The 57,777-nt window shown below is 43.0% G+C and overlaps 1 protein-coding gene and 1 long non-coding RNA gene across 2 annotated transcripts; both read right to left on the reverse strand.

Moving 5' to 3' along the window:
- Nucleotides 1-10,297: 10,297 nt before the first annotated feature.
- Nucleotides 10,298-18,852, reverse strand: REM2 (RRAD and GEM like GTPase 2). The gene is made up of 5 exons (XM_040420284.1): nt 17,861-18,852; nt 15,128-15,454; nt 14,958-15,031; nt 14,274-14,481; nt 10,298-10,988 (listed from the first exon to the last, which is right to left on the reverse strand). Exons 1-5 carry the CDS (start codon nt 17,940-17,942, stop codon nt 10,711-10,713), a joined length of 969 nt encoding a protein of 322 aa, XP_040276218.1. The 5' UTR covers nt 17,943-18,852; the 3' UTR covers nt 10,298-10,710.
- A 32,595-nt stretch (nt 18,853-51,447) lies between these two features.
- On the reverse strand, nt 51,448-53,594 carry LOC120989033. Its single transcript, XR_005776219.1, has 2 exons — nt 52,279-53,594; nt 51,448-52,232 (listed from the first exon to the last, which is right to left on the reverse strand). It is a non-coding gene; the product is annotated as an uncharacterized LOC120989033 (long non-coding RNA).
- Between the last annotated feature and the right edge of the window lie 4,183 nt (nt 53,595-57,777).

Genomic DNA, 57,777 nt, shown 5'->3' on the forward strand with positions numbered 1-57,777 from the left:
TGTTCCCCGAAACTCTGCACGCGAGGAGACGGAGAGAGCCGTCTGTAACCAGTGGATGACATTGGTCCAGGGGTCCGCGAAGGAGATCCGGAAACGATGGAAGAAGCAGGGGGTCCTCCACTAAAAGTTCCAGGAGCTGAGGAAACCACGATTGGGCTTGCCAAAAGGGAACCACCAGCACCAAGTCTGCTAGTTGTCGATGAACCTGCGACAGCACCCGCGGGATGAGAGCAAACGGAGGGAAGGCATAAGCTCGATGACCCGACCAATCCTGTAGTAGGGCGTCCACAGCCTCCGACAGAGGGTCTGGTCTCCAACTGTAGAAGCGCGGCAGCTGGGCGTTCCAACGTGAGGCAAAGAGGTCCATAGAGAGAGGTCCCCAAATCGACATGGTGGAGGAGAACACCGCTGAATCTAATCTCCAATCGCTGAAGTCCGATGAGTGGCGAGAGCTCCAGTCCGCGAAGGTATTGTGAAGTCCTGGAATATATTCTGCGACTACTGTGAAGCCTTTGTCGAGGCAAAAGTTGCAAAACTCCTTCGCTAGGTGGGTCAGGATCGATGAATGGGTGCCCCCCATGGCATTGACATAACGCACGGCTGACACATTGTCCATCCCGAGTCTGATGCACGCTGATATCCTGTCGTTGGTGAAGCTGCGTATGGCAAAGGACCCCGCCAATAGTTCCAGAGCGTTTATGTGAAGGTGAGTTTCGTTGCCTGACCAGGGACCTCCGGTGGAGACCCCATTGCAGTATGCACCCCAGCCGAGGAGACTGGCATCTGATTCCACAATTAGATCGGGTTGAGGTCCCACGATGGCCTTGCCATTCCACAAGTTCGTCCCTCGTCTCACGATCCAGGGTCACCACATCCGCATAGGACGCTCCCGCTTGAAGGTGGGCGATCTTGAGCCGTTGCAACGCTCGATAATGAAGAGGAGCCGGGAAAATCGCCTGGATAGAGGAGGAGAGAAGGCCGATAATGTGTGCCAGGTGACGAAGCGACAACTGAGGAAGTTTCAGAGCGTGACGTAGTTCCTTGCGTATGGACCTGACCTTGGTTCCTGGAAGGTATAGGGTTAGTTCGCTGGAGTTCACCACAAAACCCAGAAACTTCATCGACCTGGAAGGCTGTAGACAGGATTTCTCGGTGTTGATGACAAAACCAAGACCTGTAATAAGAGACATCGCAGAGTGCAGGTGAGTAAGGAGCTCCGATGGGGATTGGGCCATGAAGAGGATATCGTCCAGATAGATCACAAGACGAATACCCTGACTGCGAAGCCAAGCCACCACTGGTCTCATCAATTTGGTAAAACACCAAGGGGCTGACGAGAGGCCAAACGGTAGGCATGTGAACTGCCAGAGGAGGTCGTGCCAGCGAAATTGGAGGAGCAGTCTGGACTGGGGGGAGACAGGAACCGTCAGGTAGGCATCCTTCAGGTCTAATTTCACCATCCAGTCCCCTGGAAGTAGAAGGTTCCTGAGTAAATGAATCCCTTCCATTTTGAAATGGCGGTAGCATACAAACCTGTTCAGATTCCGTAAATTTATTACTGGTCGGAATTGACCTCCCTTCTTTTCCACCAAAAAGACATTGCTGACTATCCCGACAGAATGGGGCAGAGCTCTCGCTATCGCTCCTTTGTCCATAAGGGAATGGAGCTCTTGGTCCATGTAAGAACGGGTCGGTTCTGCCAACACTAGCGGATGAGATTCCGGAAGTGACAACTGAGAAACTACCAGATCTATCTGGAACCCTTGGACCGTGGCCAGCACCCACGGATCGGAGGTGACACGGTTCCAAGCGGGTAAAAAATGTCGGAGTCTGCCCCAGATACAATGGCTGGAAGAAAACCATAAGTTTTGAGGACTTACCGAGTGGACGTCTTGAACCAGAAGTGCCTCTGAATCCTCTGGGACGGTACGACTGACCCCTGGAAGGGAAGAAGGAGGACTGCTGCCTCTGATCCTGGAACGAGGGACATTGATTATAGGGACCTCGAGCGTTTCCACGCGTCTGGAACTGGACACGGCCGGACAGACGGCCCCTGAAGCTGCCGGCCCTATTAGAGACACGTCCGTGGAACACCTTGCGCATGGAGCTCTGCGCTTTATCAAGCGCAGTAAATGCTCCCACAAATTTGCCTAAATCTTTGATAAAGCTATCACCAAAGAGGAGCCCCTGAGCCTCCTTACCCGTCTCAGTTAGTGCCATATTAGACAATTTGGGTTCAATCTTCATAAGAAGAGCCTTCCTCCGTTCAATGGAGAGTGAGGAATTGACATTCCCTATTAAACAAATGGCGCGTTGCCTAAATCTTTGATAAAGCTATCACCAAAGAGGAGCCCCTGAGCCTCCTTACCCGTCTCAGTTAGTGCCATATTAGACAATTTGGGTTCAATCTTCATAAGAAGAGCCTTCCTCCGTTCAATGGAGAGTGAGGAATTGACATTCCCTATTAAACAAATGGCGCGTTGCGCCCAGCCACTTAGTTCTTCTGGGTCTATGACCGTACCCTCAGTTCTGGCAGTTTCAGCCATTTCAAATATTTTAGTCAGGGGCCTTAGACTGTCTAAGAGCTTGTCCTGACAAGCCCGAAGAGCGGAGTCTAGGCCTTTGCAGGGATTAAATCCCGATTTGGAAAGGAATTGGATCATCTTCGGATCCACGTTAGGTGTCTTACACACTTTATTCGGTATCAAGGGGCAGGGGCATTCAGCCTTTAACTTATTACGGGTCTCCTTGGAGAGTGGCTTTCTTACTCTATTTTCCAAATAGTGGGCCACATGAGGGATGGGCAACCATTCTGCCGACCTTGGATGGTGAAGGCTGTCTGGGTCAAACAGGGGTTCACCCTGCGGATCAATAAGGGAGTCAGGTCCCGGGGTATTAGCTTCTGGACCTGCGCCAGAAGGGGGGGACGTGTTGGAGAAAACCCTTTAAACTCGTCAGCCACCTGGACCCCATCAAGGTCTATCTCAGAGGAATAATGATCCTCACCAAAACCTCCTCATCAGACTCTATTTCCGAGTCAGAACTGGATTCGGGACGAGCCCGAGCGGACTTCCAGGGGCGCGCTTTTTCCGCCTGGCGCGGGCAGGCTCTCTTACGTGACCTAGGCACGTTGTCTTTTGATGGAACTAAGCCATCTTCACAATCAATTCTGGAGGTAACAGGAGTAGGGGCAACAGACGGGGTGGCGACAGGGTTCTGCGCTCTAAGCACTTGAGAAATAGATTGGGAAATCATAGAGGACACATTGCCCATGGCATGAGCAATAGCTGCAGAAATGGATTGTTGTAAATCCATCACATGGGACTCAGAATGAATGTGACTAGAACCAGCAGGGGGCGTAATGGAGCTGGTGGTGGGGTTCACTAGAGGTGAAGGGACATCGCTGGGCAGGGACATGTTAGAGGAGTTAGTCACTCCTGTTGAGGAACAAAGAAAAAAGTACCAGCAAGAGAACACTAATCAGAGCAGGCAGGAGCAGGTACCGATGCCAGACGTGCAGAGAACGGCGTCGCCGGAAACGGAACAGAGGGTGGAGAGGGAGGAGACAAGAAACGCCCCCTACACCCAAGGAGTACTAAGATGGCGGCCGCGATATTATCCTAGGTGCCGACGGCTGCAAAACAATGCCAGAAGAAAAAGGTAAGATGGCGCCCGAGAATCTCGGGCCCGGCGCTCCCCGCCCCCTGAATGCGAATGCCGCCGAAGTCTCGCAAATCGCGAGACTTCGGGCGGCAAGAAGCGCGAACTGCTTACCTGAATAGAGGAGCAACGGCGCCGGGAACGCAAGTAAAGGAAGAAGGGAAGGTACAGAGTGTACGATAATAGAGAATATGGTCAAGTGAGACCAATCCGAACTAAATAAGAAGAAAGGAAAAAAAAAATTTGTCCTAGACAATGAAAGAAAAATAGGGCAAAATGAATCAGGGCACAGTGTTAAATCATTAGATTATTAAGACCTAAGGTTATTAGTATCATAAGGCTATGATATAAAACCTTTTAACATTAATACAGTAAGAAAATAACTTCATTAGTCAAAACTAAGAGACACTTATCTGCTGTGGGCAGCAGCAAAGAAAGAGGAAGAGAATACAAGAGAGGACCTATTTATGGACTGGTTTATGGGAGGGGTTATTTGGGGGTTTGCCCTTGATTTTTTATGTTAATTCTTTGCTGCTGTGGAATTTCAGTAAAGAAGGAGTGATGCTATACGAGCCTCCGTGTCTTGTTATAAAATTGGTTGACATGTTTCACTCTTCTTTATTTGTCAATAATGTGTATACAAATCACTTAATAAAAAGACATTTGTTAAAAAAAAAATGCAGATTTGCAATTTTTGGTCATCTTGTTCCCACCAAAAAAAATTAGAAAAAGGGATCAAAGAGTTGTATGCAACCTAAAATGGCACTAATAAAAACTACAGCTCACCTTGCAAAACAGAAGCCCTCAAACAGCTTTGTAGACAGAAAGATAAATATGTATGGATGTCAGAATATGACAATGCAAATAAAATCTTTATATTTTCATTTTTTTTTTAAGTAGTAAAATATAATAAAAACTACATAAATTTGGTATCTCTGTAATTTAACTGACCTGCAGAATAAGAACGTTATGTCATTTTCAGCACACAGTGAATGCTGTAAAAAAGGCAGAATTGTTTTTCTTTATTTCACGCCACAAAGCATTTTTTTTTTCCAATAAAAGATATGGTATATTAAATAGTGCCAAAAAATAAGCACTCATATGGCTATGTGAACATGCATGACTGTCCATTCATTTTGGGACTGCCAAAAATAGCCGAGCGGCACACTTGGCTATTTTGGGAACACCCTTTGAACTGACTGGGAAGAGCACCAAGTGGCCACCACTCCATTCACTTCTATGGGACTTATGGAAGTAGCGAAGCACTATTTCAGCAGCACCATAGAAATGAATAGAGGGCGGCCGCGCATGTGTGGTGCGCCCTCCTGCGCTTTGAGGGCTCCGTTCTAAGGATAGGTGTGGGACCTGCAAAGCATATCCTAGCAATATGCCCCCAATGTCCAAGATGGGACAACCCGTTTAAGAGATTAAAACATGAATACAGCCTAACAGTATGTTCTTTCATTACTGGCAATAACAGAACCTCTAACAAACCCAATTTGATCCTGACTGGAATTAATGAGAATCTGTCCGCAGACTTGTACCTATGAAACTGGCTGACCTGTTGTATGTTCATTTGGCAGCTGAAGGCACACCTGTGCAATATTCATGCTGTCTAATCAGCACCTTGATATGCCACACCTGTGAGGTGGGATGGATTATCTCGGCAAAGGAGAAGTGCTCATTAACACAGATTTAGACAGATTTGTGAACAATATTTGAGAGTAATGGGTCTTTTGTGTATGTAGAAAATGTTTCAGATCTATGAGTTCAGCTCATGCAAAATGGGAGCAAAACCGACAGGCCATGCAGTGAAGATACCATCGCACCTGGCCCCAACTTCTCCTAAAGTCTCGCTGCACAGTATGCTTCAGTATTCAGGAAAGAGCCGTGCAGTACAGAAGAGAACTGCTGGCGACCCTTTTTCCTGAATACTGAAGGTCGCGGTTCATCGTCCAGATTTTAGGAAAAATTAGGGCCAGGCGTGATAGTGTTTACACTGTTAATAAAAGTTCAGACAGCATGGCAGCACCATGGGGAACAGAGCCTGTAGGTGTAAAGGCAATGGATAGATCATCAGCACCTGATTGGCAGGTGTCCGATATCCAGGACACCGTCGATCAGCTGTTTGAGAAGGCAGCAGCGCTCACAGTAGTGCCGTGGCCTTCTTACTGCTTCCCGTAGGTCAGTGACATCACAACTATAGGTCACGTGGCTTGGGCGAGCGGCACCATTTCTACCCCAAGAAATTAGGTTAAAAGGGTTATCCATCTTTTACAGACCGTTGATCTATTCTTTGGATAGGTCATCAGCATCTGATCGGCGAGGGTCCCGGGTGTTGGACCACCGCTGATCAGATGCTGATAGCCTATCTAAAGAATAGATCAACAGTCTGCAAAAGGTGGTTAACCCTTTTAACCTAATTGCTTTGGGTAGATGGCGCAGCTCAGAAGAAGACTTGGAGATGGGAGTGGGATGTTCAGATTATGGTGGAAGTTAGGCGTAAGTCAATAGCTGATAGGGAGAGCACGAGTAGAGTGGTAGACAGAAATAAGGGAGGAGATGTAGGGAGGTGCAGCACTATGGAGAGCTTTGTGGGTGAGAATGAGCATTTTAAATTGAATCCTATACAGTATGCGTAACCAGTGCAATGACTCGCACATGGTGGAGGCATCGGTGTAGTGGTTAGATAGATCAGCTTGGCTGCTGCATTCAGGATAGACTGGAGAGGGGAAAGTCTGGAGAGAGGGAGACCAATGAGTAATGAGTTACAGTAATCGAGACGGGACTGGATCAGGGCAACAATGAGAGGGACGGATTCTAGAGATGTTTTTGAGGTGCAAGTGGCATAAGTGGCCAAGTGATTAAATATAGGGGGTGAAGGAGAGATTAGTGTCAAACATAATACCAAGTGCTACCTAGGCATGATGGTATTGCCACACACTGAGATATCAAGTCTAGGTAGGTTAGTTGATGAAGAAAACACAAGTAGTTCAGTTTTTTAAAGATTCCGTTTCAGATGGAGAGAGGACATAACGTTAGAGACAGTGGACATACGGTCACTGTTGCTCTGTAGTACAGCAGAGGTAACCACAGGTCACAGGTTGAAGTGTATAGTTGGATGTCACCGACATAGAGATAGTACTGAAAACCAAGTCTGTCCAATAGCAGCTGTGAAGAAAAAAAAGAGGAGAGGACATAGGACTGAACTCTGAGGAACAACAGTAAGAGGGAGAGGAGGGGAAGAAGAACCAGCGAATGATACACAGAAGGCGTGGCCAGAGAGAAAACCCAAGAGAGAACGGTGTCCTTAAAGCCGATAGATTGTAGCATGGTGAGGAGAAGATGGGGGTCTACAGTGTCAAATGCTGCAGAGCGATCAAGGAGAATTAGTAGAGAGTAGTCACTATTACATTTATCTGTCAGGAGGTCGTTTGTCACTTTGGTAAGGGCAGTTTCTGTAGAATGTAGGGTGTAAAAACCAGATTGTAATGGATCAAGGAGAGAGTAAGCGGAGAGATGGCGTATGAGGCAAGAGTAGACCAGATGCTACAGTTTAGAGATGAAGGGGATATTAGAGACAGGCCTGTAGTTAGTTGCACAAGACAGGTCAAGAGATTCTTTTTTTAACAATGGGGTTATGACAGAATGTTTGAAAGAAAACGGGAAGATACCAGAAAAGAGAGAGAGGATGAAGATTTAAGTTAGGTGAGTAGTGACAGCTGGGGAAAGAGACTGGAGGAGGTGTGAAGGAATAGGATCAGCAGTACATTTAGTAGGGCGAGAAGAAGAGAGGAGCCTGGAGACTTCTTTTGTGACTGGGTCGAATGTGGAGAGTGAACCAGAGAAGATGTGGCGGGGGGGGGGGGGGGGGATCAATTACACTTAGAAGGCTGTCAGCCGGATATTTTCAATTATCTCTAAGTGGCCAGATCTTAAGTACAGAGGTCTGTAATAGACGCCTGCACTTTTGGGCTGACAAGAAAGTAAGAAGTGTCAAAGAGGTTTTTTTTATTATTGGATAGTGAGATCAGGGTCATAAAATAGGCCTGTTTAGCGTGGTGAAGGCCACAGTTGTAAGTTATCAGCATAAAATTTGGGAAGAGAATGTGAAATCTTGCGGTGTGTGAGTTTTCTCCATAGGTGTTCAACACTGCTGGAGCATCGCTGGAGAAAGTGAATTTGAGGTGTGTGCCAGGGTTGCATTTGTTTTTTTTTTGGTTGTTCTGAGTGTAGGGAGAGAGTCCATTATAGTATTTTGCAGGCAGTTCTGGACAGGAGAAGGAGGAGATTGGGGACAATGATGATTGTAGAGAGTCTAAGTTTCTTAGTGTCAATGGCATGTAGATTTCTGAATATGGGATAAGCAGGAGCGTGCTGACATGGATGACAATTAAGGAGAGAAGGTTGTGGTCAGAGAGCTGGAGAAGGGAGTTAGTGAAGTCAGAAATGGAAAAGACCCAGAAAAAGACCAGGTCAAGTGTGTTACCGTCTTTATGCGGTATATAGTAAAACTTCATTTTTTGCAGGCACATATGAACATGGGACCAACATAGATGCCTTCAGCTGCCAAGTGCACCTTCAACAGGTGAGTTGGTTTCATAGGTGCTGACAGATGCCCTTTAAGAGCCCCACTGTATCTCCATGAAAAATCTTCTGTAACATCGGTATATTTAGACTCAAACTTAACATATACAGTATATATATATATATATACAGTATATATATATATATAATATGAGGATTCATAAAACACTCCCATTAACCCCTACATTGCTGAGGGTTCTGTGCTCGGATCTGCCTGGCAGGTAAAGCTGCCACACTGCACACAGGCTAGCTGCGTGGGACCTTCAGATGGCTGGTTACAGAATAATTTGGTTATTTGTGTTCCTCTCAATCTTATCACAATAGCCTTCCCTGTGATATGGGATGCCATGTATGAGTTTCCATGGCAACATCTCCCTCAGATACAGGGGGAGCAATGTAATTTAGTTGGCTTGTGGTCTCCATGACAACAAAGTCTGTTCTGATGAATTTCTCCTTTTAAGGTTGGGAGACAGGGAGATTGCTACGGGAGGGGGTAGGAGAAAGGTATATTCAGTGGAAAGGTACTGTGCAGAATGTGAGGTGGGTGAGGGAAAGCCCTAAACAGAGGCACAGTGTTAGTGCATAGGCTATAATAACATACTAACGCATAACGCCTAACATATTTGTACATAAGCATGCAGCATCACGTTATAACATTTACACACATGCGCATACGCAAAAGTGAAATGTCTTTATTTGTTGCTTGAGCATTACACATTCTTCACTTGGAGGGCATGCTAAAACACAACCCTGCCCCAACCACCTCCAGGGTACAGTATTTTTCTCCTTGCAGACATTTGCTTCCATATAGGAAAAATAATGACAATGAAAATTACACTTTTCATAATCCATCCACTGTTTATGATGAGCTGTCAAAATGGTGACCCTGGAAGGCGTCCTCTTACTTGGCCAACTGGAAGTCTTAGTAATGTGTTATGCATTGTGCAATGAATGATTGAAGCATAGCAGGACTGCAGCACAAGAGCAATTGAGACCTACGACCTGGTGGTTATTAAAAAGGCAACTGGCCGGAGCCCATAATGTATGAAAGAGCACAGTATCGGCCACGTGGTCCATATATAGAGGACAGGGGGTCAACTGCTCAAAAAGTCATACGCAATAATATATATAATGCACATGTATACATTCTCTTCCCAAATTTCTTTTAGAGCAGGGTAAACAGGAAAGCAAAAAAAAAAAAGAAAAACTACAAAAAGTTATATAAAAGTACTGCATTCAGTGCATCACAGTGCTGCTGTATTATTGCCTGAGTTGCACAGGTTCCAGTTTTATACCGTGACTGCAATATATTCTAGGCCAGGTTCACAAGTAATAGTGCAGGTCTGAATGCCCGTGTTATGACATGCTATGGCATTAAAGGGCATCTGTCAGCAGATTTGTAGCTATGAAAATGGCTGACCTGTTACATGTGCACTTGGCAGCTGAAGGCATCTGTGTTGGTTCCATATTCATATGTGCCCGCATTGCTGAGAAAAATTATGTTTTAATATATGCAAATGAGCCTCCAGGAGCAATGGGGGCGTAGCCTTTACACCTACAGGCTTAACTCTCTGTGCAACTGCCGCCCTCTCTGTACTTTGATTGACAGGGCCAGGCAGTGTAAACGGGATCACGCCTTAACCGGAATTCTTCTAAAATGCAGAGGGCGCAGCAGTTGCAGAGAGAGCTGAGCCTCTAGTAATAACTGCAACGCCTCCATTGCTCCTAGAGCCCCATTTACATATATTAAAACTTCATTTTTCTCAGCAATGCGGGCACATATGAACATGGGACCAACACAGATGTCTTCAGCTTCTGAGCGCTCATGTAACAGTCAGACAGTTTCATAGCTACAAATCTGCTGACAGATGGCCTTTAAGAAACTCAGATACGCTATCCTTTGTGAATACAAATTCATATTTCATTCCTATTCATGTAACACGTACTGTAGCAAGTGAAAAAACACAATTGCAAAATGCCTTGTGTGAACACCTCCTGAAGCCTTTTTTTTTGTTGCTACTCTTTATACTAAGATCATTCACTAATGCTGTCGGACACTGTGTACTTATGGGAGTTTTTGATCGTAAAATAAAGTACAATCAAGGACGATTTGGCTATACACTTGTATTCTTTTTGCAGTTTGCAGTAGATTATTGTCAATAAACAGGAGGGGGCAACACTTACAAAATGAGGAAAATGCAACATTATCCTGTTATTAATCATTAAGCAATTGCAACCTTTAGAAATGGAATGAATATTTCATGAATGCCACATCAAGCAGTGAGCTTAAATATGGTGATATATTGTGCCATTCCTGCTTGATCACAAGTCCAGGTTTGCTTGACGATGTGGATATTCTTTGGAGCACATATGCTATTGATATAGCCCCATGTCGGATGGTGATAAGGGCCTCCTCAGTTAGACTGGCCACATGTCTCCCTTGAGGCACATGGTGGGGATAGTTCACAGCACAGATAGGTCATGACACGATTTCGATCTTTGCTTGAAGAATCCTCTATGTTTCCCCATAATCCCTTGCAACAGTCGCCTTGCTCTTTTTGTCAAACTCTCTCTACGTCCTGGTGGCAAGAGGGTGGCTGTCTGAGGAGGACGTTCTCCTTCATCCTTTCGTAAACGAATCTGCCTGACAACCCCTTCAAGCAGCTCCTGAGTATTATGGTGAAGGGCAGCAGATGTCTCTGTGTACTTACAGCTTAACATGCCAGCCAGGGAGCGTCCCTCTGGAAGAGTACAATAAAAATACTAAGTAAACAGCAGTGTCATAGCAATATCGATTCTGTGGACAACAGCGATAAAGAAGAAGAAAAATATTGTGAGTTTCCCTACACTTCAGTCGTATAAATCAGAACAATTCTGTAGGACATGAACACACCGGAACATAGAGCAAAACATCAATGTCATGACATGGGCACTAAAGCATGTTTTCAACCAAAAATGTGCTCCTAAATTCTCATGCATAGTAACTAAGCCACCCACACAGAAGTGGAAAGATTTGTTAGGGGGCTTTCACACTGCTTTATTTTTTTTTTTTTTTTAAATGACACTTTTTTGACAGCTTTTTTTATAACATGCTGGCCAGAAGGAAATTATAAAATTGCCCTGCAAGCGCTGCTTTTTGTAGTGGTGTTTTAAGACAGTTTCCTTTTCTTAATTTTTTTTATTTTTTTGGGGTTTGGCATTTTTTTCTGACTGTTTACCATAGACTTCTCTATAGATAAAAAGTAAGAAAAACATTGTGGGGGAGATTTATCAAACTGGTGTAAAGGAAAACAGGATTAGTTGCCCACAGAATCAGATTCCACATTTCATTTTCCAAAGGAGCTCTGCCTGTTTTCCTCTACACTAAAAAAACAACAAAAGACTTTCATGGCACTTTTTAAAAGCCAAAAAAACACCAGAAAAATAAATGTGGAGTGGCGGCACCCTTAACTGTATTATTTCTTTAGGAAATTTCTTTTTTTTTTTGTCATCTACAGTAGGATATCTCATACTGGGGCCTCACTAGCCTAAAACTGATGATGCTTGGACCACACCAGTGGTCCATGTCAAAATTAAAAATATACTTAACAGTTTATCTTCCATTTGCCTCCTAAACTTAGTCTAACATTAAAATATGCATACCATGAGTCAATTGTGTTACTAAACCAGACATTACTGCAGCTAGATGAAGGCCTGTGCTGAAGGAGAGACCAACATATGATCATTCCTGTTAAACTGCCAACCTACTGTAGCTGAACCTCATCAACAACTGGGCGCCATTCCCTGGCAGTCAGTCACAATGAGTTCCCTGTCTTGTCTTCCCCTCCCATCCCACTCACTGTGTAGTGGCACGCTGAATTAAATCTATGTATGTATAGGTTAAACGGTATCAGGGACACGGGGGAATTTACTGAGACTAGTGTATAAAGGTAAGAAACAGGATTTTTTTTAAAAAGACAGCAGTTTTATGATTCCCCCCATACTTCATATAAGAAAAGCATGTAGGATTACTGGGCTGTCCACACCAATGCTCAAATGGTTGTACATCCAGGAGTGGACTGGGAACTTAAAGTGGCCCTGGAAAAAAATTAAAAGTGGCCCCATTTTGTAGGCAGGTCCAAATTAACAGAAGGCGAGGCAACACAAGTAGGTGCAAAATACCGTCCCAGCAGAACCAAATAACACAGTGTGGCACAATATACTGCCCCAAAAGCTGTCCCTCTGTGGTGGACATTAATGGCTGTCCTCCTCCTCCAGTTGTCTATGGAGCAGCGGGCTTAGGAGGTGAGATGCGGGCCACAACTGTTGAATTCGGGAGGGCATGTGCGGTCACTGGCTGGGTGATTCTCACAGCGTTAATTACTGTTAATTATGTACCCGGTCAGAGGCAGAGAGGAGGATCTGGGCGGCTCCCTGGGACATTGGCCCACTGGGAACTTTCCCTGTAGGGTCTATGGCCAATCCTCCCCTGGGAGCATCTAAATCTAAAGGGTAGCTAACTTTTGAAAAATAGTCTGACTCGTCATAGTGACATATGAGAGGTTCTGATTGTTGGGGATACAGATTATTAGACCCCCACTGACAAAGGAGCAGAACCTTGGCGCTGGGATCGGCTCTCCTCATAGTCATGCACAAATTCATAGAAAGTATATGTCCATACACCTCTTTGCTTGCATCTCTGAGAGCCAAGCTAAGCTATTTACAGTTAAAGGGGCTTAGCCCAGCACCTCTGCCTCTTTGTATCAGGAATCAGTGGGGTCTCAGGACCTGAACTCCTGCCAATCAAGACAAACCTTTTTTTCAAATGTTATTTAAGTCTATAGACATTAGACAAAACTCAGCTGAACTCATTGATTTTGGTCTACCAAACCATGCTCCGAAGGCAGATGTCAGGGGAAAGAACGCTCAAGCATGTTTGATTGCCGCTGCCAAAGGTGCCTGGCAACAGTTTATTGCCCGCTTTCCAGTAAAATAAGATTGCACACACTGGCTGAGTATATGGGGGAGTTGGACTGAACGAGCTAATAGTTATTTAAAGGAAAAAAAATTATCTGCCAGTTAAAACCAGATAGTAACACATCTCCTTTTTTATAATCTGTTTTTATTTTACGATTGCAGATTTATTCTGTTTCCTAAACATGATTATGGGGACAGCCATCTTGCCTGAGCCGAGCTGTTCTTAACAGCATTTACAAAGTATTTAAAAAAATTGCTGGGGGACGGGACCCTATTGACATGTATGGGAAAGTTTTCTAGGCATGTTCTGTGCCCTGTGCAGAGGTCATTGTACAAGGAAAGAATTGCTAAAATTTAACAATCGCTTATTGTAAATGGTAGATGATGACTGATCTATACACAGAGGTGATTTCTCCTTATCATTACAGACAGGTTTACTATGATATATAACTGCAGTAAAGGGATCTGTATAGACCAAGAAGTGGCACCTATTATTAGGCTTAAGGGCCCTTTACACATGCTGAGAAAAGCATAGATCATTGCTAACGAGCGTTCTTAGTAACACTCATTAGCGATGATCTGGCAGTGTAAATGTACCGCCAATTACCCGTTTCCCAACAGCAGATCGTGCTTTGTAAACACGATCTGCTGCTGGGAAACAAGTCAGTATAGGGAAGAGGGATGGCATTAGTGATTGCTCCTCCCCATCTCTGGAAGAGATCGCTGCATGTAAAGGGACCTTTAATGGCCAGTGCGAAAGCTGAAGGAGTTTATGGGTTTTGTTTAAATCTAGATAGTGACATGCAAAATTAAAAATAACATCACAAAAAATTCAAAAAAAATGTTAAACATAAAAACGTGACCTAAACAATAGGTCATTTTCTGATGACACATTTCCTTTAATGTGTATGTCTAGCTATACTGAGCTAGCTGGTTGAGGTATATTATTTAGCCTTTTTTGAACATGCAATATCCAAGAGTGCAAATTGAGGGATTTTCCCCCCCATTTCACTTCACATTATATATGCAAATTTTTTATGACATGTAGCAAGTACACCATTTGGCAATACCTTCCATGCTGACCTCTCTAGAGCGTGCTAGATCTCCTTTATTGCCAACCAGAATAACTGGAATGTGTCGATGTGGACGGGTGGTGCGTAACCTTAGAAGAAGACCTGGCAGACGTTGGAAGCTACCACGATCTGTCACTGAGAAGACTAGAAGAAAAGCATCACCCATCTGTAGACAATTGTCTTGCATCCAGGTACGTGGCCCTGACTGAGAGATAAAGGTCACATTTAACATGATAAAATATGTATGTAATGTTGAGGTATATCACTAATCATGCACAATATCATTTTGCTGGCCATTGAGTACCTATAAAGGTTGGGATCAGGGCTGGGTTGAACACTGCTCCCTGGACTATTGTATGTATTACCGAAAACCGAAGAAGTTGACAATCCTCTAAGGGTGTTACGGTGATGACAATGTATCGAGTACTATAGAAGAGGATTTTGCGAACTTTAATCTTTTATACAAATTACCTACACATCATCCAATCAAAGCATATTGTAGACATAATTTTATGGTACTATAGATGCATTTAAAAAAATGGGTACAAGGAGTGAGTCATTGAACAATTATTCACCATTTTACATCACAATCCATTAACAGATCTATAAACACTTTGCCGTACTCCATGCAAGTTACATTTGTGGGTAATGAAAACAATGTGGCACATGTCTTCTACTCACCTGTTCCCAGATATCATATACCATTAGTGTTGTTTTCTCTCCATCCACTATTAGATTTCTCTCATAGGTGTCTTCTGTTGACAACATAATTACAACTTGATCACTATCAGTTCTAGCACAAATGTCCACCCTTCCCCACATAAACAACAAAATGCCTTTCAAAAATGTACCTGGATGTTCAGACTCATGGGAGAATGTGTCCTGTGTGCCTCCAAATATGCCAGCAAGAGTTGTCTTTCCTACTCCACTGTCACCAAGCAGCATCACTTTATAGACACCAGGCTCCGAGCTACTGTCTGAAGACCTCACAGAGTCAGATGACCCGGAATGGACACTTGGCCAGTCAAGCTCATCTACAGCTTGTGCACGCCTCAACTGATGCTTGTAGGGCAAAGGCATACTACCTCGCCGACGTGAGTCCGCTGGAAGAGGAAGACTTCCTCTGTGTTGCCGCATACTCCCCAGTTTCTCTATTTTGTTTAGGGTCATTTCAATATCTGGGAAAAGAGAAAGATCTGTAATCACTTGATGGTCTAGTAATTGAACCACTCATCTAGCCTTTGGTGCAACTCTGTGCTATGTGACTACAAATACACTTTAATCACAATATTGAGGAGGTGAAACATGTAACACACAGCAATAGATTGGCAACTCGTATACAATATTAAAACATGTAAAGGCACCCAACAAATGCCACATGCATCATGGGTGGACTGGCCATAGACCCTACAGGGAAATTTCCTGGTGGACCGATATCCAGAGGAACACCCAAGCCCTCCTCTTAGCCGCCATCCAGGTACATAAAGATCTGATGCTCTCAGCATTAATTTGTTTAGGCAGTATTTTGTGCTGCACTGTGATATCTGGTTCTGCTGGGGCAGTATTTTGTGCTGCACTGTGGTGTTTTGTTCTGCTTGGGTCGTATATTGTGCTGCACTGTGGTATCTGGTTCTGCTGGGGCAGTATATTGTGCTGCACTGTGGTATCTGGTTCTGCTGGGGCAGTATTTTGTACTGTACATTGTGGTATTGCTGGCCCTGGGTATTTCTGTTGCCCAGACTTCTGTGAGTTTGGACCCACTTACAACATGGGGCCACTTTTAGTTTTTTTCCAGGGCCACTTTAAGTTCCCAATCCGCCCCTGACAGGCAATCCCTGGTGTCTGTAAATGCTGGTATCAGAAATTAAACAATATATCATATGCCACAATGTTACGTCTGTACGTAAATTATGTTACATATGTAAAGACATAGCGGGAAAGACACATCCAGTACATAGGCATGGATCCAAAAATGACTAATAATAGATTTTCCCCAGAACCATTGGAGTATCCTTTAAGCCATTGATTCTTTAATCGAATACCCCTTTCACATCTCACGTTCACACGTCTCCCACTATTGCCATGTTAGGCTTCAGAATTATATAATCAGACTTCTGCCTTCTTTCTAATCCTGGATCATCTCTGATCAGTATCCAGGACAAACAAAGATTACTTACAACACAAAATTAGAAGTGATTTTATTGCTGGGTAGTGTCTCCTTTAGGGGGCATTCATACGATCATATTTTCATTCCACATACAATCTGCATTTTTGGCCATTTGTATGTGGACCCATTCATTTCAATGGGGCTGCAAAACATGAGGACAACATGATGTCCCCATGCGCTTGTGAGTACGGCAGCCCCGCAAATAAATAGAACATGTCCTATTCTTGTCTGGTTTACTGACAAGAATAGGCATTTATAAATAAGCACGGGATGTGCTGATCTGCAAAATGCGGAGCGCACATGGCCAGTATCTGTGTTTTGCGGATCAATTTGCGGAATGCAAAACAGATATGATCGTTTATCGTTGTCCGCACACTGTCCCTTCTTTGTGCAGTCACAGCTGTAAACCACACCAAAATTCTGCCTGCAAATTCTGCAGGGTGAATGACCCCTTAAAGTGAATACACTAAGTTTTTTTTTTTCCGTTTCGTCCAAGGTTACCAATCACAATCCATGACCGTTCCCCTTCAAGGTTTAAAAACTTAAGATTGGGCACATACCAAAGGAACGTGTTCAGTGCATGTGACATAACTCTCTGCAGCAGTGCCATTATTGCCCTAATGGAAGCATCTGTCTTTACAATTTAGTTTTAGCATTTCAGTGCTAGAAGAATCACGCACTGCCCATACTAGTGACATGGAAGTTGGTGAACAGTTGGCTTTTCTTCTGTCCGTCAGCCCTGCCTTGTAGTCATTTGCTAATTCCATGCAGAGTACAGGTTTAACCACTCAATGCCGAATGTCTTGTCTATACTTATCTTATGGAACTAGACTAGCAAATAGTATTATTCTGGAAGACCTACAGAACATTGATGGTCATGGCTGGTCAGTAAAACATTAGACTGAGGTTGCACCTTGTTACCGTGCTCCGTTGTATTTCCATGGTCTACAGACATCATTAACTCTCTCCATTCCTACCAGATGGATAACTAGTAAGTATTAGCATCTAGACATACAATGACTAATACGTTCCCTGCTGCAGAGACCACGGCTCATAATATGACACTTACATTATGACAATTATGCCAGTGCTATTGTCTGGATGGCAACTGTGATGGACAGCCATGCTCCTGACCATAATGGAAAAGTAAATTCGGTTTTTCGTATCCTGGTCAGACAGGTAATTAGATTGATACGCATAGACTATTATAAGCTGCTGCTGGTAACCCCTTCTTCTCTGCCGCTGCAGGCTCTGCACCGATTGAGGTTTAAAAACCACTGAATACATTTCTCAATTATTTTCAGTAATCAGTTTTGCATCAGTAACTTGCCTATTCATATACAAGCCATCAGGAGAACACACTGTTTAACTGCACCGTCCTGAGTAACTGGCATACCACTAGTAATTTGTCACCTACCTGTATTTCCCCTGTTGCTGACACCTGTCTGTTGTTCCTGTCTTCTGCCTGGGTCCTCTGTGTGGCAGATGCTCAGTTCCATCTGTTCTGTTCCTCCCCATTCCTTTAAATATCCCTCAGTAGACACACACCATGGGCTGGGGAGATCCTCCCTCTCCTGACGATAGATATGTAGATTAGGCAGTGACGTCAAGGGATTCCCTCTCCAGATCACGTGATGCTGCTTCCCGCGCTCTTCAGTCAGTGAGGTGGTTACCCGCAGATGTGCCTCAGTGTGCAGCTGGTGAGGGCACTGTGGGTGGAGGTGGGCACAGCTGGACCTGTACTAGGCAATGTTTCATGGTGAATGCCCATTCTCACAAGTGCAAAACGTGACGTAATCTTATTTGTGCCCTCTCACACTTTTTACTTTCCTAATGGTACCTCCAGTCCACATTTTTAAGGGATTTCCAGGGTTATCTGGACTGGCCTTTATCGCTCCAGTTGGGGTCATTTCGAGTATAAATTGTGCATGCTGTGGGGGACTGGTGTGAGTAGCCTGGAGCTATAAAACCTGAAGTAGTCCTTTGGAGGATCTGGACATCGCTGGCAAATGGAAGACCTCCTAAAGTGCTCTTGTGGAGAGCTTTAGAGAGCAGCGGTGAAGATTGGCTCATGATGGAGTGCCTGGAGTCCATCCCAAATGTCAAAGAAACAGGACCATCGACTGGAAAAGCAGTGTCATCTGAAGACCTGGAAGTGCCTGTGAAGACTCCAACCTGAGGTGGAAGAAGAGAGGAGTCTGGCTGAGGACCCTGTGAATGCTGTAGCAGCCCTTCCAGCAGCAGCAACGCCATTCTCCTTCAGTGGATCGGAGAGAGAAGTCAGGCCAGGAGAGACGGATATCTTTGGCCAGGGGCCACGGTTCTATTTCTGTATTATCTAGAAGGGAACGGTCTTCAGTTTCAGGAGACAGGGCTGATTAAAGTTCTGCCGCAGAAAGTGAGACATCAAGTGTGTTAGGCAACCCACAAACATTGCACCTCTGGATAGGTCATCAATATCAGATCGGCAGCGGTGATGGATGTTCGACCTCAGCTATATGAAGAGAAGACGGGCGCTGTGCACTCGTCATGTCTCCCTTCCCTCTTCCTGCTCGTCATAGACATGGGGTTGCTGGGTGTCAGACCCCCGCAAATCAGATTTTGATGACCTATCCTGAGGATAGGTCATCATAATTAAAAGCCCAGAGTACCCTTTTAATACTAGAATACATTAATGTGTTGTCTCAACTGGTTAAACCTGTTAACAGTATTTCTCCTTCTAGTGTATGGTCTAGTAATATAGCGCCACCTACTGTTGATCTGACAAATAACAATGGCCCTATGCTTGAAAAAGGGTTAGGCGTTTCTGAAGCTTGTCATGTGACATTTCACCTTTGGGTTACCACTTGTCTATGTCCTGTAAGGAAAGAATATAGTGCAGAGAATATATTATCGTTATTGCCATCTACAAAAGATGTGATATTAAAGTCTGACAAAAAATGACATGATAAAACTGAGTAAGAGAGACAAAGGTCTGTGCAAAGTCTTTTAATAATTGTCTGCAAGCTTTTTTGCATTTATGCTGCAGTCTTGGCTGAAAAATATCCCCAATTATGTTGTAGAACATTCCAACATATTTCCATATTGTTGGAAGCTTATTGACATTTTGAAGTTTTGTGTGGTTCAGTTATGATGAGGTCATACTGGTCCTAAATGAGGCACAAAGGATTTAGGGTTAAAGTTAAAGGGTGACTAACTTTTCCAAAAACTTTTCCTATGTCATAAAAGACATATCAAAAGTTTAGATCAGTGGGGGTCTGAGTGCTGAGACCCCCACTGATCGCTAGAATGACGGAATAGAAGTGTATGCATATCGTGCTCTCTCTTTGACGGGCTCCATAGAATGGGTCTGAAATCAGTTAATGAACATGTAGATATTGTTAGGAAAAACTTTGTAAAGAATCTCTCTGAGGGTAGAATAGAAGGACCTTTTACAGCTCCAACTTTTTCTAATTTAAGATTGTCACATTTAGGTTTAATACCCAAGAACTGGATCAATATAGTATGATACATCATCTATAGTATAATAAATCATCTTAAATCTGCATTTCCCTTACTGCCAGTCAATCCTATTGGATTTAATTCTTTAGGCTTTCAATTTGATGGTAAATATTAGTTTGATAAGTGTATGCCAATGGGTTTTAGCAGGTCTAGTTTTAATTTGTAATCTTTTCTTCATTTCTTAGGCTTCTTTCACACATTTGCTTTGTCCGGATCCGTCGTGCACTCCATTTGCCGGAAGTGCCCGCCGGATCCGTAACACCGCAAGTGAACTGAAAGCATTTGAAGACGGATCCGTCTTCAAAATGCGTTCAGTGTTACTATGGCACCCAGGACGCTATTAAAGTCCTGGTTGCCATAGTAGTAGTGGGGAGCGGGGGAGCAGTATACTTAGTCCGTGCGGCTCCCGGGGCGCTCCAGAATGACGTCAGAGCGCCCCATGCGCATGGATGACGTGATCCATGCGACACGTCATCCATGAGCGTGGGGCACCCTGACGTCACTCTGAAGCGCCCCGGGAGCCGCACGGATGGTAAGGCGTCCTGGCAGCCATGGTAACCATTCAGAAAAAGCTAAACGTCGGATCCGGTAATGCGCCGAAACGACGTTTAGCTTAAGGCCGGATCCGGATTAATGCCTTTCAATGGGCATTAATTCCGGATCCGGTCAATAAAAACATAGTTGATAAAAATTAATTCCGGATCCGGCCTTGCGGCAAGTGTTCAGGATTTTTGACCGGAGCAATAAGCGCAGCATGCTGCAGTATTTTCTCCGGCCAAAAAACGTTCCGTTCCGGAACTGAAGACATCCTGATGCATCCTGAACGGATTTCTCTCCATTCAGAATGCATGGGGATAATCCTGATTCAGGATTCTTCCGGCATAGAGCCCCGACGACGGAACTCTATGCCGGAACACAACGACGCAAGTGTGAAAGAGCCGTTAACTGTGTTAGCGATACTTTTGATGTTAGTTTAGTTCATTATTTAGATTATTTTATGGTTTATTGGTTCTGCAGATTCTAATAGTTGTTTAGATTTGTTATATACGTTTTTTGAAGTTTGTGAATTTTTTAATATTCCTTTAGCGAATATTTTTTTATATTTCCTTGTTTAGAATTTCTGGGCAAAGGTAGTCTGGGAGCTTAAGGCCTCTTTCAGACGGGAGCTGCGGGAAAAGGTGCGGGTACGTTGCGGAAACATGCGCGATTTTTCCGCGCAAGTGCAAAACATTGTAATGCGTTTTGCACGCGGGTGAGAAAAATCGCGCATGTTTGGTACGCAAACCCGAACTTCTTTACAGTGAATAATTTTACTGATTCCCCCTCTCGTGCACAGTGGGACGCATTCTACGGTCTGGTCCCACAGGCACATCTGAGTAAATCTGACATGGCTTGTGAGGTACAGTTTCTCTAACTGGGATAGACAAAGTCATGTTTTTAATTTTAATTATTTATTGATGTTTTAGCTATTTATTGATTATTTATGAATTGATATGATGATTTACTATAGACCTTAATAAACATTACAGTGACTTCTTTCCAACTTAATTATGGTGTCTGTGTCATTTTTTTTACTTTACATTTATTATTATGGTGGATTGTGTTTATTTTTTTATTTTACAAACATTTTAAAGTTTTATTTACTTTTTTTTAACATTTTATTAATCATAAATCATATGCATAGGATAAGTTTGTACATTTAAAGGGGTATTCCCATCTCAGACAATGGGGGCATATCACTCTCCCCATAGAAGTTAGTGGGAGCCCCCACTCATTTCTATGGGGGCGATGGAAATAGCCGAGCCAGCGCTCAGCTATTATCGGTGGCCCCATAGAAATGAATGGAGGGCAGCAGTCAGTCCGGACAGGAGCGCAGCGGTGGGGGAGGACGTTCATGAAGGGGCTTGGCAGTGCAGGACTGGTGAGGAAAGGGTCAATAGTGAGTGGGGGCGGGAGCGGAGGGAAGCGCGAGTTGCTAGGGCGGCGGGGGGCGTGGCCGGAGGTGAGAAGGAGGAAGAAGGCGGAAGTAAGAGCAGTGTTGGCCAGGAGACTGAATCGCCCACCCGCCCGACCCTATTGGAAGTGGAAATGGTGAGGGTTGGTGTTGTGATATGTCGCGGCAGTCGTGGAGGCGGGGGAGGTCCTTGAAGTGGTGGAATATGGTGGTACCTGAGGATGGGAGGGCCCCGCGGGAGGGGCTGGACTCTCATTGAGGAGCTGGTAGGAACTAATTACGCGTCCATCAGTTGCTGCCTCCGAGCTGGGTTCAACGGCTGGGGGCAAGATGGAGACGCAGGTGTTCCAGTGTTTATAAAGTTATTGGGGCTTCTAGGACCTCCCTCGTCATGGGTTTAACTCATGTTATATTTATGTTGTATTTATTTAATAAACGGCTGCTGTGGCCGATTAAATCCAAGCAGTGGTGTTGTGTGTTTATTTATATGGGTGAGGGTGAGGGGTGGAGGTTATGGGTTGGGTAGGTTTATAGGACTGAACGAATAGCCAATGCCTTCTTCATGTGTTCTCAATGTAGGTGTGGGTCTCAGATGTGGGACCTGCACCTATCAGATAATGCGTGCGTATCCTAGAGATATGCCCCCATTGTCTGAGATAGGAGTACCCCTTTAAGTATCAAAGATATGCACAGTTATTGTCCACTATGCAATCCTCTGAGAGGAGCCATTTCAGCTAACAGGAGAAGTGTACAGAAGAGAGACATCGATAACCAACAGACAGGACAGATAGGGGAGACTAATAACAAAACAAAGAGCGAAGGAGGGAAATCTCTCGTAGGGTGGAAAACAAAGCAAGTGGGATACAGGTGGGTTTGATTTCTGTGGACTGTAACAAGGCTATTCGACCAAGAAAAGTATAGGAGCCGGTAGTGAGCCTATGGGAAAACTACGTGAAGTGAATTAAGTATAGAATTTGGCTCATAGAGCTAGGTTTTTAGAGACGGAGACTTACATAGAGATCAGGGGTCTGGAGGCACAAGCTGTGAGATGGTGGAAGGTGTATTATTGGTGTACAATGTGCTACCATGTCATCATGCAAACAGTGCAGCATACATGGTGTTTGTGCAAGATTCTTTTTGCATCTACCTCAATAGGGAAAGAAAAATGGAAAAATATAGCCACAACTGTAGTTCCACATGCAAGCAGTGCTAGGGAGAGATTTAAAAATAATCCCCTAGTAGCTAAAAACCCCCAAAAAACATGCAATTCTCTAAGCCTGGGGCTATACGGCAATATTGCATCATGCGACATGCCATGAGGGTGATACAATTGCAGAAAAATCCACACTGTTGAATTTTCGGTCACAGGTCACACATAACTTTTTTAACATGCAAGTTGCGTTTGACTGCAACTTACTTGTGACTTTTCTGTGATTTGATGGGGTTTTTATAGCCAAATTACAATATGTCTCGAGACAGCAAGTTGCAGACAAGTGTAACAAATATTTTTTGTGTGTGACTTTTTTGCGACTCGTTGTTATGTGATACGTTCTCGTGCAGTTTAAGGCCTCATGCACACAACTGCCCCGTGGTTTGCAGATCTGCAAAACACGGATTCTGCCCATATGCGTTCCGCAATTTGCTGTCTGCATCTTTTGCAGCCCCATTGAAGTGAATGGGTCCGCATCCAAGCCGCACTAATTTTCACTAGCACTAGGGCACATCAGGGCCTCCCATATTTGTTATTCAATAATTTTGTCGTAAACATAATGTCCCCCAAAAATACCATCTTATAATGTGTGCTAGAACAAAAAAATTCACTTTATACGTGTGCCAGTACAAAAATACCCTCTTATAATGTGTGCCAGTACAAAAATACCCTCTTATAATGTGTGCCAGTAGAAAAAATGTCCCTTATTATGTGTTCCAGTACAAAAATACCCCTTATAATGTGTGCCAGGACACAAATTCCCCCTTGTAACATTTGCCAGTTCAGAAAAATGCGCCCTTATGTGTGCCAGTACAAAATGCCCCTATTTAGTGCCCTCAGTAGAAACAATGCCTCCATAGTCCCCCCCCCCCCCCCCCAGTTATAATAATACATCTCCAAAATGGCCCAACAGCATGCTGCCAAATAAAAATACATACCTCCATGCAGCCATCAGCGATGGAGTGCAGGACGCAGGCCTCTTCCTGTCTGTGTCTTGTGCTGTATGCTGCCCGGCTCAGGCGGCACAATGACGATGACTTCATTGCATCTCCCTCTGATACACTACTGGGACAGATACAGTAGAGTGAGTGGCAATCTCTTGTACAAGCAATGAAAGATTGTGAACTCGCTATAAGAATTCCCCTTTGGCCATGATTTACCAGCATGTGCTATGCCGGTCTAGATAGGGCCTGTACTGCCAGAAGAGGCATGTAATTTATGACAATATACAGGCCTCGTCATGCTTCCTCCGGCAGTCTGTGTGCCAGCCAGAACTCTATGGCAGCTTGTAGCAGGGATAGATTTCAGTCATTATTTATGACAGTTTCTAGCATATAGAATAATGCTTAATGTGCTAGGGCACCCACACACTGCCCTCACTACGCTCCCTTTTCAAAAAATGGGGAGGATGGCATAAAAATGACAGCTGCGACTAAAAAAGTCACAACGGCTTCTAAAAAGTCAGAAAACTAGTGTACTTGGTATGAAGAATTTTTTTTATGTGTTAAAGGTATTTCTCAGAGCACTGCTGAGCATTAATAAAGGTATGTTTTAAAGGGTACCCAATACCTCATGCAAAACATGGAAGGTGGGGGGGGGTGTGGCTTGCTCATGGCGGAGTAGGACGCGCACTGCGGCAACTCTCCCGCCACTCCAGCTCAAACAGCTATCTCCCTGCTATATTACCGCCACTGACCCAACCAAAATGGGACGTAAAATGGCCAGAGGGCAAGCGGAGCCTGACCAGCAAGTTGACGGAGCCAGCATCCTGAAGTTTTTCGGCTCCCAGCCGATCACAGTGGGACAGCATGGAACTCCCAAGATGGCCGCCAGCACCTCCACCCCGCTTCCAGACCGCGGCACCCGCTCGTCACCCTCAGAAAAAGACTCCAGGAGTCCCTACTCGTGTGCTTCTGATAACGGCTGGGACCTCCAAGCCCAGTTACGGGCTCTGCCTACAAAAGAGGACCTTGAGCATTCGGTCTCCCGTCTTGAGAAGACCTACAAGACAGAGATGGAGGTACTAAAGGGGGAAATCAAACACCTGGGGCACCGGGTAGAGGCCTCTGAAAAGACACAGGAGGTCGTCTTTGAACATTTAGAAGACCACCAAAAGGTGCTCTCTGCACACTCCATGCAGATCTCCCATCTACTGTCCCACCTTGACGACATCGATAATCGTCACCGGAGAAATAACCTCCGGATAAGAGGGTTGGCGGAAACCATTTTGCCCACTGACCTGGAATCCACTGTCCAGACGCTATTTGACTCACTGTTAAAAGGGTCAGCTAACATCCCCATCGAACTAGATCGTGTTCATAGGGCTCTGGGGCCTAAATCAGCGGACCCTAACAGGCCGCGTGACATTGTTTGCCGTGTGCACTTTTATAAAGTTAAAGAGGACATTATAAAGGCCGCACGTCAGTCTTTTTTGGTTTTATTTTTTTATTTTTATTTTATAAATTTTTAGATATTGATGACTTATCTTCCAGATACTGTAGGTTATCAGTATCAGCTTTATACAGATCCAGATGCAGAAGTGGGAAGGGGACACCTGTTGCTCAGATCACATAATTCAATTTCCCTTAGTCCTTAGTACTTCACTAGCAAGCATTTACACTAACAAGATTGCACATATTACTCATCCTCTCACCTGTCATTGTTTTTCATCTGCACACTACTGTCTTAGTCCAGGTTAGCCTACTGACTGCAAGGATTTTTTTTTTTTAGCTTTAGGGCTATTGTGAAAATAATAATTTTACATTTCACAGTAAATGCTGCTAACCAGGAAAGATTAAAGGACCTTAATATGTATAGCTTGGAAGAAAGAAGAGACAGAGGGGATATGATAGAAACTTTTAAATACATAAAGGGAATCAACTCGGTAAAGGAGGAGAGCATATTTAAAAGAAGAAAAACTACCACAAGAGGACACAGTTTTAAATTAGAGGGGCATAGGTTTAAAAGTAATATAAGGAAGTATTACTTTACTGAGAGAGTAGTGGATGCATGGAATAGCCTTCCTGCAGAAGTGGTAGCTGCAAATACAGTGAAGGAGTTTAAGCATGCATGGGATAGGCATAAGGCCATCCTTCATATAAGATAGGGCCAGGGGCTATCCATAGTATTCAGATATATTGGGCAGATTAGATGGGCCAAATGGTTCTTATCTGCCGACACATTCTATGTTTCTATGTTTCTAATGTGCTCATAAGTCTTCATATAGAGTGCACCTACAAAAAGGAGATCCTGCTCAGTGTCTCTCTCACTGAGAAACACCTTAAGGGTACATTCACACATCCGCAAAATGGATCCGGATCCATTCAGCAACGTTGCGGAACAGATCCGGACCCATTCATTTTTAATGGGGCCGGAAAAGATGCGGACAGCACAACGCACTTCCGTTCCGCAAAAAATAGAACATGTCCTATTCTTGTCCACAGATACGGACAAGAAAAGGCATTTCTATTAAAGTGAGGCCATGTGCGGTCCACAAAATGCGGAACACACAAGGCCGGTGTCCATGTTTTGCGGATCCGCAATTTGCGGACCTCAAAACACTTGTGGACGTGTGAATGGACCCTAAAGCAGTGTTCCTCAACTTCAGTCATCACGGCCCACCTGCGGTCATGTTTTCAGGATTTCCTTAGAAGTGGGCAGGTGCTATAATTTGTGTCAATACATAAGTATTTACCAAAGGTATTCATTCTGTGGGATATTCTCAAATCATGACCAGCAGGTGGGCCTGAGGACTGGAGTTGAGGAACACTGCCATAGAGGTCGTTAAAGAAAAATAATGAGCAGTATAGATGTGAATAAAGCACTTGGAGTGAGAGAGAAAACTTACTGTTAGCTCCAGCAGTGGGTGTTTGTTCCTCTGCTTCTCTCACATTGCAGCTCACTCTAGACCTATGGAAGCTTGTAATTTGATTCTTCAGTATGCTGGCAGCATGTCTTGGATAGAATTATCAAAAAATTGAGAAAGAATGTTATTTTAGGAAGGTGGGTGGAATTCTACTATTGTTTGCTGTACACTATTGTGGGTGCCAGTGCGAATAACTAGTTGAAAATAGGAGATGATGATAGAGGTAACTGCACTTTTGACCACTAACTTAAATGAGTCATTGAAATATGAGCCTTACCTCTGATTCGGGAAATGATAAAATTACAAGCCTCCTACAAGTCAACCTTATTTGCTTTGTTGATCAGACAGGCATCTACAGGATGTGTGAAATCATATATGCCACATTCATTGGACCTTTGGTGTCATTGCATATTTTATATGAAAAACATGTGAAAACTATTAACTTTAAATTGAGACTAACCTCAGGGGTTAATTAGACTTTACTGTTGTGTGCATTAGTACCTTACGCTCATTTTCTACAGAACGGTCTCCAACCACTAATTAGGAACAAGAATGAAATTAGAGAATTAGCAAAAACAAAAATAACATGCTCAAATAGGCATGAAATCACAGAAGGGAACCGAGAAATGTGCAGAGGGTGGAGAACTGGAAGGATGAAAATTCTGCAACAGGAAATGGACATTACAGAGCAAAGCAAATGATCAAACTGAAAATGCTTGTAAAAGCAGAATAAGACCCCGTGCACATACCAGATCTGTGTGCCGTACACATGATTTACAGTGGCATATGGAGTTTCAGTGCTCTGTCAGTTGCCTTATGTCAGACATTCTTCCCTAGAAGCAAGCTGAAGAATACCTCTGTAATACAGAATCTGCTATATAGAACACAGTGGTTGAAAGTTTGTGAACCCTTCAGAATTTTGTATATTATTGCATAAATTTGACCTAAGTCACACAAGTCCTAAAAGTATATGAAGATAACCAAATCAAACAAATGAGCCTAAATGATTAGACTTGCTCATTTATTTATTTATGAAAGTGATCCAATGTCACGTCTCTGCGCTGCAAAAGTATATGAACCTTTAGGATTAGCAGATACTTTGAAGGTGAAATTAGTCAGGTGTTTTCAATTAGGATGACAATCAGGTGTGAGTGGGCGACCCGTTTTATTTAAAGAACAGGGATCTATCAAAGTCTGATCTTCACAACATATTTGTAGAAGTGTATCATGGCAAAAACAAAGGAGATCTCTGAGGACCTCAAGAGTTGCTGATGCTCATCAGGATTGTGGCCCACAACATGTCAGATTTTCATCAGTAACTATACCCTGTTTTTGTGCTGTTCTCTGGCATTGTGAAGGTGACCCGCTTTTCATCAGGTCTTTTCTAAGGTCAGCCTTGCTGCTCCTGCCTCTAAGTGCTGACGAAACACTTTCACCTGTTCTTGCACACTGCATGAAGCTATAAGGATCGTATAATAACTCTTGAATTTTTTTTTAAATATAAATCTTGTACCTTCATATACTTTTATAGGAGTCTGAGCTCCATATACCCTGGACAGACAGATTTGAATGACTGGCTCAGATTAAATTGCATTGCTTCCTAACCTTTTTAAAGTAAGGGAACCCCTGTAAATGTGCCATTCCTGCCTTAAAGAAGCTTGATGTAGTGATGGGTAAAGCATTCCCAAATTCCTGTCCTGTAGTTCTATAGATTGGCTCAGATACTATGTTTAGGGCTTTTTACATAATTTTGAGCAACCTGAAATCAATTTTCCTTCTCTTACATAGAAAGTGTTTTGTGGTCTTCCGGTTCCGGCGCTGGGATGCAGGCGGCAGTGTGAGTGAGCTCCAGTGACCTTCCACTGAAAAACACCCTCCGCTCTCAACTTACCGGCAATAGGGGACTGTGACCAGTGCGCCTAGGTCCCCAAGTATCTAGGGTCCATTGACCTATACCTACTTTGGAGCGGCAAAATGAGAATCTCCAAAGGGAAGGGAAGAGACGCGGGCGACATACTCAGCAAAATGGCGGACGCACGCCCTTCTTCACCGGCGCAAGTGCTGCAGGAGTGTGGTGAGACAGGGGTATCAGCTAGTCAGCAGAGCCCCCCACCAGGTATAGATTATAAGCTACTAGCAATAGAGGTGGCCAAGCATTTAGCCCCTGACATAAGGGACACGCTCACTACAACATTGTCTGCCTCATTACAGCAGCTACATGAGGCAATTTCCCAGCATGACATGCGTTTAGAGGAGCTGGAGCAGAAGCTATCACACGCTGAGAATGAAAATGCTGCATTTGCGCACAAAATAAACAAACTGTCCAAGCAAAATGCTATCCTATACGACCGGGTGGAAGACCTGGAGAACCGGTCTAGACGCAGTAATCTACGTTTGCTGGGGCTGCCTGAAACGTTCAAGCCGCAGGCCTTAATGGACATATGTGAGAGGGAACTACCGAAGGCCCTGGGACTGGAAGGGCACTATAAAGTGGAAAGGGCGCATAGGATAGGCCCTGCAGTGGAGATGCAACAGCGGCAGATGGGAATACCAAGAAGCCAGGGTCCTAAACCCCGCCAGGTCATTATGAAATATCTGGACTATTGTGACAAGGAAGCCTTACTCAGGGCCTACAGAGCTAAGAAAGTTAAAGGTATTTCTCAGAGCACTGCTGAGCATTAATAAAGGTATGTTTTAAAGGGTACCCAATACCTCATGCAAAACATGGAAGGTGGGGGGGGTGTGGCTTGCTCATGGCGGAGTAGGACGCGCACTGCGGCAACTCTCCCGCCACTCCAGCTCAAACAGCTATCTCCCTGCTATATTACCGCCACTGACCCAACTAAAATGGGACGTAAAATGGCCAGAGGGCAAGCGGAGCCTGACCAGCAAGTTGACGGAGCCAGCATCCTGAAGTTTTTCGGCTCCCAGCCGATCACAGTGGGACAGCATGGAACTCCCAAGATAGAGGTGGCCAAGCATTTAGCCCCTGACATAAGGGACACGCTCACTACAACATTGTCTGCCTCATTACAGCAGCTACATGAGGCAATTTCCCAGCATGACATGCGTTTAGAGGAGCTGGAGCAGAAGCTATCACACGCTGAGAATGAAAATGCTGCATTTGCGCACAAAATAAACAAACTGTCCAAGCAAAATGCTATCCTATACGACCGGGTGGAAGACCTGGAGAACCGGTCTAGACGCAGTAATCTACGTTTGCTGGGGCTGCCTGAAACGTTCAAGCCGCAGGCCTTAATGGACATATGTGAGAGGGAACTACCGAAGGCCCTGGGACTGGAAGGGCACTATAAAGTGGAAAGGGCGCATAGGATAGGCCCTGCAGTGGAGATGCAACAGCGGCAGATGGGAATACCAAGAAGCCAGGGTCCTAAACCCCGCCAGGTCATTATGAAATATCTGGACTATTGTGACAAGGAAGCCTTACTCAGGGCCTACAGAGCTAAGAAAGTCCCACTGAAGCTGCTGCGACATACCGTCCTAATATTTGGAGATTATTCCGCGGCTGTAGCAAGGAAGAGGAGAGAATTCAGCCTGGTGTGCACTCTCCTACACCAAAGAAGGATCAAGTTCCAACTGCTATACCTGGCAAAGCTGAGGGTTACGCACCCCAACGGAACGAGCATGATTTATCATGACCCGACGGCAGTGGAGGAGTGGCTCAGGTCCTCACAGAATCCAGTTGAGTCGGCGGGAGAAGATCAAAGGCGCGGCAGAGGAACATTCGGGGCGGAGAGTCCGAGTGACCCAGAGTGGAGAAGTCAGACAGTGCGAGAGCAACCAGAACCCAGGGTCGGGAGACGAGGATCGACAAACCGGTTTACAGTATTTACAGTAACCAATGTGATAATACACTTATGGTAATTAGTATAAGCCCATAGAGTGGGCAGTCATGAGTGTAAGTTGCACTTACCTAGATGGAGATATCTTGAGGAGAGCTAACAGGGAGAAATACCTGGATATCAAAGTGGGAGGGAGCTGCAACCCAGAAAAAAGGAAGTCACTACAGACGTAAGAGTAGTGTGGAATTGGATAGAGGGGTGGGAAAATTTGAGAAAACGGTGTGAGAAGGAGGAGTACACGAAACGGATTGTTGTTAATACTTGTTTGATTTGTTTGCAAGGGATCTCTCTGAGGGCTTTGGGTGAGTGACGTGGACCCTGGGTTAGTAAGGACGTAATATTCTCAGCTGACAGATATGAAGGTTATAACGTGGAATATCAAGGGCCTGAAGTCACCCCATAAAAGATGGATGATTCTTCGGCACCCTAAAAAGCTCAAACCTGATATTGTATTTCTACAGGAGACCCATCTTGAGGCAAATGATTTCGATAGAATGAAACAGTTATGGGTGGGTAGAGTCGTTGGGTCCCCGTCACTCAACCGGAAAGTGGGGGTGATTACGCTTATTAATAAACAACTGAACTGCCAGGTTCTGCAACAAACCAAAGATTCCCAGGGAAGATGGGTGCACACCCTAATACAGGTGCAAGATACTCAATATAGCATATACAACGTGTACTGTCCCAATACGGGGAATGCTTCTTTCCTGAAAGACCTAGAGGGGAGACTGTTAGGAGATACATGTACAAATAAGATTGTAGGGGGAGACTTCAATGCGGTTCTACATGGATTGGAAGATTGGAAGAAAGCAGAGGGAAGGTTGTGGGGGGAGAGTTCCCAAGATAAAGCCTTCCAAATGTTATTAGTAGGTGGGGGACTGGCGGATTCGTGGCGCCAACTTCACCCAGATGATAGAAGCTACACTTTCTACTCTCACTCCCAAAATTCCTGGTCCCGCATTGATTACCTGCTAGTGTCTCACAATCTGGCGCATAGAGTGGAATCTTCAGACATAGGAGATATAGTGATCTCAGATCACGCACCGGTGACGTTGGTAGTAAAAGACACCTTTCCTAGGGGGCCAGATTACATCTGGCGATTTCCTTCACATCTATGTTCCAGAGAGGAGTTTGTGGAAAAGCTGACTATTTGGTGGGAGGAGTAAAAATCTGATAACGCGGCCCACCTTGAAACACCCAATCTGTTTTGGAATGCATCCAAAGTAGTCTTGAGAGGTAAAATCATGGGTTACGTGGTGGGACTTAAAAAGAAGGCCCAAGCACAGTTAGACCTGGCAAGCCAAAAGGTCAGGACGGCTTACCTTGGTTTTAAGTTAAAACCCACAGATGACAATAGAAAAAAGTGGATAGAGGAGCGTCAGATTTTCGAAAAATGTGTCAAAGAAAAGGAATTATTGCGTAGCTCTGAGTTTGAGGCCAGACTATTCAAATTTGGCAATAAATCAGGGAAGCTCTTGGCTAATCTGGCAAAGGGGATAAGACAACCACAATTTATAAACAGCTTGAGGAACACCGCAGGGAAAATTGTACATGACCCGGCAAAGATTAATGCCATGGTGGGAGAATATTACGAACACCTATATAAGGATGGAGAGAAGGCAGACCTATGTGACACCCTTCTTTATAGAGTACGTTTGCCCACGATGACTGAGGAACAACGACACTTCCTGAACTCTGATATATCTCCAGCTGAGTTGCAGGGAGTGATAAAAGGGTTAGGCAACTCGAAAGCACCGGGCCCTGACGGATACATTGGGGAATACTATAAAGCCTTATGCAACCAGGTCCTACCAGTTTTGGTGGAGCTATATAATGATATATTTAGGGGTGGATCGACCCTGGACAAAAACAACCTCTCTTATATCAAATTGTTACCCAAACCTGGGAAAGATCCCTTATCACCGGGGTCTTACAGACCCATTTCGTTGATAAATGTGGATGCTAAAATTCTATCCAAAATTATAGCAGATCGACTGGCAAAAACGTTGCCACTATTGATAGGACAGGAACAGGTGGGATTTGTCCAGGGGCGATCTGCGGTGACAAATATTAGAACAGTACTTACGGTTCTAGACAGGGTACAGCATGACCCAGTTGGGGGGGGAGTCACCAGCCATGCTCACACTAGATGCCGAAAAAGCGTTTGATAATGTTAGGTGGGCATGGCTGGAGGCGGTTCTCGATAAAATGGGAATCACGGGCGCCTTTAGGGTGGTTCTGTCGCAGATGTACCATAGGCCCCAGGCAAGGGTCTTCACGCAGGGATATCTATCCAAACCGTTTGATTTGCAAAAGGGAACCAGACAGGGGTGCCCACTATCCCCATTGTTATTTAATCTGGCCCTTGAACCCCTAGCTAGAGAACTCTGCGATTCTGACTTATTTGAGGGGATTAGAGTAGGAAAGACAAGGGTAAAGGCGGCGCTGTTTGTTGACGATATTATTCTATTTATGTCAAAACCATATGAGCAGGTCGGCAAAATCTTTGAGACCTTGAAGAGCTTCGGGAAATACTCAGGGTATAAGGTGAATGCCTCAAAATGCAAGCTTTTACCGCTAGGTCAGAAGACACATCAACATGCAGCCCGTCGTCAGGGAATTGATGCTTCTTTAATTAAATCCCAAATCAAATACCTAGGTATAAAAATTGGTAGAACACCGCACTCTATTTATCAGCTAAACTATCCATTTTTAATCCATAAAATTAAAGAGGATCTAGCTAGATGGCAAAAACTACCGTTGTCATTGATGGGCAGGTGCCATTTAATTAAAATGATGGCAATGGCAAAATTGTTATACCCGCTTCAGACTATACCAGTGCTTCTGCGTCATGTAGATGTGAGGGGCCTAGAGACGAGTTTCGCAAACTTCATTTGGAATGGCAGGAAATCAAGAGTCTCCTTGCGGAAACTAAAATTGAGAAGGGAAAATGGAGGGCTAAACGTACCGGATATCAGGGGCTATAATCTAGCATGTCTAAGTAGACATTTGATGGATTGGTTCAATGGAACATCCTATTACTCTAATTTGCGGTTGGAAAGGCAACTGGCGGCACCCTGGGACTTGAGAGCTCTTGTGCATACCAAACTTTCTAAACTGCCTCACATGGCTAGGTGTTCGCTAATTTTGAGGGACTCCATTATAACGTGGAAAAATATTTGAAAGCTATATAAACTATCATATCAGATTTCGAAACATCTCCCTATTCATAATAACCCAGCATTTATACCAGGGCAATTGGAAAGGCCAGGGTTGGGCGTCCAAGGGAATTAGGAAGGTGGGAGATTTGTTTCATAATCAGGAAGCCAGGTGGGCGACCTTACAAGAATTGGAGGGTAGATGGAGCCTAACTGGATCTAATTTATTCCCATACCTGCAGATCAGAAACTACTGTAGAAGCCTAGCTCACGATTCGACTGGTGAATGGCACCTGAATAAATTTGATTCATTTATTGTTACCAGTAGCAGACCTTCCATATCACAACTGTATAGCAGCTTGAGGCCTATTTGGGAAGACTCTGTTTCCCAGGGATTGTTTAAGAGATGGGGGAACAAATTGGACCTCGTAGATATCCAACAGACTGTTAGATCTGGCATAACAGCCTTACATAAGGCAGTGTTAAGTGAGCGGATGAGGGAAACACATTTTAAAATTATTCATCATGCACTGTATGGATTTGATCTTCCAGTGACTACGGCAAAGCCAGATAGGATTGTAGCCTGTCCAAAATGCTCTACCCCTAAAACTGACCTTCTGCACGGTTTGTGGAGCTGTACAAAACTGGAGGACGATTGGAAGATGGTGGGTCAGGTCTTAAAGGATTGTAGCAACTATAGGAAAGAACTCACTATACAAGCAGCTATATTGCATGCAGAAGCTCAGGAAGAGTCAACTGAGGGGGGAAGTGAACTAAAAAAAGGGCTTTACAGCAATGGGGCACAGGATAGTATTGGAGGCCAAAAGATGCCTGTTATCTACCTGGCTGGAGTCAAGGGTCCCGTCGAAAGAGGAGCTATCAAGGCATTTACGCCATATGTTCCATATGGAATGGCTGGAAGCTATTAGTAAAAAGGAGACAGCTGGGAAAAAGCTGTATAAAACCTGGAAAAGGTTTATGTTAAATTACATGGAGGAGACAGAGGCATCCTCGGCAATGGAGCCCTTTGCACTAAGCCTGGTACTTACAGGAGGATATCAAAAGGTCAGTTGGGAAGGCTTAAGGTCCGAGGCTGCTAGAGTCTTAGAGAAGGGATTGACAGTTGAGTGTACAACATATCACGTCCGATGAGCAGAGATCGAGGGGAGAGTGTAGGAAGCCCAGAGAGATTTAAATTTTATTTCATATTATGTTTATATTTTATTATTATTGTTGATCGGATAAGGGGGGTGGAAGGGGAGTAAAATGGAAAAAATGTATTGTGTTGTAATGCCTCAACATTGTAATGTCATCCATTGTATCTGGCATAAAATGTGTCTCGTGCGGCTATGTAACAAATTTGGAAATTGTAATTTGTGCTGTATTTTAAATGATACTGTAATGTTTTCATGATCATGACACAATACTAATAAAAAAAAATGTTAATAAAAAAGTGTTTTGTTCTGGAGAAGCCATGATCAGGGTTCAAGAAACCACAGGGCTCATGGGAACCCTTTTCTATGTAATCACATGACAATGAATCTGTAGTGTTGTTTTTGTGATTACTGGAAGAAGCCGGTCGTGGGCGAAACCCTGGTTTGGGCGTTTTTTTATTAGTGCTTGTTACATGCTTTTATACTTTGGATCTTTGGGTCTCCATTTTTTTAGGATGTGTTTCAGGAACCATTTCAGGTTTGCAGAGGCCTTTAGGTGCCAAAACATAAGCAACATCCACCAAAAGACTCCACTTTGGAAACTACACCCCACAAGGAATTCATCTATGGTTATGGTGAGGATTTTGATCCCACAGGTGTTTCATAGGATTTATAAGATTGAGAGTGAAAATTTTTAATTATATGCAATAATAAAAGTATTCAGATCCAGGTGCTGGTTTGAAAACTGTAGAATATCTTTCGAAGGACAACCCATTTAACAGGAGAAAAAGCACCCTATAAATAGTTACATCATTTCTCCTGAATACAATACCCCATATGTGGTCATAAACAGGTATATGGGTACACTGCAGGTCTCAGAAAGGATGGAGCTCCATTTGGGTACCTGAGGTACCAGTAGGATTACAAGAATACTAAATTTATATAGTTATTTTTTATGTTTTGCTACTTTTGTATCATAAAATCATGTGTGTTTTTTTTAACCCTTTTCCGCACCATGCTATAAATGTACGGAAAGGCAAACGTGCTTCATGTCATACATTTACGGCATGGCTTTAAACTGTTGCTGTTAGTAGTGACAAATGACAATCCAGTCATGCACAGCAGAGTGCCAACTGCCGAAGGACCAATCGCAGTGGTCCCGTACCAGTGATTGCTGCTCTTGGTCATTCTAAGCTGAATGACCAATAGCAGTAATATAGCAGAGGAGAGGCCGGTTTTCTTCTGAGCCTGAGCTCTAACCGCCTCATTCTCAAGTAAGGGGATTATAGTGTGATCTCAGAAGATGATTTGCGCTATTGTACTGGGAAAAAAAAAAAATTGTGCCCCCCTGATCTCTCCCTGTCTCCACTACACATTTCTCCCACTTCCAAAGTGATCCTCCTGTGCTTGCTGATGCTGCAGGGTGATTTCACATAGCAACTGTACCCTGTCTATAGGACTGACGCCCACTGTTCATCACCCCACCTCAACCACCACCCCAGTATCTTAGCCATTCAATGCGACCCCCTCAGCTCCTCTATGTGCAGCTCCTATCTTCTTCCTAGTCAGCCTGTCTATGTGGGCTGATTAGGCATGTGTGGCCCATCTGGAATCTCCTGTGATCCCTTCACCTCCTCATTTTTTATTTTTTATTTTACAGGCTCTATCGTAGGGACGGGCTGCACCTCAATGGGGAAGGGGCAGCTGTGTTGGGGAAGAAGATGGCTAGAAGGTTGGAGGAGTGTTTAAACTAAGGACTAGGGGGGAGGGAAATTACATTATAGGAGGGGAAGATAGGGCAGATAGAGACCGGGGGCAAGGTAGTGGGACTGGGGGAGGAATGGAAGGAGGGACTAGAACAGTTCAGAAGGAAAGGTGTAGGGTAAAAAATATACATAAACCTCTCAAATGTATGTATACTAATGCCAGAAGCCTGACTAATAAAACTGGGGAACTGGAATTAGTGATGTGTGAGGAGAACTATGACATAGTGGGAATAACTGAGACATGGCTGGATGATAGCTATGACTGGGCAGTTAATGTAAAAGGTTACAGTCTGTTTAGAAAGGATCGTCAAAACCGGAGAGGGGGAGGGGTCTGCCTTTATGTAAAGTCCTGTCTAAAGCCCACACTCCGTGAAGATATGAGTGAGGGACATGAACATGTGGAGTCACTGTGGGTAGAGATACATGGAGCTAAAAAGAACAATAATAAATTACTAATAGGAGTTTATTATAAACCACCTAATATACCAGAGTCCACCAAAAATCTACTACTAAATGAGATGGACAAGGCGCAAATCATAATGAGGTGGTTATTATGGGGGACTTCAACTACCCAGATATGGACTGGGAAACTGAAACCTGTATATCTCATAAAGGAAACAGGTTCTTGGCAATAACCAAAGACAATTACCTCTCCTAACTGGTTCAGGACCCGACTAGAGGGAGGGCCATACTGGACTTAGTATTAACCAATAGGCCTGACAGAACAACAGACGTGCAGGTTGGGGGGACACCTGGGAAATAGTGACCATAAAGTAATAACCTTCCAATTATCATTCAAAAGAGCGTTTCTACAGGGAGGAACAAAAATACCAAACTTCTAAAAAGCTAAATTTAGCCAACTAAAAGAGGCCATAGGCCTAACTAACTGGGACAAAGTCCTCAAAAATAAAAATACAGCCACATAATGGGATATCTTTAAAAGCATCCTAAAATCTCATTATGAGAGGTACATACCGTATGGGAATAAAAGGTTAAGGAACAAAAATAAACCAATGTGGATAAACAGAACTGTAAAGAAAGCAATAAATGACAAAAAGAAAGCATATAAAACACTAAAACAGGAGGGTAGCACGGAAGCACTGAAAAACTATAAGGAAAAAAAATAGAACATGTAAAAAACGAATAAAAGCGGCCAAACTAGAGACCGAGAGATTAATTGCCAAAGAGAGTAAAACTAACCCTAAAATGTTCTTCAATTATATAAATGTTAAAAAGTATAAATCTGAAGGTGTCGATCCTTTAAAGAGTAATGAGGAGGGAGTCGCAGAGAGCGACGAGGAGAAAGCAAAGCTGTTAAATATTTTTTTCTCCAATGTATTCACTGAGGAAAATAAACTGTCAGATGAAATGCTGAATGTAAACATAAATTTCCCATTAAAAGTGTCCTGTCTGACCCAGGAAGAAGTACAACAGCGACTTAAAAAAGATTAAAATAGACAAATCGCCAGGACCGGATGGCATACACCCCTGTATCCTAAGGGAATTAAATAGTGTCATAGACAGACCCTTATTTCTGATATTTGCAGACTCTATACTGACAGGGAATGTCCCACAGGATTGGCGCATAGCAAATGTGGTGCCAATATTCAAAAAGGGTCCAAAAACAAAGCCTGGAAACTATAGGCTGGTAAGATTAACATCTGTTGTGGGTTAACTGTTTGATGGTTTTCTGAGAGATGTTATGTTAGAGCATCTCAACGGAAATAAGCAAATAACGCCATATCAGCATGGCTTCGTGAGGGATCGGTCATGCCAAACTAATTTAATCAGTTTCTATGAGGAGGTAAGTTCTAGATTTGACAGCGGCGAATCAATGGATGTCGTATATCTGGACTTCTCCAAAACATTTGACACTGTACCACATAAAAGGTTAGTATATAAAATGAGAATGCTTGGACTGGGAGAAAACGTCTGTATGTGGGTAAGTAACTGGCTGAGGGATAGAAAACAGAGGGTGGTTATTAGTGGTACACACTCAGATTGGGTCACTGTCACTAGTGGAGTACCTCAGGGGTCAGTATTGGGCCCTATTCTCTTCAATATATTTATTAAAGATCTTGTAGAAGGCTTGCATAGTAAAATATAAATTTTCACAGATGACACTAAACTGTGTAAAGTAATTAACACTGAAGAGGACAGTATACTACTACAGAGGGATCTGGATAGACTGGAAGCTTGGGCAGATAAGTGGCAGATGAGGTTTAACACTGACAAATGTAAAAATATGCACATGGGAAGGAATAATGCAAGTCACCCGTACATACTAAATGGTAAAACACTCAGTAACACTGACATGGAAAAGGATCTAGGAATTTTAATAAACAGCAAACTAATCTGCAGAAACCAGTGTCAGGCAGCTGCTGCCAAGGCCAATAAGATAATGGGTTGCATCAAAAGGGGCATAGATGCGCGTGATGAGAACATAGTCCTACCACTTTACAAATCATTTGTCAGACCACACATGGAGTACTGTGTACAGTTCTGGGCTCCTGTGAACAAGGCAGACATAGCAGAGCTGGAGAGGGTCCAGAGGAGGGCAACTAAAGTAATAACTGGAATGGGGCAACTACAGTACCCTGAAAGATTATCAACATTAGGGTTATTCACTTTAGAAAAAAGTTGACTGAGGGGAGATCTAATTACTATGTATAAATATATCAGGGGTCAGTAGAGAGATCTATCCCATCATCTATTTATCCCCAGGACTGTAACTGTGACGAGGGGACATCCTCTGTGTCTGGAGGAAAGAAGGTTTGTACACAAACATAGAAAAGGATTCTTTACGGTAAGAGCAGTGAGACTATGGAACTCTCTGCCTGAGGAGGTGGTGATGGTGAATACAATAAAGGAATTCAAGAGGGGCCTGGATGTATTTCTGGAGTGTAATAATATTACAGGATATAGCTACTAGAGAGGGGTCGTTGATCCAGGGAGCTATTCTGATTGCCTGATTGGAGTCGGGAAGGAATTTTTTATTCCCCCAAAGTGAGGAAAATTGGCTTCTACCTCACAGGGTTTTTTTTTTTTGCCTTCCTCTGGATCAACTTGCAGGATGACAGGCCGAACTGGATGGACAAATGTCTTTTTTCGGCCTTATGTACTATGTTACTAAAACTAAAAAAGTAAAAAATAAAATAGTAGTGGGCTAGTTAGTATATACGGTATTTCATAGCATACACATTACCTAACTGGTGTGCCACCTTTTTTGTGCCAAATTGGTGGTCACAAAGCTAGTTGTGTACAAAATCATTGTGTACTGTATTTTATAGCACACAAGTTACCCAATTACTGCATCACAATTTTTTAGGACTTGACACTACTCAAAAATGTCCAAAAGAATTTATACAGTGGAAGATGGCTATTCCATTGTCGCTTCTGACATTGACTCTGCTAGCAAGGATGACCCACAATTTCTCATATCTTCCTTGTGCAATGTCCTACTACCCTCGTGGGTACTGCAAAGTTGTTGTGTTATGCTTTGTATGTTTTACATAACCTGTCTTATGCTGCAATGCATCTTTATGCAGAATCCCTGCCTACAGGTGTATTAGATTGCATTACACTGAGCCTACCACTAGGGGTGGATAACACCTCCCATATATACACTGCATGCAGAATTATTAGGCAAATGAGTATTTTGACCACATCATCCTCTTTATGCATGTTGTCTTACTCCAAGCTGTATAGGCTGAAAGCCTACTACCAATTAAGCATATTAGGTGATGTGCATCTCTGTAATGAGAAGGGGTGTGGTCTAATGACATCAACACCCTATATTAGGTGTGCATAATTATTAGGCAACTTCCTTTCCTTTGGCAAAATGGGTCAAAAGAAGGACTTGACAGGCTCAGAAAAGTCAAAAATAGTGAGATATCTTGCAGAGGGATGCAGCACTCTTAAAATTGCAAAGCTTCTGAAGCGTGATCATCGAACAATCAAGCGTTTCATTCAAAATAGTCAACAGGGTCGCAAGAAGCGTGTGGAAAAACCAAGGCGCAAAATAACTGCCCATGAACTGAGAAAAGTCAAGCGTGCAGCTGCCAAGATGCCACTTGCCACCAGTTTGGCCATATTTCAGAGCTGCAACATCACTGGAGTGCCCAAAAGCACAAGGTGTGCAATACTCAGAGACATGGCCAAGGTAAGAAAGGCTGAAAGACGACCACCACTGAACAAGACACACAAGCTGAAACGTCAAGACTGATTTTTCTAAGGTTTTATGGACTGATAAAATGAGAGTGAGTCTTGATGGGCCAGATGGATGGGCCCGTTGCTGGATTGGTAAAGGGCAGAGAGCTCCAGTCCGACTCAGACGTCAGCAAGGTGGAGGTGGAGTACTGGTTTGGGCTGGTATCATCAAAGATGAGCTTGTGGGGCCTTTTCGGGTTGAGGATGGAGTCAAGCTCAACTCCCAGTCCTACTGCCAGTTTCTGGAAGACACCTTCTTCAAGCAGTGGTACAGGAAGAAGTCTGCATCCTTCAAGAAAAACATGATTTTCATGCAGGACAATGCTCCATCACACGCGTCCAAGTACTCCACAGCGTGGCTGGCAAGAAAGGGTATAAAAGAAGAAAATCTAATGACATGGCCTCCTTGTTCACCTGATCTGAACCCCATTGAGAACCTGTGGTCCATCATCAAATGTGAGATTTACAAGGAGGGAAAACAGTACACCTCTCTGAACAGTGTCTGGGAGGCTGTGGTTGCTGCTGCACGCAATGTTGATGGTGAATAGATCAAAACACTGACAGAATCCATGGATGGCAGGCTTTTGAGTGTCCTTGCAAAGAAAGATGGCTATATTGGTCACTGATTTGTTTTTGTTTTGTTTTTGAATGTCAGAAATGTATATTTGTGAATGTTGAGATGTTATATTGGTTTCACTGGTAAAAATAAATAATTGAAATGGGTATATATTTGTTTTTTGTTAAGTTGCCTAATAATTATGCACAGTAATAGTCACCTGCACACACAGATATCCCCCTAAAATAGCTTAAACTAAAAACAAACTAAAAACTACTTCCAAAAATATTCAGCTTTGATATTAATGAGTTTTTTGGGTTCATTGAGAACATGGTTGTTGTTCAATAATAAAATTAATCCTCAAAAATACAACTTGCCTAATAATTCTGCACTCCCTGTATAGCCCAGCTCAGGCCTAGCTAGTGCGGTCCAGTTCAGTCTAGAGTGGGTGTGGAGTCTAGAGTGAGTGTGCAGTCTAGCAGTCTTTATCTCTCAGCCAGTCTTCAGCCCAGAGCTGAAGTTCGCCACATACTCAGCAGTATATTAATTCAGAAAATACTAAAGAAGGAGACCCCCAAAGGGTTACGGCCATCGCTATAAGCGCCTTAGGACCTTTGGAGTTACAAGTGAAGGATTCACCATCCTCCGGCAACCTCACTAACCTGCACTGGGATAAACAGGACCAGCTTAGAAGTCCTCTACCACTAAGCACAAAAATCTATATCGTTTATTAGCTAGAGAGACAGACATCACATCTGTCAGCAGTGGACCTGTTGCAGCTTTACCTCTGTCCATCTTAAAGAGACTGTTTAATACTTGGATGCTACTGTTACTAGGAGCAGCGTTCAGTAAAAGTTATGTTGGATTGCACCATCCTTGCCTCAGTCTCCAGTTCCTCAGTTAACACTACAGTAAATGGTTGTACCACCACAAAAGGTACTGGCGTCATGACTACAAGGGACCTTGCCATAGGCACATTAATACAGACCATCAAGGGCACCTCGAACCACCATCTGGCCTGTGTCCCTTACACCAGAGTGGGCCCCAGAGAATTATTGTGCCGTTCTCCTTATCACTTATGCGAGCCTGCCCAGGGACGACGTAACCGTGAATAACCAGAACTGTATTTACCTCGGCCCACCTATTGTTCACACCGTAACCTCACGTATAATTTCCCTGTCGGTCTGGCATACCGCACTTGTTGTCCACTAGCAACTCTACACATACAGCCAGGTCCATAAATATTGGGACATCGACACAATTCTAACATTTTTGGCTCTATAAACCACAATAGATTTGAAATGAAACGAACAAGATGTGCTTTAACTGCAGTCTGTCAGCTTTAATTTGCGGGTATTTACATCCAAATCAGGTGAACGGTGTAGGAATTACAACAGTTTGTATATGTGCCTCCCACTTGTTAAGGAACCAAAAGTAATAGGACAGAATAATAATCAAAAAATCAAACTTTCACTTTTTAATACTTGGTTGCAAATCCTTTGCAGTCAATTACAGCCTGAAGTCTGGAACGCATAGACATCACCAGATGCTGGGTTTCATCCCTGGTGATGCTCTGCCAGGCCTCTGCTGCAACTGTCTTCAGTTCCTGCTTGTTCTTGGGGCATTTTCCCTTCAGTTTTGTCTTCAGCAAGTGAAATGCATGCCCAATCGGATTCAGGTGAGGTGATTGACTTGGCCATTGCAAAACATTCCACTTCTTTCCCTTAAAAAACTCTTTGGTTGCTTTTGCAGTATGCTTTGGCTCATTGTCCATTTGCACTGTGAAGCGCCGTCCAATGAGTTCTGAAGCATTTGGCTGAATATGAGCAGAAAATATTGCCCGAAACACTTCAGAATTTATCCTGCTGCTTTTGTCAGCAGTCACATCATCAATAAATACAAGAGAACCAGTTCCATTGGCAGCCATACATGCCCACGCCATGACACTACCACCACAATGCTTCACTGATGAGGTGGTATGCTTAGGATCATGAGCAGTTCCTTTCCTTCTCCATACTCTTCTCTTCCCATCACTCTGGTACAAGTTGATCTTGGTCTCATCTGTCCATAGGATGTTGTTACAGAACTGTGAAGGCTTTTTTAGATGTCGTTTGGCAAACTCTAATCTGGCCTTCCTGTTTTTGAGGCTCACCAATGGTTTACATCTTGTGGTGAAGCTTCTGTATTCACTCTGGTGAAATCTTCTCTTGATTGCTGACTTTGACACACATACACCTACCTCCTGGAGAGTGTTCTTAATCTGGTCAACTGTTGTGAAGGGTGTTTTCTTTACCAGGGAAATTATTAATTATACGGTCATCCACCACAGTTGTTTTCCGTGGTCTTCTGGTGTTGCTGAGCTCACCGATGCGTTCCTTCTTTTTAAGAATCTTCCAAACAGTTGTTTTGGCCAGGCCTAATGTTTTTGCTATATCTCTGATGGGTTTGTTTTGTTTTTTTCAGCATAATGATGGCTTGCTTCACTGATAGTGACAGCTCTTTGGCTCTCATATTGAGTGTTGACAGCAACAGATTCCAAATGCAAATAGCACACTTGAAATGAACTCTGAACTTTGTATCTGCTCATTGTAATTGGGATAATGAGGGAATAACACACACCTGGTCATGGAACAGCTGAGAAGCCAATTGTCCCATTACTTTTAGTTCCTTAACAAGTGGGAGGCATATATGCAAACTGTTGTAATTCCTACACCGTTCACCTGATTTGGATGTAAATATCCTCAAATTAAAGCTGACAGTCTGCAGTTAAAGCACATCTTGTTCGTTTCATTTCAAATCCATTGTGGTGGTGTATAGAGTCAAAAATTGTTACAATTGTGTTGATGTCCCAATATTTATGGACCTGACTGTACCTCAAGGAGGCATCCCAGGACTGACCTGCTGCTGCTCCTATTGACCTCACATGGATATACAATTTGACACTGCTGGGCTTAGTAAATTTGAATTTTTTAAAGGAAATGTGTCACCAAAAAGTTTTCCTGCCAGTTAAAACCAGTAAAACATATCCTTTTCTTCTAATCGCTTTTTATTTTATAATTTTTCTAATTTTCCATTTTTTTTTCCCCCTGAACATTAGTCCATCCATCTTGCCTGAGCTGTTCATAACAGCATTTTTTATCACAGACCAGAACCACTAAAACATAACTTTTAATAATAGTTCTAAAAAGTAATACAGTATGGCCTCCTATAACCCATAGGAAAAGTAGTACTGTATAGAAGAGGAGGAAATATTTATCCCTATTGAGTCCCTACCTAAGAACGGAATAGCCGCCCCGATAGGGGCGATCCCGTGTCAGAAACCTCCTGGTCACCCTATATAGTCCCTGACACAGAAAAGAGTACCACCACCATAGTACCAAAATGCTCATAGATGTCCAGTCAAGTCCAAATCATAGGTTCTATTAGTCATACCCTACTAAATTGCTTAAATCCTTAATATATTACACTTCAAAAAGAAAAGAAAATATTAATAAAAATAAAACAATGTAATAGATATTGAAACAGATGTTTCCACTTAGGTCCCGCTACGTCCCAACGTGTTTCGCTGTGCCAATCAGGCACTAGCTCATCAGGGGACAAAGTCCAAATGGAAATATGTCCATGTAGATAAATATAAAAATGTGATTAGAAAAGAGAACCATAATAATAATAAGTTGGAGTGTAACCACTAATAGGATGTCAAAAATCAAGCATAAATGTCGGCAGACTATGATATACCGTAAGTAACCCTAATGTGACCAATGCCATATCAACCTTATCCGGGGACCCCCTAAATGGCGCCAGATAATAAATATATGCGTTTAAAATGTTAATAAAAAAAAATAAACATATCTTGAGCCTGGCCACATGGGCCATATACTTGCGCATATGTGGGAGTTCTTATGGTGAGATTGCCATCCCAGCATATAGATTATTAGTGCCTCGGTATTCCTCGGGGGCCCCTGCAAAATCAGGTTACAGTGCTGTAGCAGATGTAAATGCCTGTCCTTGGTATAGATCGGCGTCTGGTATATCGGTGCGCTTTTTAAAAGAGGAGAACGCATCTCTCAATATTGCGTCATGACGTCAGAGCACACGTTAGCGTGGCCTGATGTCACGACACACACAGCAATGCGTTCCACTGCTTGGGCTGTCAGTACTAGGCTGTATAGAAAACTTTATTTAAAGTAACAACGGTGATTGTCATCTTGGTTAGTACCAAAGCGATCAGATTCCATTCCAAAAAAGCACACATTACATACCAGAGATATAGGTACGTCAGAGAAAAATGGGGCATAAAAAATAAAAAAAAAACTTGTGTCCCAATTAAATGTATATACACTGCCCGTCCCCAAAAAAAGTCACCACCAAAAATATTTTGTTGGTCCGCCTTTAGCTTTGATTAAAGCACGCATTCGCTGTGGCATTGTTTCGATAAGCTTCTGCAATGTCACAAGATTTATTTCCATCCAGTGTTAGATTCATTTTTCACCAAGATCTTGCATTGATGATGGTAGAGTCTAACTGCTGCGCAAAGCCTTCTCCAGCACATCCCAAAGATTCTCAATCGGGTTAAGGTCTGGACTCTGTGGTGGCCAATCCATGTGTGAAAATGATGTCTCATACTCCCTGAAACACTCTTTCACAATTTTAGCCCGATGAATCATGGCATTGTCATCTTGGAATATACCCGTGCCATCAGGGAAGAAAAAATCCATTGATGGAATAACCTGGTCATTCAGTATGTTCAGGTAGTCAGCTGACCTCATTCTTGGAGCACATACTGTTGCTGAACCTAGACCTGACCCACTGCAGCAACCCCAGATCATAGCACTGCCCCACAGGCTTGTACAGTAGGCACTAGGCATGATGGGTAAATCACTTCATCTGCCTCACTTCTTACCCTGATGCACCCATCACTCTGGAAAAGGGTAAATCTTGACTCATCAGACCACATGACCTTCTTCCATTGCTTCAGAGTCCAATCTTTATGCTCTCTAGCAAATTGAAGCCTTTTTTTCTGGTTTGCCTCACTGATTAGTGGTTGTCTTATGGCTAAACAGCTGTTCAGGCCCAATCCCTTGAGTTCCCTTCACATTGTGAGTGTGGAAATGATCTTACTTTCACATAGCCCTGAGTTCTACAGTTTTTCTTCTTCGATTTGATTTCACCAAACGTTTAAGTGATCACCGATCATGATCATTCAGGACTTTTTTTCCTGCCACATTTCTTCCTCGAATACGATGGGTCACACTATCCTTCCAGTTTATAATAATGCGTTGGACAGTTCTTAACCCAATTTTAGTAGTTTCTGCAATTTCCTTAGATGTTTTCTCTGCTTGATGGATGCCGATGATTTGACCCTTCTCAAACAGACTAACATCTTTTCCACCACCACGAGATGTGTCTTTCGACATGGTTGTTTAAGAAATGAGAAGCAACTCATTGCACAATTAAAGACTTTTCTAATTCCAATGAAAGTAATGTTAAGGGAAGTTGATATTGGTGTGACCATAACATTACATTGAGAATTTTGCGAACATTATCAGGTGCTTCATGTTGGGGAATGAATCTCACCTGATCTGGATGGACCAGATGAGGGAGTAATTGATTTAGTCTACTGGCTAAAATAGATGTAAAAATCTTGGCGTCAAGGTTTAAGAGAGATATTGGCCTACAGTTGGCTGGAGAGGGGGTTCCTATTAGGTTTGGGAATAACGGTTATGAGAGCATCAAGGAACTCATCTGGCATTGCATGGCCCTGAAGAAGGTGGTTGCAATAGGCCCTAATGTGCGGAGTAAGGATTGTGGAGAATTTTTTAAAATAGAGGGCAGTCAAGCCATCTGAGCCAGGGGCCTTCCCAAGTTTCAGGTATTTTAGGGTCACTTCAACTTCATCAACACATATCTCCCTATTAAGCTGTTGTAGGGCCTCTGGGGTAATTTTGGCCAGGTTGGCTTTAGAAAGGAAAGCATGAGTGAGTGCAGGGAATTGAAGCTGGCGATGCCTGTATAGAGCTTGGTAGAAGTTAGTGAAGGTATCATATACACTCACCTAAAGAATTATTAGGAACACCTGTTCTATTTCTCATTAATGCAATTATCTAGTCAACCCATCACATGGCAGTTGCTTCAATGCATTTAGGGGGGTGGTCCTGGTCAAGACAATCTCCTGAACTCCAAACTGAATGTCAGAATGGGAAAGAAAGGTGATTTAAGCAATTTTGAGCGTGGCATGGTTGTTGGTGCCAGACGGGCCGGTCTGAGTATTTCACAATCTGCTCAGTAACTGGGATTTTCACGCACAACCATTTCTAGGGTTTACAAAGAATGGTGTGAAAAGGGAAAAACATCCAGTATGCGGCAGTCCTGTGGGCAAAAATGCCTTGTGGATGCTAGAGGTCAGAGAATGGGCTGACTGATTCAAGCTGATAGAAGAGCAACGTTGACTGAAATAACCACTCGTTACAACCGAGGTATGCAGCAAAGCATTTGTGAAGCCACAACACGCACAACCTTGAGGCGGATGGGCTACAACAGCAGAAGACCCCACCGGGTACCACTCATCTCCACTACAAATAGGAAAAAGAGGCTACAATTTGCACAAGCTCACCAAAATTGGACTGTTGAAGACTGGAAAAATGTTGCCTGGTCTGATGAGTCTCGATTTCTGTTGAGACATTCAAATGGTAGAGTCCGAATTTGGCGAAAACAGAATGAGAACATGTATCCACCCTCTGATGGCTACTTCCAGCAGGATAATGCACCATGTCACAAAGCTTGAATCTTTTTAAATTGGTTTCTTGAACAGGACAATGAGTTCACTGTACTAAAATGGCCCCCACAGTCACCAGATCTCAACCCAATAGAGCATCTTTGGGATGTGGTGGAACGGGAGCTTTGTGCCCTGGATGTGCATCCCTCAAATCAACTGCAAGATGCTATCCTATCAATATGGGCCAACATTTCTAAAGAATGCTATCAGCACCTTGTTGAATCAATGCCACATAGAATTTAGGCAGTTCTGAAGGCAAAAGGGGCCCAACACCGTATTAGTATGGTGTTCCTAATAATTCTTTAGGTGAGTGTATACCGTTAGGTTTACTCGCGACCTGACCTTCTTGAGTTTGAATCCTAAGGGTTTGATTAATGCGTTGCTGAGATTTGAGCCTTCTAGCCAGAAACTTGTCAAGTTTGTTGACCCACTTATAGTATTTCGCTTTGGTCCAGCCTAGTGCCTTCTCTGTCCTATGAGATAGGATAGTGTCTAATTGCAATTTAGTGGCTTTAATGGCTTGATGTAGATACTTGTGGCTTTAATGGCTTGATGGGTGTTGTTGGTGAGCATGAATCAGCCTGGCTAATTTAGATTTTAGGGAGGTCTGAGCTTGGTCCATGTCCTTCTTCCTTTTTGATGCTATTGCTATAATTTTTCCTCTGATGAAAGCTTTATGGGAAAGCTATACCCAGTGAGGGGAGGAGTCTGTTTTCACTGAAGAAGTGAGCCAGATCAGTGGCAATCTGAGTCTGGACTGTAGGATCAGTGAGTAAGGCCTCATTTTGGTGCCAGGAGAAAGGAACTGACCTTTTGGGCGTAAAGTCAAAAACAAAAAAAAAAATATCATAGTCAGACCATGCTGAGACAATATGTCTGCTATACAAAAGAAGCGGGAGTGCATTAGCTGAGGATAGAATCATATCAATGCGGGTGTGAGAGTGGTGTTCCGAGGAGTAGAATGTATAACCCCTGGCTGGTCCATTATGCTCTCTCCAGGTATCTGCTAAGGAAAGGTGATGCATAGTGTCATTGATGATCTGTTTTTGCTCACAGGTGTGCTGTGAATCTGACATGTGGGACCTGTCAAGGGTGGTGTTTAGTAAAAAGTTGAAGTCTAGTGTAGAAAAAGAAAAAGAAAAAGAAGTTAAAATTGATGGAAACCCCATCAAAATGGTTTGGAAACAGCATTAAGAGGATAGCTGGATCTGCCTTGGACTCCTATTATCTATGACATACAATAAACAACCACACAAATGCTATATGCCAAAAGCCAGGTATATGCAAGCCATCAATCTATCCATGAGACAGATGACAGGCTTAGTCAGCATACCTTTCAATGGCAGCCTTGTGCACTATGAGACATTCCAAACCAGCTCTCATCTGACAGAGCCAGTAAGCCTCAAAGTTACTTTAGATCTGTTGGATGGCTTGGGTGGTCCTGCGCACCTAGATCAATATCATTAGGGAGACAACGTTTTCTGATTGTACTAACATAATATTCAATAAACTTGCTAAACAATTTTGTCATGTAAAAACTCATTTGCATAAACATGGGAATATGGGAAAGACCTGCAAATGAGTTGTGAAACCTGCCGCAAACAACCCGGTCTTTGCATTAATAATTGCTTTAAGATCCCTGGAATATTGGATGCAAATTGGATGGTGTAGACTGTAAAATGCACATTTATCTGTAACCTACTCCACACATCTTATATCACCAGTTTGTTGCATGCTGCTCCTAGCAGTAGCTTTTGTTTACTTACCTCCAATTTTAGCACTTTATTGTAAACACCTTTTTTTGTGACTAATTGGTGCGCCAAGTTGTACTACTTAATTAGTGCACTTTTTTCTGAAACAAATTGATCAACAATTTTAAGAACAAATTATTCTGTCTAAAAGTTTCATTTGACTAAAATCTTTCATTAATTAGTTAGCAAAAATCTTTTAGAAATTGGTATGCCATAATTGTTAGTACCAAAGTGGCGTGCCACAAAAATGTTAATTTGTTGCAAAGATTTTTAAGAACTAATTTCACCACCAAAAATTTTCAGGTTAAATATGTGGTACCAGGTTAAAAATATTGAGGTTAGCTTTGCTGTTAAAGTTTCTTAAATCAGATTTGAATAATTTGAGGGAAGTAGTTTCTAAAAAATAGGTTAATTTATGGGTGATTATGTAAGCCCCTTAAAGTCATTTCAGAACCGAACTGGTCCTTAAAAATGCAGGTTTTGGAAATTTTCTTGAAAATGTAAAGAATTGCTTCTAAAATTTTAAGCCTTATAACATCCAGCAGGGTTTAATCAGCTTGTGAACACAGCAACCCAGGAGGCTGTTGTTAGGCCTCCGGTTGCCTTGGCTACCTTCTGGACCCTGTGATTGGTTTGTAGGGGAGACAGTGATGTGCAGAAGGAACCCGATCTATAAACCATTTAGATCTCGCAGTCCCTAATAACTTCAACATCTATGGGGTTAAACGGCTGGAAGCAGAGCTAGTTCCGATCTTGGCTGCTGCAGCAGGAGGCTGAACGTGTCTTACAGTTGGCTCCTGCTGCTGGCTCAACTCCTGAGCTCGTAAGATCCCTGTGGTACCTATACGGTGGTAGGCATTAGGTGCCAGTGCCCATATATGTACATTTACGTGCTTTTGAAGCAAGGTTTTAATAAATAGGATGCATACAGCATTTTATAAGAGCATTGCTACTGATAAATTGGTCTCGCATATCTGTCACAAAACGCTACAAAAACATACTATGTGGTGCTACAAAAGAACATTCCCAACAAGTGCTTGAAGTCTTTAAAGATTTATTTTTATAGAATCACAGAAATAAATAATTTCGCAGTGTACAAACCCACACCTATCATTAACCCATTCTTTGGCAAAATAAACATCATCCAGAATAGGTTTCTGAGTGTCTGTTGTGTCAGTCATTAACAAGTGCGGCATTGCATAGCTGCAGCAGAAATACAATTAGGCCAGGTAGACGCCACAGTTTTTTTTATGTACATTTGGGATTGGAACTACAAAGAGAGAAGTCTTTCCTTAAAGGGGTTTTTCCAGGTTGAGGATGTTGACAACCTATCCTCAGGATAGTTCAAGAATAAATGGAACCACACATGACATCTGTGCATATATACTGTATATTCCTTCCACTGTGGTTCTAGACATAAATGGGGTCATTGATTAAGACTGGCGTTTTAGACGCCGGTGCACTGGCGCTTGATGCGCCTAAGTTATGTAGAGGTGCTGGCCTCTACATAACTTAGGCGCATCCACTGCCGGCGCCTAACAGTCTTTAATCTACACCAGCTACCTTGATGGCATATATTTAGATAATTTTCTATGTAAAAAAGTGGCATAGAGAATTATAAATGAGACAGGCCTGCCGGCCCTCCCTCTTCTCTCCACACGCCACCGCCCATTTTTAGAACTGGCGTACGTGGCGTGGAAGCCGCAGACTCGCCCACAAATCTCCTTTTGCGACGGAATCTGCAACAGATATACGCCAAAAAGTGGCGTATATCTAAACTTAAATGACCCCCATATAAGATGAATGACATTTGGTCCAACTAGACCTTACTCAAGTAGTATCTGTTCAACAGCATAAGGAAAAAAGTCATGGATGGATATACAATACATACATATAAAAAAATGAGATGTGCAACACATCAAATTCCATGGAATCTGAACAACTTTTGTATTGATAGAAGTGTGCTATGGATAATCAATTTCCTCATGACAGGTCAACAATATCAGATTGACGCATGATATTGCAGCCTCAATCTGTTAAAGTGAACAAAACTAAACTTTACTGCACTGCAACTTCTAAGTAAATGGCATGCAGGTAGAAGCAGGTAAGCAATGAAGAGGCTGCACCCCCACAAATCTAACATTGATGGGCATTTCTGTGGATAGGACATCAATATTCTGAACCCTGAAAACCCTATAATATATCTCCTCTCTTGTGGATCAAGATGTGGTTTCAAAAATACATCACACAGGATTGTACCAAAGTGCCCTGTGTGAACCTGGCCTTAAAGGAATTTTCGGGATTTTAATACTGATAGCATGTGCTCACGATAGGCCATCAATATCTGATCTGTAGGCATCTGACACCCAGCACTCATGTCGTTCTGCTGTAGCTCTGATGCAGGAACTATACAGCCAAGTCCAAGTGTAGCGGATGGAGCTGGAACTGCAGCGCTGCTCCCATTCACTTCAATGGGATCCGCGCTACAGTAACCAGCTATGTCCACTACACAACAGACGGGACAGTGTAATTTCGGTGCACACTTCTTGCGCTACTCTGAAACAGCCGATCGTCGGGTGTGCTTATTGGATACTGGATAGACCATCAGTAATAAAATCCCAGAAAATAAATAAATAAAAAAAAAACCTTTACTGTAGGAAATATCTGAACCAGATTAAATACAGCACAAATCTGTTTTGGCCCCTACATGTCCAGCACATTGAATAAAAAATACTCGGTGATCCAGTTGTACTTTTCACTAAAAAGTTGCTAGAAGATTTGCTAAAAAGCTCTGTAGAAAAAGTGGCCATAAAAATAAGGAAATTATTTTATCCCACTGATTGTCAAATAGTACAGACGTAGAAATTTGTCGTGATAAGCGAAACTGAACAGACAAGGTGCTTAGACAGTCATTTACAAAATCCACCCCCATGGCCTGTGACAACAGCACTATTTCGGTAGGTTTAAACCAATCAACACATGGCACTTTAAGCTGGTCATACATTGTAGACAGCCGAGATCTGACTCTCTCAACCCCCGATACAGATGCACACTAGGCTTGACCGATCATGCAGGGAAGGTAGGAGTAAGCCACTGCCAGACAAAAGGAACAGACATGCTGACAGTCAACTGCCCGATCCTTCTCCTCTCATACAAATTAGTTATTTGGACAACCCCACCAAAATTGATGTGTTCGGCAAGACATTATAATCTAATGTGTAACAAGCTTTTGGATGGTTGTTGATTTCTAATGCCCATAGAAAGTTAAAAGAAAGGCTACTTTCCCACTCGCGTTTGGTGCGGATCCGTCATGGATCTGTACAGACGGATCCGCACCGACAATGCAACCGCATGCATCCGTTCAGAAAGGATCCATTTGTATTATCTGTAACATAGCCAAGACAGATCAGTCTTGAACACCATTGAAAGTCAATGGGGGCAGATCCGTTTTCTGTTATGCCATATTGTGTCAGAAAAACGGATCCGTCCCCATTGACTTAGTTACATTGTGTGTCAGGACAGATCCATTTGCCTCCGCATCGTCAGGCGGACACCAAAACGCTGCAGGCAGTGTTTTGGTGTCCGCCTCCAGACCGGAATGGAGACGGAACCGAGGCAAACTGATGCATTCTGAGCGGATCATTATACATTCAGAATGCATTAGGACAAAACTGATGCGTTTTGGACCGCTTGTGAGAGCCCCGAACGGATGTCACAAACGGAAAGCGAAAACGCCAGTGTGAAAGTAGCCAAAGATACACATTGTGCTCCACTATTGGACCCACTGAAATGGAGCAATGTGCACAACACCAAAGCAGGGAATCCCTGTCATTTATATAAATTTATACAAAATAAAATCTAATTTTACAAGAATTTAACATCGTATTATTAGCAGCACCATAGTGCGTATGCCCTCTAATGCTTCACGTGTGGTATGTTCTTCTGGTATTGTGCCGCATCAGACAGGTGTGCAATTTTATTAATTCATTCACTAGGAGATGAGATAAATGTGTGGTTTAAAGACCATTTGAATTTTTTATGTGCTCTGGCAGGTCTTCCTTCAGTGATTACAGTGGTAAAAATATAGAATAGGAAAAACTTTCTAGAATGGATCTTTACCCAGTTTTAAAAGACTTTAAGCATCATAAAAATTAATCTAGCAGTTTTACTGCTCGCTTCCCCCTCTAAAGCAATGCTATATTGATGACAGTGAAGAATTAGCATAAAGCAGAAATGCATAAAAATATGCTAATAAAATAAGTAATAAAACCAGTAAAAAAAAACGTCATCAAGCCTCTGGAAATCTAACAAATTCTCCTATAGCTGACCAATAAACGTAGCTGGAAGCTAGGGACAGATGCTAATGTGAATGCGTGAAGCCGTGCTGGGACTATGCAGTCTGGCGGCATATTAATGACTTTTCCTTTCAATAGTTACTTTGGTAGCACATGCCTTTTTAATAGTGTTGAGCGAACTTCTGTTTTAAGTTCGGCGTCTAAAGTTCGGCTTCCGGTTAGCGGAGAATCCCAATATGGATTCCGAATTCCGTTGTGGTCCGTGGTAGCGGAATCAATAATGGCCATTATTGATTCCGCTACCACGGACCACAACGGAATTCGGAATCCATATTGGGATTCTCCTCTAACCGGAAGCCGAACTTTAGACGCCGAACTTAAAACAGAAGTTCGCTCAACACTACTTTTTAATAAACCTCGGAGTCTTACTGCACAGCTACTGTTGTTTTCAAGCACACTCAGCTAGGCATTTCTGTTCTTGTTTGGCACCTCTGCATACGGCACCACTTTTGGGGCCAATAAGACCTATGGCGGGCACCACTTAATAAAATGGGTGCTACAGCAATACTTCAAAACAAGGTATCCACAAAAAACAAACAAACGAAATATGCACAAATGCCAGCACAACCAAATGAAAGAAAAAAATATAAGAAATACATTTATTTATTGATACAAAGCAGCAAGGAATAAAACTATTAAAATCATCCAAAGCACACAAGGGCTATAATAAACCCCCCAAAACCACCAATTTGCATAGGAAGTCTACAGCCTAACAATAAATCACAAGTTCAAAAATAAATATAACCAATAGAGACAGACCAATGAATAATAATAATGTGAATATCAAAAATATAGTCTCAAAAAGAATAATAAATGGATATCACTCAAGGGTAACAGCCTGGGTCAAACAATGCGGGAGGGGGTAATGGGGATAAGAGCTCCAACGTGTATCGGCACAGCTCAGTGGCTTCCTCAGGGGTACAACTTAGGAAGCCGCAAAGGGGTGGCAATACGCATGGGGCTCTTGTCCCTACATCCATTAATTTGACCCCAGCTATTAGTAACACTTGGGCGATATCCATGTATTATTATTTGAGTCTCTACTTTTGTTATTTATATTATTATTTATTGATCTTTGTTATTGGTCATAAGTATTTTGGGGCTTGTGATTAATTTCCAGGCTGTGATCTTCCTATGCGTGTGGGTATGTGTGTTAGTGATTTTGGGGGTTCATTAAAGCCCTCATTTGCGCTTTAGATCATTATGTTTTTAATCCTTGCTGCTTTGTATCAATGAAGAAGTGATGTATTTTGCCTACCTTTTTCATTTCTTTGGATGTGCTGCCGTTTGTCTGTGCATACTTAGTTTTTTGTGGATACACTCAGATTTGGCTTTTAGTAACCTCTGAATGAGGAGAATGTTTGAAGCCTCTGCAGCAACTGATCAAAAATAAACATGTACCTTGAGGCTCCTGTATTTCAATAGAAAACAGAGATATTCTTGTCTCCTTTAGGCTGTGTTCATATATGCATCAGAGGAACATCTGTTTAATACTGCATTATATTTGGTGGAAAAAAACAACACAGCCACCACAATGAAAACCCAACAGATTCCATTTTAGGTCAGTATGGGTCCATCAGGCGCCATTGATGTCTGTTGTGTAACAGATCTGGCATTGCATCATGGCATAATGGAAACCACAATGCAGATGTGAACAGAGTCTTACCCAAGCTTAGCCAGTCAAGCCAGACCTAAATATGGACATGTAATACAGATCTGTTTTATCAGTATTTCTGTCCATATTTATTCTTCAGCTGTTGTAAAACTACAACTTCCAGCATGCTCCATTAATTTCTTGGGGAGTTCCGAGAATAAACGAGCAAGTGTGCATGCTGGGAGTTGTAGTTTCACCACAGCTGGTGTATACCATCCTTCAAATGGTTTTCATTTTCTGAATACTCATGTATGTTCATTGTCTAGGATTACAATTAATGGTGTTGTCCAGGATTGGAAAAAAAAAAATGGTTGTGTTCTTCTGAAAACAGCTGCACACCTGTCCAGAGGTTCATATAAGCTAAACTGCAATACCAGAAAACCCTTGGACAGGTGTTGTACTTCTTTAGAAGAATGAAGCCCTGTTTTTCTAATTTTGGACAACCCCTTTAAAGAGAACCGGTCACCATAAAAATGCAGTGCAGTCTGCATGCAGCATGTTATAGAGCAGGAGGAGCTGAGCAGATTAATATATTGTCTTGTTGGTAAAGATTCAGTAAAACTTATACATATAACTTTATACATTTCTATGTCTGAGCTCAGTTGTACACGGGGGGGGGGGGGGGGGGGGTTATCAGTGATTGATAGCATTCTCTGTGTAAGTGTGTATACATAGATAGCTATCAGTCACTGATAGTTGTACGCACACAAGATAGGTGTTATCAGTGATTGATAGTGTTCTCTGAGTAAGTGTGTATACAGAGATAGCTGTAAGTCACTAATAAGGCACATAACGATAATGTACAAGATTCAAGTCTTACTGAGTCTTTATCCCTTAAAACAACATATCAATCTGCTCAGCTCCTTCTGCTCTATAACATAATGCCTGCAGATTGTACTGCATGGACAATGGGCACGTACTCTTTAAGGACCAAGTCATTATCCAGTAATTAATACTTGTGTGCCTTCCCTAAAATCTAACATTACCAATATAGCCTAGTCCTGTCACCACTATCTACCCTGATTTATCTTTTTCACCACTGACAGTAGTCACAAACATCTGTTTAAAGGATAGAAAAGAAGGCAGACAACGCAGCAAGGCAGGAGTGTAGGTTGGCATGGGAAAAAGTAGGGTTTGTATGTATACAAATAAGCACATTCAAACAAGTGCCTTTAACGTTCACTTTTCCGAAAAGGTCCCAGAAAGGAAGTTCTTAAAATAAACCCTAAATTTACTTATGTAAAAGAACCTTGAAAAGTGTATTGAACAGAACTTTTCAAGTTATACAGAATATAAATCTATATAAAAAGTTGAGCACTGTTGCAAATACTTTGCCTTAATTATCTTCTACTGATCCTGATCTACCATCCAATTTATAATCGAGGGCTTCATGCACAGTTTTGCTGGATTTAGACCTGAACGCTCCCAATATTCCTTGCCTATACACTATAGGCACAGTGCTTGCATTTTTTTTTTTTTTATGCAGGGCACATGTACTTAAGCTGTACACAGTCATAAAAAAGGGCAATTTGTACAGCATAGCATTTTTTATGTTTTTTCATG

This window comes from Bufo bufo, chromosome 2, assembly GCF_905171765.1.
Source record: "Bufo bufo chromosome 2, aBufBuf1.1, whole genome shotgun sequence".
NCBI classification, from domain to species: domain Eukaryota; kingdom Metazoa; phylum Chordata; class Amphibia; order Anura; family Bufonidae; genus Bufo; species Bufo bufo.

Coding starts and splice junctions, on each gene's coding strand:
- REM2 (XM_040420284.1), bottom strand. CDS start 17,942: ATGGAACTGAGCATCTGCCACACAGAGGACCCAGGCAGAAGACAGGAA. Junction 15,455..17,860: donor CAGCAACAGGGGAAATACAG/GTAGGTGACAAA, acceptor CTCTTTTCCCAG/ATATTGAAATGACCCTAAAC. Junction 10,989..14,273: donor TAGAGAGGTCAGCATGGAAG/GTATTGCCAAAT, acceptor GTACTCTTCCAG/AGGGACGCTCCCTGGCTGGC.